A 52,460-nucleotide genomic window follows, 5' to 3' on the forward strand; every position below is an offset into this window, starting at 1 on the left:
GAGTTGTTCAGCTTTAATTATTTGGCACAGGCAATGAGTCAATGAGGGCAAATGCTATTGGCAGTTGTGTTGTGCTCAACCATGGAGGAGGTTGCGCGGTAGACAAGATGCTCATGGAGTTTGCTTCACTGTCAATAATCCCTATGATACTTCTATTTGTTGTTATCCTCGTTAATTCATTTTTAATTTTATTATTATTTATCTTTTTAAAAATTGATTTTACTAGAATTCTGATCAATTTTGCTTTTCTAATTTAAGTACTGTCTTTTATGGTTTCTTTATGCCTTGTATATTGGTGCACAGTATGATGCATTTAACTTGATATACATAAGATGCACAATATGATACATTTAATTTGATATTGCATTACAGGTACAAGACTTTAGGCAGCAGGGAACTAAGATGAGAAGAAAGATGTGGCTTCAGAATATGAAGATAAAATTGATTGTTTTGGGTATCCTTATTGCCCTGATTCTTATCATTGTGCTGTCAGTCTGCCATGGCTTCAAATGTTAATCTGTCTTGGATTTCCCTTGTACCGCTCTTGCTGCCTGGGTTGTCTTGATAGATTGGTTTGTCTTACTTGTTTTTTTAGGGCATATATTTCTCCCTTTGCTAGCCGTTTAGGATAGGGGGAGGCTTTGTATCTTGGTTGGCTGTATAGGTTATAGTTTGAACTTGTTACGGTAGATAAAAAATTTCTATGGAGGATTTCTTCTTTATATTGTAATGGGGGAATACTCGGATGCCTGCATATCATATTTGTCCTTTTGAAATGTTATTAATCTGTTTTTTTGTTTTTCTCGCTTATCATGTAAATCCTTTTATATGCATTTCTCTTTTAGAGGTAAGAGGACAAGGTTGGTTCTGTAAAAATTTTTAATGCTTAGGAGACTACGGTTGCATGAGTAGCTCAGTGTCTTCGCCTTCCGCAGGGAAGGTCTTTAGCTCTAATGATTAAAGCGATGTGTATGATTGATTTTCTCCCACTACCTTTGAAGTCTTGTTTTGAGGATCTATTCTTTCTACGGAGAGAAATTTGGGGAATAAGTAAGGGATGTTGACGAATGGTTGTTTTGTCAAAAAAAAAAAAAAATGGTTTGTTAAAACACTAGTTTGACAACGAAACAAATTGAATTTTATTTGGTAGTCGGTTCGATTTTTCTTTATTAAAATCAAAGGCGTTAGTATATTTTTGCTTGAAAACGATTTAATTTGAGTTTTTAATCGTAAATCGAGTTTGAGTAATGGAAACTAATGTCCACAAGAATATATTATAATATATGAAAAATTGTAGCTATGATGTGAAGCAAAAGTACTATTGTGCTCATGATTTTGTATATAATATGTTGAGATTAGGTCCTACTATTAGAAAAATTAAAATTTAATTCAAATTTTAACATCTTGAAATTCGTTCAATATTAAATACTTAAAAACTTAATGCCCGCTGTTAACTGAATCATCTTTGTATCATTATCCTCTCTAATCTTTTTTTTTTTGCTTAAAATATATATATATATTATATAACAAAAGATTTTTAATAGTTGGTATTTTATGAATGAAAACAAAAGACTACAAAGTAGTCTGTTATAACAATTAAATACCTTTAATTATAATTATTCTCTATCATAGTTTCTTATTGCAATTAATACCAAATTGAATTTTGATTCAAGTAAGAAAGATAAGATGCGTTTTGAGTAGAAATTTTAAATTCAAATTATAGAGTTCATCACGAGAAAGAGAAACAATAAAATTTCGTATAATTTACAAAAAAAATGACGTCGTTTATTATTAATCACTTGAAATGAATGGCATGACGACGTTTCCTTCTTAATGCTTATTTCTCTCCCCTCACACGGTGTCGTTTTACCAAGCAATAAAAGCATCCCGTGAAACCCTGGCCTGTTTCTTTTTCTTCCTCGTCTGGCTAGGACTCTAACCGAGCCGCACCACCTCTCTCCCACGATGGTTCCTGGGTTTCTCTCTCGACCGTCCTTTTCACTTGCCTTAGCTTGTTTTAGACGCCAACCAAACGAAATAGCGTCTTTTCAACGCCAAATTGCCCAACACTATAAAAACCGTTCCCTTTACTCACAAAATCTTAGATCTCAGATTTCAGATATCAAATCTCGGATCGTTTCTTACTCTCTTTGAAGAAATTGTGTTGCGATGGCTGATTTTCGTCTTCAAGGTATTTGTCAATCTCAATTCACAGAGATTGCTGCTGAAAGAGCTAAAGTAGCTGCAGAGGAATATTTCAAGTCGGGAAACATCGACAGGGCTATTCAGCAAGGGTTCGCAGCACTCGATTTGAACCCCAATTTACGGATCGTGCAGAAGTACATTGCCGCCTATTTGATTCACAAGTTTGCTTCTATGTTAAGTCTTTGCCAGAAAATGAAGGTAGACGATACCAAAGTTCTGTACTCCATTCTTTTTATCGAAGATTGTTCTGCCGTAGTTGATGCTGCGACTATTAGAAAACACTACAAGGAAGTGGTACTATTGGTCCATCCGGACAAGAATGATTCAGTTGCAGCAGATGGTGCTTTCAAGATCGTTCGTCAGGCTTGGGAAACTCTCTTATCTGATCACAACAAAAGAAGAAAGACTCGATGAAGATGAAGTTTTTTGGTTTGGATTAGATTCATTTTGAATGTATTCAAATTTTTTTATGAATAATATGTAGTTAGTTTTTATTTTGTTCTGATTTTGTTACTTTTTTTAGATTCAATTTGATTTTGATTTTTAGTGTCAGTCCAATTTCATAATTGATCACAATTATGATTAAGCATTCCAAGTTAAAATGCTACCATCATCAATCCATAATATAATATACAGAGTAAATTGAAGCAAATTATTTGAAGAATATTCTGATGTGGGTTTTTTAGGCAATGAACGTTTTCTTTAAGCTTTCAGATTTTATTTTGTTAAAATAAATTGCTTTGTGTTATATATTTTGTAAGTCTTTTTCGTTTGTTTTAAATTGAATTCTGAGTTCAAGAGGTTATTGTATTAAGAAACTATGTGTTTTGCTTGCTTCAGTGTTTGTATCGGTGCTGCAGTTATTCACTTTCTTTCTGATTTGATACAATCAAACTAAAAAAAAGAAGGAAAAAAATTTTTTTTCACAAAAGTTACTATAATATATTTCTTTTTATGGGTGATAGTTTGTTGATTATTCGTTATTTCAATATCAATTCTTTAGTTTTGGCTCAAGTTAAACAGGCATTGAAAAACCAATACTTGCTTGCAAAAGAAGATCCATATCGGTTCTACGTGTCTTTTGATTCTTCAATTGTTATCAAATGCTTGCTCATGTTGTCCAGATGTTCCCAAATGATGTTTACTTGGGCGATATCATTGATGCTGCAAAGTCTTTCAGGTTTGTTATTCGGTTTTTCTCACTTAGAGGTTGAATCACAATTTATCATATGTTTATTTTTGCACAAATGTGCATGTGTAGTGTGATTTCTTGGAAAAGCAGAAGTCCAATAATGGACTATACACGTTCCTCTTTTATCATTACTCATATCTTAGCCTAAATTACTCTTGTTGTTTCTGTGCTAAAAGTAATGCCGCTAATATCTAGTTCTGGCCAACTTTTGCTGAGCTGTTTGCAATAATTGTTGTATACACATTTATGTAAAGGTACATTTTTTCTTGGGCCTTAATTCACTTACCATGTAGTTCTCTCCTGAATCATGTTTTTGTCCCATTTATAAATGTTAGGCTATGATTTGAATTGCCTTGTTAAGGAGGCATTATCTATTGAAATGTTGCTGGCAGCTATCCTCTAACTTAAGGGTGCAGGAGACACGGTCTTCATTGGAGTGGTTTGTGGGAAAAGTACAAGACATGATTACCTAAATACTTTGAGACGATCTATAGTGAAGAGTACAAATAAATCAAGGTGATAGGTTTAAAGAAGCTGATCAGTTTTGCACTTCATTGCCTTTGTCATATAAAAGTTTTAATCTCTATTCACCCACCAAAAAGGAGGAATAGGAAAGAAAATTGCAAAAGTGGAAGCTTTTTTACATTTGCATAATGCCTGATGCACGCATATGTTTAAGCACTTAGAGAGAGATGAGACAATGGAAGCTCACTTGGTGGGGGAATTGATGCATTCATAAAGCTGTCTCAAAGTTAGCTGCTATTAAAATCTCTATTCAATGTTCTATATACTTACTAAAATTTGAAGTCTATGTTCCAAATTCTGAGGAAATCATTGGTAGAGATATCACCTGGATCGGATCCTGGTACAAATACATCTCAACACCTGTGGAGAAATGTTAGTTATGTTTCTGTTAGTAGCTTTTGTACTAGTGTAATTTTCATTACATAAATCAGTCATGTAGGGTGCCTAGTGATTTGATTATGATAATTGATTTCCACGGTAAGATGTACAAGTTTGGGTACTCCAGGACCAGATCTCCATTGCAGTGATGTGCAAAGTACAAGGAAAACTTTGTCAAGGGTCATAAATATTGTGAAAGGGTTAACTCTAGCATTTGTTTTTAATTTACACTAGATCTTCTGTCTGCTCGTGAGTAACGGGTTTTGCTTGTTTTCATGACTTTTTCTTTAAATTTATCATCACTATTCACCATGATATATATGAATGATAATTAAAGATATATTAAAAGATAATGACAAGAAAATATTGAGTTGTTCAGCTTTAATTATTTGGCACAGGCAATGAGGGCAAATGCTATTGGCAGTTGTGTTGTGCTCAACCATGGAGGAGGCTGCGCGGTAGACAAGATGCTCATGGATTTTGCTACACCATCAATGCACCCAATGATACTTGCATTTGTCGTCACCCTTGTTAATTCATTTTTAATTTTATTATTATTTATCTTTTTAAAAATTGATTTTACTAGAATTCTGATCAATTTTGCTTTTCTAATTTAAATACTGTCTTTTATGGTTTCTTTATGCCTTGTATATTGGTGCACAGTATGATGCATTTAACTTGATATACATAAGATGCAGAATATGATACATTTAATTTGATATTGCATTACAGGTAGAAGACTTTAGGCAGCAGGGAACTAAGATGAGAAGAAAGATGTGGCTTCAGAATATGAAGATAAAATTGATTGTTTTGGGTATCCTTATTGCCCTGATTCTTATCATTGTGCTGTCAGTCTGCCACGGCTTCAAATGTTAATCTGTCTTGGATTTCCCTTGTACCGCTCTTGCTGCCTGGGTTGTCTTGATAGATTGGTTTGTCTTACTTGTTTTTTTAGGGCATATATTTCTCCCTTTGCTAGCCTTTTAGGATAGGGGGAGGCTTTGTATCTTGGTTGGCTGTATAGGTTATAGTTTGAACTTGTTACGGTAGATAAAAATTTCTATGGAGGATTTCTTCTTTATATTGTGATGGGGGTATACTCGGATGCCTGCGTATCATATTTGTCCTTTTGAAATGTTATTAATCTGTTTTTTTTGTTTTTCTCGCTTATCATGTAAATCCTTTTGTATGCCTTTCTCTTTTAGACGTAAGAGGACACAGTTGGTTTTGTAAAATTTTTTAATGCTTAGGAGCCTATGGTTGCATGAGTAGCTCGGTGTCTTTGCCTTCCGCAGGGAAGGTCTTTAGCTCCAATGATTAGAGCGATGTGTATGATTGATTTTCCCCCACTCCCCTTGAAGTCTTGTTGATGAAGAATTGTTTTGTCAAAAAATAAAAAAATGATTTGTTAAAAAACTAGTTTGACTACGAAACAAATCGAATTGTATTTGGCAGTTGGTTCCTTTTCGATTTTACATTATTCAAATCAAAGGAGTTAGCATATTTTCACTTGAAAACGACCTAATTTGAGTTTTTAATTGTAAATCGAATTTGAGAAATGAAAACTAATATCCCAAAGAACAGATTATAATCTATGAAAAATTGTAACAATGATGTGAAGCAGAAGCACTACTGTTCTCATGGTTTTGTACATAATATGCTGAGATTAGATCTCACTATTGAAAAAATTAATGCCTAACTCAAATTTTAACATTTTGAAATTCTTTCAATATAAAATACCTAAAAGTTTAATGCCCGTTGTTGGCTGGATCGTCCTTGTCCCATTATCCTCTCTAACCCACCCTTTTAAGTACTTAATATATATATATATTAATGAAAATAAAAGACTACAAAAGTAGTCTGTTATAACAATTAAATACCTTTAATTATAATTATTCTCAATCATAATTTCTTATTGCAGTCAATACCAAATTGAATTTTGGTTCAAGTAAGAAAGATAAGATGCATTTTGAGTAGAAATTTTAAATTCAAATCATAGAGTTCATCACGTGAAAAAGAAAAAAAAAATTTTTTGAATAATTTTGAGAGAAAATGACGTCGTTTGTTGTTAGTCACTTGAAATGAGTGAAATGACGTCGTTTCCTTCTTAATGCTTATTTCTCTCCTGCCACACGGTGTCGTTTTACCAAGCAATAAATGCATCCCGTGAAACCCTGGCCTGTTTCTTTTTCTTCCTTGTCTGGCTAGGACTCTAACCGAGCCGCACCACCTCTCTCCCACGATGGTTCCTGGGTTTCTCTCCCGACCGTCCTTTTCACTTGCCTTAGCTTGTTTTAGACGCCAACCAAACCAAATAGCGTCTTTTCAACGCCAAATTGCCCAACACTATAAAAACCGTTCCCTTTACTCACAAAATCTTAGATCTCAGATTTCAGATATCAAATCTCGGATCGTTTCTTACTCTCTTTGAAGAAATTGTGTTGCGATGGCTGATTTTCGTCTTCAAGGTATTTGTCAATCTCAATTCACAGAGATTGCTGCTGAAAGAGCTAAAGTAGCTGCAGAGGAATATTTCAAGTCGGGAAACATCGACAGGGCTATTCAGCAAGGGTTCGCAGCACTCGATTTGAACCCCAATTTACGGATCGTGCAGGAGTACATTGCCGCCTATTTGATTCACAAGTTTGCTTCTATGTTAAGTCTTTGCCAGAAAATGAAGGTAGACGATACCAAAGTTCTGTACTCCATTCTTTTTATCGAAGATTGTTCCGCCGTAGTTGATGCTGCCACTATTAGAAAACACTACAAAGAAGTGGTACTATTGGTCCATCCGGACAAGAATGATTCAGTTGCAGCAGATGGTGCTTTCAAGATCGTTCGTCAGGCTTGGGAAACTCTCTTCTCTGATCACAACAAAAGAAGAAAGACCCGTTGAAGATGAAGTTTTTTGGTTTGGATTAGATTCATTTTGATATGTATTCAAATTTTTTATGAATAATATGTAGTTAGTTTTTATTTTGTTCTGATTTTGTTACTTTTTTTAGATTCAATTTGATTTTGATTTTTAGTGTCAGTCCAATTTCATAATTGATCACAATTATGATTAAGCATTCCAAGTTGAAATGCTACCATCATCAATCCATAATATAATATACAGAGTAAATTGAAGCAAATTATTTGAAGAATATTCTGTTGTGGGTTTTTTTAGGGGTGATAGTTTGTTGATTATTCATTATTTCAATGTCAATTCCTTTTTTTTTGGCTCAAGTTAAACAGGCATTGAAAAACCAATACTTTGCTTGCCAAAGAAGAACCACTTGGTTCTACGTGTCTTTTGATTCTTTAATTGTTATCAACTGAGGGCAAATGCTATTGGCAGTTGTGTTGTGCTCAACCATGGAGGAGGTTGCGCGGTAGACAAGATGCTCATGGATTTTGCTCCACCGTTAATAATCCCTATGATACTTGTATTTGTTGTTATCCTTGTTAATTCATTTTTAATTTTATTATCATTATTTATCTTTTTATTATATATAAATAAAAATTGATGTTTATAAATTAAAATGGTTTTTTTGTGAACGACGTCATTTGTTATAATATTATACACATTGATTTGTATTTGATTGTAATTATTAATTTTAATCATAAATATAATATAATATAAAAAATTACAACTTCGACTGAAAATTTTGATTATAATAAATTGATTCTCAATGGTAAAAACAATGTGACTACAGTATAATCCAAAAGCAATGCAAAAATGTTTAGAATATTGTTTCCCTGCTTTCCATAACTACCCAGTAAGCGTTCCATGTTCAACTCCCCATCCAAAGCCCAGTACCCATCCATCAGTCAATGTTGAGTTTGACAGGCGGCCGCCCTTCTGTGCTGTCTTCGTGAGCAGCTAACAATGGAAATTACCAACGACCCAGCTGTGAGTTCCCACGTGCACAACGCTCTCCCAAGTCGCTGACACTTTAGAGCTCCTTCGATGACTGGCAAACTGATCTAGATCCACAAATTTCCGTCTTACCAACTTCAGGCCTAAGACCATCACCTTGTCGTGTAACAGTTGTCAAGCTAATCCAGCAAGTAAAGTAACGGTTCCCAGAAAAAACCTTGGTAAATAGGCTTTTGCTTTAGCAGTTCCTCGTCCAAATTCAACTAGGCAAAACGTCGCGTCCCTTTATAGGGAATATATATATATATATATATATATGAAGAAATACGTATATACAGTTCCTTTAATTGCTCATTGTTACAAAGGCACTCCTGAAGCAGTTTACTGTCTCTAACATACTCGCTTTCCACAAGCACTAACATTCAAAACTGACACAATCCATGTGGAGTATAAACCAACACAAAAAACTCAACAAGCCAACTGATCCCTGAACGAAGAGATTTCTTCGAAGATAGGAAGCCTCCTTGATCTGTATGGAGCCCATTGGCTCATCAACTGGTCAAGTCCTTCCAGGAAAGCATCTTCTAAATTTAATTCTATTGCAGTTGAAGCTAATGCTACGGGCTGTCGTGACTCGAGTTCCTGTCGCAGCTCCTTCACACGGTTTCTTGATTTGGGATCACTGGATCCTGGGAGTTTATCGTGTACTACATACTCAAGAACGGATTCTGCTTCCAAGTAACGTGCTTGTTTGATCAGACACTGGCAAAGGTTGCAAGCCTTGTTGGCATCAGGGTCTATTATCTGAGCTTTACGATAGACTGCTTCTGCTGCTAAATAGTTTTCTTGCTGCATGTAGGCCCAACCCAAGTTTCCCTGTATTACACATTTGTCCGGAAAACTTTCAAAATCAACACGGTCTACCCAAAATGATAGAAAAAAAAAATGAAAATCTCTTAGCAACTATATGCAAGCGAGGTGATCTTAATTGCTGACTGAAAAAGATCAAAGAAAGGGGGGAAAAAGAATCAAAGAAATTAGTGGACTTAGTACTTATTCAGTAGGAAAATCTTCCTATTTCAAGCCCAAACATAAAGTTGCATTGCATGGTACTGAAAAACACTAACAGTAAACATATAGTGATGAATTGAGATCAATTAGATAGCAGGAGAAATTAAAAACAATTTTGCAAAAAGTTATGAATTGAATTTTGTTACTGGCAATCCCAAGTATGCTGAAGAGGTAACAAATGCAGTATTTGACAAATAACTGACTACAAAAATTTGATTACCAGTATTCTAGAGGTCTCCTGCTTGATGGTGACTTGGAACTTCTTGCCATGGGACCGTGCTGTCTTGGTAGGCTTCCCATTGAAGGCCTCACCTTCGTAAATCATTCTAAGCTTTTGCTTAAGTAGTTGTATCTGCTCGTCAATTCTCCCACATTTCTGCTAAATCTATTGCAGGTTAGTATGAAGACTTTATAAGGGTATATAAAAAGATGATGAAAGCAGGAAGAAGTTCCCTAAATCTGAAAAGTTGAGAATTTAACAAAACCTTTTCTTGATTTTTGATGAGATAAAGACTTAATCAAACCATACAATGAAGTGGTTACTACATTTCATCTTCACAGAAACAGTGCTTGCAAAAAATTTGTTTCAGGATTTCTGACCTGGAATTCCCTTATTCCAGAGTGTTTAGCTCATTGAAATATCAGATTGAGAGATTAAACATGACTAGTTTGGCCTTTAGGCCCCACCTCTCACTTTTAAGCTCTTAACTTGATTGATTTTAATGCAATTTTGCTCTAGTGTCTTCTGACTCATTGTGCATATATAAGGAAAGATGTCACGATCAAAAACCTATAACTAGTGCCTCTCCTATCACCTTAAAAGTATTTAGCTAGGTTGGCTGCTCCTTAATAATTAGATAGAAAAATGGTTAAATATCAACAATTACTTCAACTCAAAGCAAGGGGATCATTGGTTGAAATTCTATAATGAGCTTCTCTAAATACCGCTATTCTTATACATAAATACTGCCTAGACTACAATTAACTGACTAGAAAGCATACAACAAACACAGCCTCCTGGTTCAATTTGCATTACCTTATACAAGTCAATGAGGACATTGTCTAGTGATTCCTGAGCTTGCTTGGAGCAGCGTTCCCTAAAAGACTTTATTGCTTCAATCGCTTCTTCAGTTCTATCCTGCTGCTTCATAACCACTGCCATGTCTTTAAGTGCACTGTCTATTCTATCTCCTGCATTTATCGCCTTCAAAAACAAAACTATCGCCGCGTCTGGATCCTTATCTACTAACTGCAATGCATAGGGAAGATGGCCGGATTGAAAAAAAAAAAAAAATCACTGCCTAACGTAAGCATAAGAAAGCTTTAGAGACTTGCACAGCACGCACGCTCACACATATATAACATTAATCTTCCTAATATGTATAAAATGATTTGAGAATTTAGCACCTTACCCAACGTCACAGCAATCATCAGTACAATCTATGCCTAATTGAATTAAATTAACAGGAAGAAATAGATAAATGAAACTTCACTAATAACTAGCAATTAGTGTTAATTAAAAATCATTTTTTTACCAAATGAACAAGTCATTCAAATATAGAGTTGCACTAAGGACCAAAAAAGGGTAGTCTTTTACTGTTTTGTCCTTTACTCTATTCTCATTAATTTGCATCTTTTCTAGCAGGAAATTCCTAAAATACCTTGAACTGGAAAAATAGGACATACTGCAATAACAGCAATTCATGAACAACAAAAACTGGAAATGTTTCGAACATATATACACACACACACACGCAACCACATTAACAGATTAAAATGAGAGATAATTATGATAGAATCTAACAAAACCCCTGCTTGGTAAATTAATCTCTCATTCAAGGGCTTTTCAGTAATTATAAAAAACCTAAAGAAAAGAAAAATAGTAACAGAAGAGGTCCAGGATGAACACCCAAAAAACCAAAAAAATAAAAAAAACCTAGCATTTAACTGTATTAGAGGAACCTCAGATGATAAGCAGATTAAATGCACCCATCAAACTCAATGGTGTACGGCATGCAGACGTATAGATATACGTAGATATATACCTGAACATGTTTCGCTCGAACGTAAGGGCTGTCCCCGGGAGGAAGCTTGTGAAGAACATGATAAGGAGGAGGAGGAGACTGTGGCAGCTGTTTCTCTATCTCTTTTCTCTCTTTCATTTTTTTCTTCTAATTTCAACTTTTTAGGAGAACCAGAAAGAAAAAGGAGAGACAGGGAAGACTGTTGGAGCTTTGAAGGAGTTTTTTTTTATGGCAGAACAGAAGAGGAAAATAGAGACAGAGCTGACCAGTGTATGCTGGACATTGGGGAGATTGAGATGAACTTGGACATTGTTGAGTCCAGGTTCATCGTGGTTTCAGGATTTGCTGTGACATTGTTGACGAGATTTGGTTTGCCACCTTTGGGTTCCGGACACTTGGCAGCTTTCTATTTCTCGGACGTGCCACATCTTTTGCTTGTCCTTTCCATTTTGGTTTTGTAAAGACGGTTTTGCTCCCCAACTGTAGGTTTTTCTTTTTTAATTATTACTAGTATTAAATAACTACTTTTTTTTCATTGGATAAGACAAACTTTCGGTTGACATTTATATTGCGATTAATTGTTTTTATTAAAGATTTCAGTTGTCTCTTAGTACTTTAATAGTTTAATTAATCTCTAAGATTACCATGAATTTATATACAATGAACTTCTTAAATGGCAAACTATAGATGTAGATTAAAAATTTGGGCTGTGGGTCATTAATTCATTAATTGGGGCTTCATTTACCTAAACAATTTGATTGAGGAGAAAATCTTAGTAAAATCTTTTCCATATATTATAACGAAGTGTTGGAAAAGTAAGCCAAGTTTTAAAATTTCTAACCATGGTTGGTGTTATCAAACATAAATGCATATAATATTATTTGAAGTCAATAATAGCTCCGCACTTTCCTTGTGTTTGGTTCAGGTTGATAGGTTTTCATCGATATTCACGCCTGCACAGCTTCTTGAAGAATGTCCTTGGTTCTTAAGGAACTCACCTAACTCAGATTAATTCCACTTGATTTCTTATAAACTTTGGTCTGTTTTGCTTTTTCAGGCCACAATGTTATAAAAAAAAAGGTAACGCTTTCACATTTTATTTGTTTTGACTTCAAAGGAAGAAATTATGGATGAGAAGACGGTTCTAATTTTTCGAAGTATAGAAGAGGAGGCCTCCGCCATTGGTATGTTTGATGAGATAAATAACTGAAAACGAAGCATCACAAGCTCGAAGCAAGTAAATGCATTTCCTCCTTTTTAGCTCCTGCTGAAGCGCCAATTTCTACAGGAACAAGGGGTAAAGTTTGTCTTTTATTCCTGGCCCCTTGTTAATCTGAAGGGGTATCATATCATAAGCGTGAGGACACGTGTCTTGTGCTAGATTGCAACTTGCAGAGGTTGTTAGGCAAACCCTGCTTTATCAACAAGCACATGGCTTCAATCTTGCATTTATTGGCTTTGGACACAATCACTGCACAGAAGAGAGAGAGAAAGAAATTTCAAAAGGCATATATACATTTAAAAATAGACTATATCTACAAAGAGTGGCAGAGGCAACGGATTACAGCATATTAAAACCCCACTAACAGCCCTTAACAGGATAGAAGCAACCGAGAAAATGCTAATGACTTCCTACATCCATATCATTTAGAAAAATAAACTGATAAGAGGAAGATATAAATGTTTTGATGCTTCTAACAGCCAACAAGAATTTCCTCCCAACAACTGTAGGCCGTCCTGCTAAAGAGCTAACCATTAGTACAATCCCACTATTAAGCCTGTTGTCTACGACCATGTCCACTGCCACTGCCCCATCCTCGTCCATGACCATAGCTTTGCCCTCCACCCCTGCCCCTTCCATACCCACCTGTAGAAAACAAAAATTGTTGTAAGCAACAAAAACGAAAACATTCATCATTGGATGGAAAAGCATGCATTCTCAGATCCAATATAAATCATGAAACATGACATGCCTCAAGCCTTTGGTAAAGTGTTATCAGCTTAAAATTTTAATGTAGTCAGGCATCATGCCACTAACTGCAAACATTTGGGATAAGGTGCTAGTTGGTCGACATGTGGACCACAACCAGATTGCAATATATGTTCGCTATGATGAGATATAAGACAAACCAAAAAAAAAGATCTAATGATAAAGCAAATTGCCACCTAGCTCCGTTTATGTTGAGGAATAGATCAAACTTAGTGCTCTTTTCTAGTTCTATTGAAAAAAAAAATGATTTATCAAATGGAAAGAATGATACTTAAGCAAGATAATAGCACAAGCATGTACGCTGTACAAAAATAGAAAGCTAGACATGTGGTTCTCATATATGCAGAGCCATCTCACCACAATAGCCCCAACCTCTGCCTCGTCCACCTCCTCGCCCCTGATTCCAATAACCACCATTCTCTGCCAGCAGACTAGTTTAGTGATCAAGCAGCACAATCAAGTGATGTTGCAATAGTAAACACCAAGGCTGGCATCTAGGGAACTTATACCTGGATAGTTCCTGTTACAGGTCCTGCCCCATCCCTGTCCTCTCCCTCTACCATTAATTCGTCCTCGTCCATATGAATCTGGATGATGAATGCCTTGAGAATTTAAATAAACAAAGCCAATTGCAAATGGGTTGGTCTAAAGAACATAAGAATTCGATTTATTAGACCTTTATGTTAACATACATAAACAAAATATGGATTGCAATCAAAGCCATCATCACAAAAAATTATAAAACACTGTTTATGATCTTCACATTTAATTGTTGTTATTATTATTCAAAAAGAAAGAAAGAGGAAGAAAATGCTAAATTCATCACCTTCAATAACCCAGTTACGGGCATGTGCATTTGGTTTTGCTGTTGCTGAGACTGATATTGGTTCTGCTGGTCATGAGATGGAGCTTGATCCCTGGTAATAAAACATTTTCCAACAATGATAGATCTTAACATAGAGGTATGGTGCTGGCAATATATTTGGCCATAAAGAAAATGAAGTGGAAAACCTAAATATCCAGGAGATGATTTGTTTAGCTCTTTGGTTGACAGAGAGATTAAAATAAGGGACACTTGGCAAGTCATCTCCAACCTGCACAAACCATTTTAAACAAGAATTATAAATGCACTTCAAGAAAGATGAATTACAAGGACAAAATATAAGAATGTCTGAAGGCATACGGAACAAGCCCTTCTTCCATCGGCTCCCACATATCAGTTATGCTCATTGAACTTATGGAAGTTTCCTGATGCAGCCCAGGGATTCTCTTCTGTTCGGAAAATCATAAGATGATGGTCAGCGCATGATTGTCCATTTCAATTTTCTAAACGTGAACTGGAAAAGGAATGCAATCTTCTGACCTTTATGATCTCTGCAATGGCCACCGTTTTGCTTATTGCCTGTCCCATTGCCTTTAGAACAACCTCCCCTACCTGTTTCTCCTGAAAAAGGAAAAAGCTTCAAAAGTTGAAATAAATGAAAGATCTACATCCCCCCAAAAGTGAACATTGTAAGACATAAACTTCTCTATCAACAATCCAAAGAAAAAAAAAATCAGCAGTCAGGTGAAGGACCAGTATATGACCAGTTATGAAAAAGAAAATAACAACAGGGCAATAAAATCAATATAATGAAAATGAAACTTGTTACTCGTCCATATGAATCAGGATGATGAATGTATTGAGAATTTAAATAAACAAAGGCAATTGCAAATAGGTTGGTCTCAAAAAATAAGAATGCGATTTATTAGAGCTTCATGTTAACATACATAAACAAAATATGGATTGCAATCAAAGCCATCATCAAAAAAAATTATAAAACACTGTTTATGATCTTCACATTTAATTGTTGTAATTATTATTCAAAAAGAAAGAAAGAGGAAGAAAATGCTAAATTCATCGCCTTCAATAACCCAGTAACGGGCACGTGCATTTGGTTTTGCTGTTGCTGAGACTGATATTGGTTCTACTGCTCATGAGATGGAGCTTGATACCTGGTAATAAAACATTTTCCAACAATGTTAGATCTTAACATAGAGGTATGATGCTGGCAATATATTTGACCATAAAGAAAAAGAAGTGGAAAACCTAAATATCCAGGAGATGATTTGTTTAGCTCTTTGGTTGACAGAGAAATTGAAATAAGGGACACTTGGCGAGTCATCTCCAACCTGCACAAACCATTTTAAACAAGAATTATAAATGCACTTCAAGAAAGATGAATTACGAGGACAAAACATAAGAATGCCTCAAGTAATATGGAACAAGCCCTTCTTCCATCAGCTCCCACATATCAGTTATGCTCATTGAACTTATGGAAGTTTCCTGATGCAGCCCAGGGATTCTCTTCTGTTCAGAAATTCATAAGATGATGGTCAGCATGATTGTCCATTTCTATTTTCTAAATGCGAACTGCAAAAGGAATGGAATCTTCTGACCTTTATGATCTCTGAAATGGCCACCGTTTTGCTTATTGCCTGTCCCATTGCCTTTAGAACAATCTCCCCTACCTGTTTCTCCTGAAAAAGGAAAAATCTTCGAAAGTTGAAGTAATGAAAGATATACATCACCCCGAAAGTGAACATTGTAAGACATAAACTTCTCTACCAACAATCCAAAGAAAAAAAAATCAGCAGCAAGGTGAATGACCAGTCATGAAAAAGAAAATTACAACAGGGCAATAGAATCAATATACCATATACAAACTTGTTACTAGGCTCCTGAAAGTCTTCTATGTAACTAAATATGAAAATATCACAAGGATGTAATGGTTGAAGCACTTTGGAAGGTTTGCTCTTCCCATCCCTACTCTTCCTTTACACTCAGTTTTGCTTTCTTATTGGCTTCAGTTTGTGTTTCTTTCTTTCATTATCTTCATTACCAGTTCCATGAAGCACATGGTTCCTATTAATGGAATTTGATTTTAATATCCTCCAATGGGGAAGCAAAAACTGCAGATGCAATCCAACAAGGAAGCCTGCCAAGATTAGGAGCATCTAAATACTAAAAGAATCATGGGAAATGCAGTAATACTTCAATCTGCATCTAACTACGCCTATCCAACAGCTGAATTGTCGCACCTAATGAAGCACTCTTTTTTGCAACTAATAAAACGAATGAACAAATAAACTTATTCAGGAAGCTGTGAACCATGGATTGGACATCACCCTCCAACACGAATTTTAACAAAGACTCTACCAACAATCAAACTTCCCAAATTGACAAAAAAAAAAAAAAAAGCTACACAGCTAACTTAAATGTACCTTAAGTTAAAAACTTGGGTCTTCCTTACATTATACAATATTATTGATTCTTTTCTGCCATTAAGAGGGACTTACAATCAAAAGGGATAGACCTGAAATGAAAAAATTAGTCTTTTATGCCATAAATAATGCCCATAATATCAAAACCTCATATAAAATATCAAGAAAAAATAGCTAAGAAAATAAAAAAAAAGGAAAGAGAGACTTTTTCGGGGTAATACCTGCAGGAGAGATATGACATAAGTAATGTAGTTCCTAATAACACCTTGAGCAGTGATTCTGATTTCATTCTCATTGATAGGTTGTTCAGGCCTTGGCTTCTCTATTCTTTGGTACCTGTCCACCCTTTTAGGTAAATTATTGTGAAAGGCAGGGGCTTTATGGGTATTTAAGTGTTGTGTTAGGGGTTTGGGTAGCAGGCAGGTTGAAGGAGGAAAAACAAAAAAAAAGAGTTAAAACCCTAAGAAAAAGGGGAAAAAAAGAGAGTAGTTTGGTCTGGAAATTCCAAAACAGAAGTGGGAACAAAATTCTACCCTTTACATGTGGTCCTGGAGAAAACTAAACTAGTTTCTTTTTGACCCCATATTTATGACACGTGGCACGCCATAACTTTAAGTAAATAACAAATAAAAAATCATTGACAACAAAAATGTCCACAAGAATTGTTAAAGCCCCCCCACAAAATAATTATTTCTTTCTACTACACTAAAATGTAAAATGCGGTGATTAATAAATAAACTATTACTAGTATTTATTTTTACTTGAGTAAGAGTTTTGTTTTTCAAATACTGATAAATTTCCAATTTTTTATAAAAAAATTAATAACAAAGTATATGGGTTCTAAAATTTAGCTAAGATATCTTTCTTGGATTTTTTTTTCCCACAAAACGTATTTATTCAATAAAAAAAATGAATAGCACCTTAAATAACTAAAATAATAATATGAATTGCACCTTAAAGAGACATGATGGGGTACTTTTTTTTGGGTCTGGTTTAGTCATTAAAATGGGATGAAAGATTCAGGTTTGAATAAATGAGCATTAAAAACAGCTTAGACTTTTAATCATGCCCCAACCCTACCAGTAATGACTCAAATCTAGACTAGCGTAAATGTCAACCACTTGCTTTGCCTCTCAGGTGAACCTTTTCAGGGATAGGACGGAGTTGCTTTGGATCTTGGCATTTTTGGACCAACCTTGATTAGTGTTTTTATTGTATTATGAGTTATCATAACTTTATATTCACCACAATTTGATGCAAAGACAACACGTGTAGAAGTTAGGTAAGATGAGTAAGAGAGGAAACAGTTGTCTTATGCAGGTTCTTTTTATTATTATTTTCCATTAATGAAACATATGATGCATACATGTTTATATGGTAATTTTTAATTATATGTTATATTTAATTTTTTGATTTTATAATTGAGATGATAAAAAAATGATGCTTGAGTAATTATCTAATTGAAATTTATCTTATCTACTGTATTTATATATGTAAAATCCTTTAGCTATTTATGAAAATATTATGTTTTTTGAGGTCAAACGACATAATTTTTAAATTAAAAGAAAAATCATACAGACTTGATTCAAGTGATCTGAGTTGGGAATAATAAAATAAAGTTTCAATAAATTACTACTCTAGATATTTACTAACATATATTGATATTTTGTATTTTTTTAGTTGTAACAATATTTTCTAAATAAAAAAATGTTAGCTGGTTTCCTCAAAAAATATTTAAGCAGTAAAGAAAAAATTAAAAAAAAAGAATTGCATTTTCATAATTGTGAGGTGATAAGCCGAACACTAAAAAGAACGAAAAACGATTTCCACAACAGACAGGCGGACAACCACCCGCGAGAAACCAACGGTTAATAAAAAATGTGTATAATAATATTTAAAAAAAAGCTTTCCTTGCACCATCTTTTGCCACGTGTTCCTCCAAGGGCCAGATTCTCCTCTGAGTCATTGTTTTGGAAGAGAACACGCGTTCAATGCACTTTTTCTTCTTTTCAACTCCAGTCTTCTGCTGCAGAGCTCTCTCTGAAAGTCTTCATTTTTTGAATTTTTTTTTCTCTAGAAAGAAGTTGTTTCTTCGTCGATTCCGCCATGGACGTAGCAGCGCCGCGGCAGCTCGTCTACTGCGGAATCGACCCCGTCCGCTTCTCTGTCCCGCGCTCCAACAGAGTTTCTATTCGTACTCGAACAAGACGGGTTCTTGCCGTCGCAACTGAACCGAAGCCCGCTCGTAATGGGCCGTCCCAGCCCTCTCCTTCAAAAAACAACATCAACGGCTCCTCGCAGTCCCCATCATCTAAAAAATCCGTAAACGGAGCTTCCACGGTAAAAAAAAGTTTAGGTTCATATTACTTAAAAGTATTTGTATTCGTTGAAATGAGATTGGTTCGATTAGGTGAACTTTTGTGTGGTTGCTGAGAAAGTGAAGGAAATTGAAAAGGAAAATTTAAGTTTAAGTATTCTTTTTATTATATTGTATTATTAAAAGTTTTATTTGATTCAATCACAAGTTGCCACGTCATTCGAAATTAGTAATAAATAAAAATTTAATTTTTGTTGATGAGAAGCCATATCGAATATGAATTCCTATATGAATTGGTGTATCTTTGTTGGTTAATGGTATAGTATTTGTTTACCTATTGCTTTGATGATAATTGAACTAGCAGAGAATGGGAGAAGTTTCACAGGAAATAAAAAGAGTGAGAGCGCAAATGGAAGAAAATGAACAATTGGCTATACTAATGAAAGGACTTCGTGGCCAAAATTTGCGGGATTCACAGTTTGCTGATGACAACATTCAGCTTCGGCTCGTTGAGGTAAAATGCAGTTTTTGTAGCATATATATGTTAAGTTTGACTTCTCTATTTTGATTCTCTTAATGTAATGGTTTTAGCACATAGGACCACCCGTTTCATTTCTGAAAATTGGAATAGTTCCCGGGCTTTTGAAAATTTTAATGAACTTAAGGGCAGGTAAATTGATGCTTTAGCGGACAAATTTTTGGCACTTGTGGTTTCTAGCTAGTGTGCTATTTCTTTACTATACTATATTGTTGGCTGGTCATGAATCAATGATTTTCTGGTTACATAGGTTGATGAAAGCAGTGAGTTCTTACCTTTGGTATATGATCCGGCTAGCATCTCTGTATACTGGGGAAAACGGCCTCGTGCTGTTGCAACTCGAATTATACAATTACTATCTGTTGCTGGGGGTTTCCTCTCACGTCTGGCTTTGGATGTGATAAACAAGAAGGTCAAAGAGGTGAATACTTGATGCTCTGTCCCCTGCTTTTGAGATTTTGATATTTTGTTTTGATATATTGATATCCATCGTGGCATAAATTTTCTCAATGGTACTGTATCTCTTTGATGTTCATTCTTTGAAGAATTTGGGCTTCCTTTAATGCGTGTGTGTAAAACATGAAACATGATTGTGCTAGTTTGACATCTTTTTGTTGTTCAAATTTGATTATCTGCCTTTTAATTTGATTGTATTTATTATCAGAATGAAGTTGCTAGAGCTATTGAATTAAGGGAAATCGTTACCTCTTTGGGCCCAGCATATATAAAACTTGGGCAAGCATTGAGCATTCGACCAGATATACTTTCTCCTGTTGCAATGACTGAGCTGCAAAAGCTTTGTGATAAGGTAAAGTTATCACATAATAATTTCTTCATTCTTTCCTTTTTAAAGTTATTATATTCAATCAGATCTTTTCCTATGCCACAAAAGTTGTTCAAAATATATGACTTATCAGGAGTAAAGAAATTTAATTCTAACATGTCACTGTTTTAATAGAGATGGATGATGTGAGAAAAAGTCTGCAATTTTGATCTGATGCCTGTTTTTAGTTCTAATGTCAATGTGTTTTGGCCTGCCATATGAGCCTTAATTGTTGTCTTGTGATTGGGATAGTTGAGCTCCTCTCAAATAGCCCGTACCTCAGAAATACCTTAGGTAGATCACATGACTTGTTGTACCAGAATTGTCTATATTATTTGATAGACTTCAAATGTGACAAGAAATTTATTTTAGTTTCTTTGAATGTTATATCAGTAGCAAAATGATAGGTTTTTGAAATTGGTTTTGATGGAGCAGGGCCTTCTTGATATGACTCTGCCAACTTTTCATCCTTTATTTTACAATTCACAAACTTAAGTTTGTTGGGGGAAATTTAAAAAAAAAAAAAAAAAGTTTGTTGGGGGAAAATTACTCCTAAATAATCATATGACAGGGAGTTTAACTTGAAAGGCTTTTTTTTTAACTTGAAAGGCTTTTTTCTCCAAACATGCTGCATATTCCATAAGGTGGATATTACTAATCTTGTTAGCATTAATACATTTATTTATATTTTTTTCTTGGGAGGGGGAGGAGAGGGTTGTTAGTCTCTTTCTATAACCGACTTTTCTTTGATGATATGTGAAGGTTCCTTCATTTCCAGATGACATAGCAATGGCTCTTATTAGAGAGGAACTTGGTCAGCCATGGCAAGAAGTCTACTCAGAACTTTCTTCTTCACCAATAGCTGCTGGTAATCTCAGCTTGAATATACGTTGCATATGACATACACACACATGCACATTTTTATTTACATTATGTAATAATTTTAATAGCTTTTATCTGCCATTCCAACTATAAATATTTTAAAATGCGTATAATTGTTGTGGGACATCTGTGGCAGCATCTCTTGGACAGGTATATAAGGGACGCTTGAAAGAAAATGGAGATCTGGTGGCTGTCAAAGTGCAAAGGCCTTTTGTTCTTGAGACGGTGACTGTTGATTTGTTCATTATAAGGAACTTGGGTCTGGTTCTCCGGAAGTTTCCTCAGGTATATAATATAGCTGTTGCCAGTTCTCTTTTTGTCAAAACCTTTTCCTTCTTATAAAGGGGCACCTCTAGTATTGATAGCCATATTAGTGATAATTTATCATGCTTTGCCTACTTGATTTCCCTTATCCATTCCAGATCTCTGTAGACGTGGTTGGATTGGTTGATGAATGGGCTGCTCGATTTTTTGAGGAGCTAGATTATGTTAAAGAGGGTGAAAATGGATCACTCTTTTCTGAAATGATGCGAAAGGACCTTCCACAGGTCAGTGGTATTTTCTAAACTTGTATCTTTATTATGTCTGGAGCAGTAACTCCTGATTTTGGAGAACCCAGTCTGGTTATATCATTCTGGTTAAAAGAAGTTTTTTTTCATGTTATTCTTTTTAATTAGTTTCTTAAGAATATCAAGAGAAATCAGTTTATGGTCAATTTTGTTTTTCAGGTTGTTATACCAAGGACCTACCACAAATATACATCAAGAAAGGTTCTTACTACAGAATGGATTGAAGGAGAGAAGCTATCACAAAGTACAGAAAGTGATGTTGGTGAACTGGTCAATGTTGGAGTGATATGCTACCTAAAGCAGGTAATGTACTACATATATGCTCATCCTAGTTTATGTCTAATGGAGATGCACTACATATATTCTCATCCTAGTTTATGTCTAATGGAGACAGGTCAAGATTTTGTTCTCTTTTACATTTTTGAGGAATCTTCAATGTGAAACTTGACTTTCATGTAATCTTTTCTTGGGTGCATTTTGCTTTGGTACTTGTCATGACTTTTTTGGTTAATTAGTACTGAAATGGGGTTAGTTGCCTTCAGCAGTTAAATATGTGATATTTCAACTTGTTGATGATAAGAAAGATGATAGTGAAGGAGTTGGTGGCAGAAATTTCATAGTATCATGGTGGCAGTACTGTCAAAATATTTTGCAATTTAGGACTGTTATTTGCTTCTGCTTTATTTGAAAACCTTAAACATTTCCTTAGATATTTAATCCTATTTGTTCATTTGGTAACTTTTGGCAGTTAAATGATAGTTGTAAAATTTATTGCTTTCGATAGAGCTAGTCATATTGAGGATAGGGAAGGAATCCGCCATATATTTAAAAATGTTTTTATGGAAAGAGGAGGCTAAGTTTAAGTTTCTTTCTTTTTTCGTTTGAATATTCAGGTGCCAATATCAAATGTTAAGGCCTTTTGTCTATATTTAATGAATGTTAATATGTGCATTGTTTGTGCACAAGTATCAGTCACTAGCACTAATAATATGTCTTCCTCTTCCTTATCGTGCTTACCAATTGTTTCTGGACATGCAATTGCAACCAACAGATGGTGTGAATATCCACCACCTAGGTCATGAGCAATTCCTTGTTTTAGATATTTTATTGTTCTACATCAGAAAAGCTCTGAATTTTATTATCTAATTTATGTGACTTATCCCATTTTGATTTCAGTTGCTTGATACTGGGTTTTTCCATGCTGACCCGCATCCTGGGAATTTGATCCGCACTCCTGATGGGAAGCTAGCCATACTTGACTTTGGTAATAATATATTCCTAAGCTTACAGTGCAAAAGATCTTCTTTCAACATGGTTAACGGCATTGTGTAGTTTGAGTTACTTCTTTGTGAATTTAGACCTGTGTCCTTAATTATGGTTAATGCAGCTGTTTTGAGCTGTTGTTCCACCCCCCCCCCCCCACGTTATAAAAGATTACCTAGATTAATGATGAAGTCTTTTTCTTTCCCTTCTGTATCTTCTTGTACCAGTTGACTCAGAAATGGTGTCCTTAACCTAATAGAGAACAGCAGCTAGCTGTTCTTCAATACAAGCTTGAGTCCTCAACAGTGCTTGCTTTCAGAATTACCGCTTAAAGTTTAAAGCCAAAAAAAAAAAGAGTATCATGGTGGCTTTTGAGCACAAACTTATCTTTTTTAGGCCATTCATCAGATCTATTGCCTAATTCTACATTTCATTAGTTCAAATGGAAACTGATTTTCATAGATGAGAATGTTTGAATTTGTGCTCAGTGTTGGGTTCCTTCTGTTTTAGATGCAATATATATGAGTTGCCAAGAAAAACTCATCTGAGGACAGAAAGAAAACTTATGTGCTTCCTGACTGATTGTGGCAATCCAAACCACAACAATAGTATTGAAATCTCTTAATTAAGCTTTAACCCAAGTGCCTTTATGTGGACTTTTGGATTTTAGAAGTCATACAGGTCTGTTTGTGGAGCACAACAGAAGCATGTTTCTTTTAAGTATAGGAGACATTGCCTGATTCAGCTATAAAATAATTGCTGCTTGTACATAACAGTAAGTTAAACCAGCATTTCTTTCCAATGAGCAACTGTAAGTATAGCCATTATTTCCGATGATCTATTTAAGCAATAAAATATGATTGATTTTCTGTGCAACTTATCAGGGTTAGGACTTCGGATTCAGCAAGCTGTAGAAAATTCATTTAGCGAACCTCCAACGTAATTGGGTTGGGTTGAGCTGATTTGAGTGATTTTGATATATGGTTGTCTTTCAACAATGGTTTAGTAGTTCTCTTCCTATACAATTGACATCATGCTGGTCATGCATATAAATGCTAAATTTTACTATGAGAATACTGTCTTTTATTCATCAGCTTTATTTTATAGATTGTAAAGTTTGCTTATGCTGTAACAGGTCTTGTCACAAAATTAACTGATGATCAGAAGTATGGAATGATTGAGGCGATTGCTCATCTTATTCACAGGGACTATGCAGAAATAGTTAAAGATTTTGTTAAACTCGATTTTATTCCCCAAGGGGTTAATTTGGAACCCATCCTGCCTGTTCTGGCAAAGGTTTTTGATCAGGCACTTGAGGGTGGGGGTGCAAAAAACATTAATTTTCAGGAGCTGGCAGCGGATTTGGCACAGATAACATTTGATTATCCATTTAGGATACCTCCTTATTTTGCTCTTATAATTAGGGCAATAGGGGTGTTGGAAGGAATAGCTTTAGTGGGGAATCCCGATTTTGCTATTGTGGATGAGGCCTATCCATATATTGCTCAGGTATGAATATGCTGTTGTTGCAGATGTATCTTGAAATGAATTTGATTTGTCATTGTAATGATGACATGAAATATTGCACTGGCCATTTTGTTTTGAATTTTCTGATGACTAATTAGCCAATTGCCTGATTAATTAGTTTTATATTTGGTATATGAATGAGGGTCTAAAAATGCTTCTAGGATGACAATGTTTATATATATATTTATATATTAGGTCAATGTCAATTGTCTTAAGGACTATTATTGAGTTTCATGCCTCCTGGTGACAGTTTCAAGCCAAAAGGGTATTTGGTCCTCTGGTTGAAATTTTGAAGCATTGAACATTTACCTTTTTGTTTGACAAATAAGAAAAAGAAGAATGAAGAAGACATTTGAAGTCACTCTGTGTTTCTGCAAAAATTTAAATTTATTACTTGAAATCATTTCGTTGGTTTCTGATAGACCAGTTGTTGTATGCTTACTGTCAATGCCAATACGTAACTTATATAGAAAATGTAGTCAGATTACACTTTGAAACTCGTCTTGAATTGTCGTAAATTATTTCAAAAAGAACAAAAGAATTGTCTAAATTATTAGTATTTTTTGAAAACCTTGGTTTGACAACATACAGAAACAACATAATTTTCTATGCCATTAAGCTGATGGTAAGAAAAGGAAAAAGTGGAGGCCAAAAATGACAGGTGAGGAGGTGTTGAAAAGATTTGGTATCCAGGGACTTTTGGGGACTTTGTTTTAGATAGGCTGGAATGATGTAAAAGAATTCACATGACTAATCCAAAAACCAAAGTATTTAGATAGGATTGAAGCTTTCTTGAGTTGAGCAAGATGGAAGAGTGTTTTGCTCATGGTGTTGTGAAAACCAATTAACATCTTATGACTACATTTCTGAATTGTGAGCCATCTGTTTTTGAGAATAGTTTGTGATCATAACATTATTTTAAAATTCATTGTGTGACTGCAAAGATTCTTGCTATTGCTGTTGTGCTTTCTCTTAATAAATGGTCAACATTTTCCAGAATATAAGTTTATCATGTCATTATGTTCCTTCCATTGTTCAGAGGCTCCTCACAGATGAATCCCCACGGTTGAGGAATGCTTTGCGTTACACAATATATGGGAAATCTGGTGTTTTTGATGCTGACAGGTTCATTGATGTCATGCAAGCCTTTGAGAATTTCATTACTGCAGCAAAAAGTGGAGGTGGAGAGAATTTGAAAGGGGATATGGCTGAACTAGGCCTTCTACAAAATCAAGCAGCTATTGCATTCCCTAGATTTCTACCAAGCGAATCTCAGTCAAATCAGCCTATTCAAACAAGAGCAGCCTTAGCATTTCTGCTGTCTGAGAAGGGAAACTTTTTCCGAGAATTTCTTCTGGATGAGGTATTTTTAAATCTTATATTCAAAAGAAAAAAAATGTTATCTGCTGGCTAAAAATAGTGCCTCTATTCCCTATTGAAGGCACTACATTTGATATTAGTTCAATCATATCAAAATAAGGACCTCTTAGAGCCAGTCTTTGGCCAGAAGGTGACAAAATATGCTGCAATGCAACCCATTCTTCTTTGGCTTTCCTTTCTATCTAAAAACCTCAAAATTTTCCATCATAATTCTTTTTCCCAAATGATTTTATACCTCCAAAAGGTTTCCATTGGGATTTTTGCTGAGTCATATATATGCTTAGAGATAGTGCAGGAAAAAATTTCCCCTCCTCCAGTAAACCTTAAGAAGTGCCGGAATTAATTTTCCTCAGTTCAAATAGAAAATGGTACTATTTCTGGCTACAGCTGTTTACTCTATAATAAGAAATTGTACTTTCGAATATTTGAGCCCTTGACCCTTTGAAATCTTTTGCGCACCGCAATACGGAGGCACATGTATAAATGGTGTTTTCAATGTATTTAGTAAAAGAATGGAATAGACTTTTTCATACAGTTGAAGTTGCCTCAAAGGTATTATTTATTCTAATTTGAACAAGGCTTGTTTTGCCCCTCAATCATCTATGCAAAATGTCAACCCTGCCTCCTTTTGTGGTACAATCTTTTTCCTCAATGCATTGGATCACATCAACTCCTAGATCATTCAACTCATTTCAAAACAAATTCTTCTTGCTTGCAAACTTATAGGTCTCCAAGATTTATTGTTCTTCAAGGATCTAAAAACAGCATATGATCATAAGAAGGATAATCTTGGGGTAGAATATTTGACCTATTGAAAAAAGATTATAGTTTCCGCAGTTTTTTATCCTTCTTTCATGTATAGTTAGTAATTGATCAAGTTTACAATGATTTTAATGGCCATTATACTGTGTCTTCACAGTCTATTCTTTTCATCATTGCATTAGTTTGATCTATTACAACTTACATTCTTAAAATCGTGTGGAAATAATAGAACAAGTATTATTGCGTGCTACTTATTTTCTTTTAACTAGTTGCAAGTTTGCTTGTGTTCTTACGTAGCCTCTCCTTCTTCTTTCTCTTTTGGTGTGTGGTTATATAATTGCTTCACCTTTTCACTGCCCATGCCGGTTCTGTATTTGTTTTTGTACGATTTAGTTATTATGTTTGCTCTTTTGACAATACTGCTCAATTTGAACAAAACTTGCACCCTCCTTTTTGGTGTGAGGTTGGTTAGAAGGATGCTCAAATATCAAACTAATGTTTCTGGCGTGCTAAGCAGATTGTGAAGGGCATTGATGCGCTTACCAGGGAACAGTTAGTTCAACTAATGTCTGTGTTGGGAGTCAGAAATGCTGCCCCTGTGTTTAGCATGGTTCCTACAGTTGGACCATTCAAGCCAGCAGGACTATTGCCTTCAATGACTGAGGAGGACAAAATTATATTGAATAATGTTCAAAAAATTGTTGAGTTCTTAACAGCAGGAAGTTCAATATCAGCGACATCAAATCAGGTACTCCAAAGTTCGCTCTTTTAATTAAAATTTAACTATTTTTGGAACTTCTCTCCTTCTGAATTAGAGATAGTAGTCTTCATGTCTCATTAACTGCTTTTATTCTGTTGGCATTAACAGGGTGTAAATGTTGCTCAGGCTGTCCAAGAGTTGCTTCCATTGTTACCAGGCATATCAGCCAGGGTGCTTCCTGAGGTGATTAGCAGGTTATCATCTCGGGTATTAGCACGCCTAATTCGCGATACATTTTTGTAATCACCTTTGAGATAGTCCAACTTCTTTCCTCAATTGTGTATATGTTTGTATAGGATTATATTATATAAAATGTAATATAATTACATGCCTCTGCATTTCTTACTGCTCGATGTCGATTCACAACAGATTTACCCCAACTTCGTGCATCGGTTCTATGGAACGCTGGTCTTCATAAAGGTAATAAATATCAAATGAGATCCTATTTCCAGTTTTCAGGCCGTTGCCATGTAGGAGAGTCCTTTCTTTGTTGCAATATTTGGTTTGACTCTTAGTCAAGCTCAAGAACAACAAACCAACGGAAGAGAAGGTTTCGGGTTTCACTTTCAATGGCAGTTCATCTTGAGGCAGGAACCTGTTTCACCCTCAATTTGGGTCAATTCGGAAATGGTTTTGATGACAATGATGCATATTATTTATGGACAATGCTACCTGCCAAAATTATTATTATTATAATGTAAAAAAGTAAAAACCTTATTAAATAAGGAAAGGAATATTGAGACGGAGGAAGCATTTGTTATTATTATTATTATTATTATAATTATAGGTGTTTAATGTCCAGAATTGAAGCCAAAAGCCATTCACTTATCTTAAGGAATACAGGAAAAGTGAAATACCAACATTAAATGCCTGACATCAGATATCATATTCATGAGATGCCCCTCCACCATGTGAAACACCAAGGCGGAATAATATCCTAGTGATTTGGTTCATTTTCAAAGGGAACTTGGTGTGGACGGATGAGACAATATTTTTCTCAAACCATATTTACACTTAAAAGCTTACAAAATAGAATCTCTTAAGTTCTTTCAATTATAAAAAAAATTAATTAATTAATATACTTTTAGAACAAAATGAAAATTCTTTATTTTATAAATTACTATTAATATTCTTTAAATAATACTAATTATTTTAATCGATAAAATATATATAACCTTTTTTTAAAAAAATCATAAGATAGAGGAATTCTCTTGACAAGAACATCTTCAACATGTGTATAACTTATCTATTATCATCTTGTATATATAACTGTAAAATAAAAAAAAAAACAATCATCACTAATTACTAATAAGAATTGAAATTATTAATTTTTGCAATGAATCTAGCTTCAATATCTAATACAGGGAAATGTGCAAACTTAGACAGGATCTACACCTATATTCGACGGTGATGTCACTGCAGGTACCACAAGCTATATAGCTATAGGCCTATAGCTTTACCAGTGATGGGAACCAAGTCCACATCGAAGTTTCTTAATAGATGCGTTTGGCATCAATTTCCTTCCCCCCTACCAAAATTCCAAAGTCTATCATTACCATTTTCAACTGGAACAAAATTTTGGCTTTAATTTATAAGCCATTTAGCCGCAGGGGATCTTGCATGAGGCAGGGGTATGTCTTATCACACTAACCTTTGATCTGGTTCGTTTGGCATCACCACTTTCCGCCTCAGCACAGCTTCCTGGAATTCTTACACAAGATACCCCATAGCGCTTTTAAATATTATGGGAATATTGTTGAGGAAAAACGAAAAGAAATTCTTGTTGGTGAAGCTCTTTGTTTTTGTTCCAGATCCTCGCAGCCATGCATCTCAAATGCAGCCTGATTTCAATACATCACCCTTGTTTGTGGCCAACCTTGCTTGTCATCTCATTTTCTCGAATGACAGCAGCCAACCAAGATAATAGCAGTGCTGAGTAAAATCACCATGCATGGTTGAAACCGTAACAAATTGATTGATGTCGGTTTCAGGTTCAACATAAGCATTAACCAAGTACTTGAACTGGACTGTTCTAGACAAATTTGGGAGGATGAAACCAAATTACCAACACAAAGACCCACATCAATTTTATGAATAATCAGTGGTAAAACGGTTGACTTGAATAAATTGGTAGATCATATATACATATACATCCTTTATTTCGATTCTTTTGTGCACATGAAAATACAAAAACAAAAACACTACTTGTGATCAGCTTACAAAGTTGGGTTTTCTTTTTGATTCTCTTTTTGGCTAATTAAGTCTTAGGAAGCTTGGTTAATTCTATGGAACTTATACCAATACCATGCACTGTTTCAAGTCCTAGTTAGGGAGATGTATGTATTTTTGTAAAAAGCCGGTTTTTTCCATGAATGTGTGTTTTAGTTCCTTTCCCATTAGAAAATGAATGAAAGCGAGTTGTTCTATTTGCCCAGGTCCATTGGTGTCGCAAATAGTATCTAGTTGTGGAGTCTACTTGATCTCTTTCCTTCTCTCATGCACATTTCATGGCTAATTGCGTCAGAATCTTGCAAATGGTGGTTATAGTATTACGTGTGTTCTTTTCCTTCTGTCATATACATATTACACTCACTTCTTTTAACTTTTTTTATTTTTGGTTATGGCTAAGGCAGTATCTTCACTTACAGTGAGATTCTCTCAAACTTTAGTTAGTGGAATGCATGTCAAATTTCCTTCAGCTATAAATGGAGCTACTCTTTGGCTTCTTTGGTAAAAGGTCATTAATCAAGTATCTCCTCAAGTTTAGGGTGATCGACACTTTCCATTTGATTCTATTAGCCCCAGCGGGCTTTGTGTGGAAGTTTAGAACCAAGTATGTTGGGAAAGCTATGGAAATCAATGGCAAAATTGCCATGCCCTGAAACGAGTCGTCTCTCTCACCAAGTAGCAAGTGAGACAGTCCATGGTGCAAACTTGGCTCTGAGACAGGTGAAGAGTGATGTTTGCATTGAGGAAAATGAAGTGTGTAAATGCGGTCATGGTGATATCGAGGACGTGCAGAGCATGGTTAAGGGCAAAGATGTTGATCAACAAGCTGGGGCCAACAGCTCCTTTCTTCATGCTGTCTTGAATATGAGTGGAATGCTCATAGGTAAGCTTATCCGATTCTCTGCATGTTTCCTTCTTTCTTATATCCTCGACTCCTTTCTCCCTCTAACCGTTTCATCATAAATGTCTTTTCCTCTCTCAATCTTTTCTCACGGTTTTTTTTTTTATTGTATTTTGGTTTAGTAAAAACCCCACTTGAGGATTTCTTTTATGTAGAGGTAAATAACTCGTCACACATGTTTTATTTAGTAAGAATGTCCTCATAGTTGGGAGGGGAGGACCGACCGGAGGGAGCATCTAGTACTAAAGTTGCAATTGTCCACTTGATTTTCGACCATTGGCAACATGCCACGTGTTCTTTTATGAGTTTAATATAATCTTGTGGTTTTTTTTCCCTATTGCCTTGGATTACAGCAGGCGATAACATTTTCTACTTCACATGTAAAGCAGGTCTTGGCCAGTTATCAACTCCATATGCTCTAGAAAGTGGAGGATGGGCATCTGTTTTCCTGCTTGTAGGACTTGGGGTGATATGCACCTATACTTCTCACATCCTTGGAAAATGTCTTGAGAGGAATCCCAAATCCCAAAGCTATGCTGATATTGGAGAGAATGCATTTGGAAGAAAAGGAAGAGTTTTAGCAGCAACCATCATCTACTTGGAAATTTTCATGGCCCTTGTGTCTTACACCATTTCACTCCATGACAATCTGAGCACGGTGTTCTCAGGGGCCCAACTCAAGCTACCGGGGGCTAAGCTATCTCCATCTCAGCTGATAACTGTGATTGCTGTCCTCATAGCACTTCCAAGTCTGTGGTTGAGAGATCTTTCTTCCATATCTTTCCTCTCATCGGGCGGTATCCTTATGTCAATTATTATCTTCACATCAGTGGTGTGCACTGCTATTTTTGGAGGTGTTAAGGCTAACCACACCATACCGATGCTACATATGCAAAAGATTCCTGCCATATCTGGACTTTACATCTTCAGTTATGCTGGCCATATTGTTTTCCCCAACTTATACAAGGCCATGAAAGATCCATCCAAGTTCACCAAGGTAGATATAGCTATTAAAGATTCTCTATTTTATTTTTTATTTTTTGCATCATATAAACTTGTTTTGCCTAATTTTTTTAATCATCAAAGTCAAAGAATATGAAGTGCTTTCCTACCTTAGCTCCATAAATAATTTTATAGTAGGAGAATCAGATATCAGATCCTATACATTTCAAGTTTTGTGGAATCTACAGTAGCAAGCAAATATTCTGTGCTATTTAATAGTAAAATATCTCTTCTTCTTAACTAACTCTCATTTGTTTCCCTATTCCCCATCATTCTCCTGCGTTCTCCTTTTCTTATTCGTGGATGCTGTTGTAGCACTACGTACTACTTGATCAAATTCTATCTGCTTAAATGTCTCTTTCCAAACTGTCGATTTTGTTTCATCAGCATGGTATCTGCTTACGTTTTAGGTATTCTTTGATTCCATCCTTTAAAAGTTGAAGTGGAATCTAAGAATTAAATTATTATTCCTATACCATAAGAGAAGCAATTGCCTATCTGCAGCATCAATATTGTAAGTGACCTACTTTTTCTCTACTTGATTCCAGGTATCTATTGTGAGCTTTGCATCAGTCATAGCACTCTACACTGCTCTAGCATTCCTGGGTGCCAAGTTGTTTGGGCCACAAGTTAAAGCTCAGATCACCCTCAGCTTGCCCCAACACCATTTTATCACAAAAATTGCATTATGGGCGACTGTGCTAACTCCCATGACTAAATATGCACTTGAGTTTGCACCTTTTGCCATTCAGCTTGAGCATAACTTACCGGAATCTGTGAGTTCTCGCATGAAGTTGATCATAAGAGGCTGTGTAGGCTCCATCCTCCTTCTATCGATACTAGCCCTTGCTCTCTCTGTTCCATACTTTGAGCATGTCCTTAGCCTCACTGGCTCCCTTGTAAGCGTCTGCATTTGCGTGATTTTACCCTCTGCCTTCTACATCAAGCTTTCTTGGCCTCAGATATCCAGACGTCTTCTTATTCTTAACCTCTCCGTCGTTGCTTTTGGTTTGCTTCTTGGGGTACTAGGAACCATTTCATCAGCAAAGTTATTAATAAAAAGCCTCCTGAAAGCTCACTCAACTTGACAGAGCCAAGTCCTGCTTGTAGGATTTCCATTTTTCTTTATCTGCTTAATATGGAAAATAATTGAGTCCTTAAGAGTAAGATAGATGAGTTACATAGCGGAAATTAGTAAATTGGACGCTGATGAAGAACACTGAAGCTTCATATTGCTCCATGAATTTACTACTATTTAGCAAAGATGTTAAGATTTAACATCATGCAGTTGAAGTTATGACTGGTTAAACTCTTCATGTGTATTGAAATTCATAATACACCAACACTTTCATGTACTTGTTCTGGTAGCCTCGTCTTCATTTTTCAGAAACTCCGGTTTTAGCAAATCTTTTTGTTATTGTTGCACTGAGGTTTCACAATGAAACAAATTATATAAAAAAAAAATACATCTACTACCATACAGAACACTATCGAGTTGAATTTTTTCTGGCAAAACTGATATCTCTACTGTAAGCATTTACCAAGAAAAAACAAAGTATAATAACAGTTGAGGCGGATCTAAATGATGAACTAAAGCTAGTTCCATGACCCTGAATCCACAATGTTTTGGCTTTTCAGATTCTGGTATGTATAAGCTGAGAAGAAACAATATGAATGGGAAAAAGTTAGAATTCCTAGCAAACTGAGAATCTGATGAAAATGATGCTGAATATGAACATGAAATGGATTCTCTTCCTAGTGAGTCAATGATCAACTGGTAACCACATCTTACATCTATCAAAGAGCTCATAAGAAGTAAATGCTTAACCTCAAATTTTCTATCTTTTCCTCCTAATCTCTTTTCTGATTAAGCTAAAGTTAAGAAGTTTGTCACCAGAGAATAGAATCCAATTAAAAGGAGAAAAAAGAAAACATGATTGGAAATTCTTAGCTGCATGAGGATGAATCATTCCACACCTAGCCTCCTTTGAAATCCACAAGGAATGTGATACCTCTTTGTTGGTTTCAACTCCTTTCGGATGAATCAGAATAACTGTATTAGGGGCTACTATGGTTTTTTTTTTCCCATTTTTTTTAAAGGAAAAAGATGAATGAATCATTTTGTCTAAGAAATACACCCTTGACCAAAGTAAAATGCATGAAATAATGCTTCTACAGTTCTTGTGATCACAGTTACATTTTACAATTATTCTTTTAATGTTTCCTGATAACAAATTACTCCTGTACAAGATGATAGAAGGAAAACTCTACTTAATTTATGTGTGATTACCTAGTTTTTGCAATCACATTTATCAAGGTCTTCAAGAAAATAGTGGCAATCTGTGCTCCCCCGAGGCATAAGAGATGATGCTCTTTTTAAGTGGTGAAATATAGTGAGCCCCATGAAATGCTGCAGCTCGTAGGATATTTAAAGGACCAAAGTCAACAGAGTATGCCTTCTGGAAACCATCCAGGACTGCCATCATCATAACATTCGCCGGTTTTCTGTCTGCTTCATATTTCTTCAATAGTGATACCTGAAAAAGTTGAAACACCACCATTTAGTGATATGTAATTGAGCATCACAACAGCGTTATTCTGATTCTTTTCTAGAAAGAAAGAGGAAGAACTGGTTGCCAAAGTCTAAATCTAGAAATGATAACCAGATTCATCATGTCTTATAAGAATGGTTTGTCCTATACATACCTCCCCAATGTCTGTGCCAACTGCAATACCCTCGGAAATTATACTTGAAAGAATAGATGCATCTCCAAAACCCAAATTTACTCCTTGGCCAGCCAAAGGATGCACAGTATGTGCCGCATCACCAATTAGAACAACACGCTTGGATGCATAGTCACTAGCATGCCGTAAGGATAATGGGAAAACCATTCTTTCAGAGGCCAACTTGGCTACATTTGGTGGAACTTCAAAGCAATCACGAGCTGACATGGTGATATCTCCTTTGAACCAAGAAAAAATGTCTGTGTTACCCAATAAGCTTGATGTAGGATGAGGGCCATAACCATAATCCAGAGCATGATTTACGGCTTTCAGAAAGTCATCCTCACTCATTGATTTGAACTCTGATGACTCTTTTGGGTTCATAGTCCAAACAATATTGCTAAACTTATCACCTATTGGCAAAAGTGCAATGGGACCAGCAGGTAGAAACCTCTGCCATGCACAATGATTTTCTACAGCATGTTCTACTGTACATATGATGGCATTCTGTGAGTAGTTCCATCCAGTTGTTCTGAATCCTGCTAACTCTCTAACTCGTGATTTTCCCCCATCTGCTCCTACCTGAGATGAATTGCATGTAACTTGACACCAATAAAATTTTACTAATGAAAAGTAATGTCATCCAGAAAATTTGTAAATAGATATCACACAAAGCTTTTATCCTATTATATTCGTAATGGACAATCTAACTCATCCAGGTGCAAGTTCAATTACCACCAACTTCGCATATACACTATGTCCATCCTCCAGTTCCAGCTTAGCTAAACGCCCATAAGTAAACAATGCTGTCTCTGATGCTGTGCTGTCTTCTTCCAAGGATGAAGAATTTGGTAGTATAGACATTGAAGTCAATCTTGATGGGTAGATTTTCTTCTGCAAATCTGTATCCTGAAAATATTTAATTTACCTTGGTTCAATTGTGTCTGTAAAAACCATGACCATAGAATAAGACACAGTAATTATGCTAAAAGTTGCATAACTTATCAATACCTGCACACATGACAACAGAGAACTAAGTAGCACCTTATTCTCCACCACACACCTAAAGACAGAATCCAAAACCAGCATGTAGGCATTAGCATCTAAAAGATAACAAGAGTTGCCTCTTTAGATTTAAGTAGGTGCTTACCCGAGTACTTCTTTGTTTGCATCCCTCGCATTGTATTTTGTGTAACCTAAGCCAGTATAATCCCAAACCTATAGCAGATCACAATAAAACTGTTAGAAATTTTTTTATTCAAGACATTCTTGGTGTCATTTAAAAACAAACGATGTCCATGGAAATAAGACATGTTAAGTGGCATGCTAGTTCATGTTTCAGACAAGAGAATGAATGATAGCATTGAAAGTTGACGAAAAAAAAGACATTATCTTAAAAAGAGAAAATAAAAAAGCCAGCACCTGCATCTTATCAAAATAGGCATGTCGATGCTGTTCAACGTATTGCCAAGCACCAATATCTGCAAGGTATACAACCACTGTTATAGAAAGCAAAATAAACATGGCAAACAAGCATGGGGCGTTATAACTAATTAAGGGAAAATATCAACTTGTCAAAGCAATATCTAATAATCAATTAGGCAAATGGTTTCTCTTGCCTGTACGCTCCTTTACAGATGGAGGGTCTAAAAGAATAATAGTCGTAAGATAATTATCTTTAATTTATCAAATCATTGCTGGCATCATAAACCTATACCGGTGTCTAAAACAAAAACAATTTTAACTTTCGATTTCAAATTTCATTTTTCAATGTTTCACAGGATGCTAGTACAAAACCATTTATTGAGCTCTGCAAAATGTTCAGAAAAACAAAACATAAGGATTAAAATTGGCTCAGAATTAGGTGAAAAATGAAAAACACAGTATATTATTACCTTTGAAGAAAGATATAGTCGCTGGTGTTACTGTACTGACCCTGGGATCAGGGAGGTCTTCTTTCTTAATGAAGTGTTTTCTCCCCAAAGCCGGATTGCTATCAATGATGGCAACATTCAAATGTTTCGTTAATGGTCTGCTAGCTGCATATTAACATAGTAAACAGATCATCATCTCCGAATTTTATTCTCATTAAAAAGAACATACTCTATATAGATTACGAAACATCTAATTATACATATTTATAAGTGTCACCAGCATCCATGTTTGTAATATCATGCATGTAGTGCCTATTGTGAATCATATCTGTCTTGAACAAATAAATTGCATAACAGAAAAAATGAAAATGTATGGTTAATGTAAACAATTTAGCTACCTAAGGAACAAGCAAGAGCCAGGCCAACCATGCCACCTCCAACAATCGCAATGTCATATTGTTGACCTTCACCCTCCTACAATGTTAAAAAACTGGCCAGCTTAATCCACCACTTTAATAATAATAAAGCTACTGAATCAATGATCAAAGGTAAAATTAACCACATTTAAAGTCGAAAAACCATTAAAATGTAAAATAAATCCAGAAAATTAAAGTAAGCAAAATTATTTTTGTAAAAAAAAAGATTACATTTGCAGGGTTACCGGCATTTGAGCTAGATAGATTTGAGGCTGCATCATTAGAGAAAGGTCTCCAAGGAATTCTCAATCTATAAACATTGGAACCAAAGTTTCTGGCGACAATCCTGTTTTTATAGCCGATAATCCATCATTAATAAACATAAAAATACCATATAACTCAGCGAAATAAGCACTGAAAAAGGATCTTAATTTGCACAAGTGTAAAAACAAGAAAGGAGATCAGTTAACTTTTTGGATGAATTTGCACCTGTTCATCATCGAAATGCCCTGCGTATCGCCGAGAGAGAGTTGCCGAACTTTGAAGCGACACGAGTGACTGGATTGATTTTGTCCAAAAGCCTATTGGATCTGCACAAATTTTGAGCCCAAATATAATTGGATCTGTATGGGCTTTTTATGGGCCGTCTTATGTGTGTGCATTGGACCCTGGACAAGCGCTGTAGGCCCGTTTGATTCATGAAAAATGCACGAGAAAAGAAAATAAAATCCTCTTGCAAAGAAAACTTTCTTGCGTTTGTGGAGGTGACAAGTATGGAGGAAAACTTTTGCAAAGAAAAAATTGAGAAAAAATTTACATAATTATTTTTTATTTTCTCTCTCTCTAAAAAATTAAAAAATATATAAAAAAATTTAAACAATATCTATTAAATGTCATCCTAAATCTTATCATCATATACATAAAACCCATTATAAGTCATACATAATACAAACTAAGAATAAGTTGTAAATTTGTTTACTCCGAAAGTGTTTGGATTCTATGAACTCCATTCATTGTATCCATTTTAAGGAAGTGGTGAAAACATTAATCTCGTCTAACTACATTGTCCCAGAGTTATAATTTTGGAGAGAAAAAATAATTTGGTCTGACCAAGTAACATGGCATCTCCAAGCCTTTTAGGGTGATATTATTGCACATGGTCGAGCTAGAACCTAGCAGCTAATGTGTAGAAATCAAAAAGATGCAGAAAGGGTAAAAGCATGTTTTCCTGTAAACATTATTGGGAGAGCTGGCCAAGATTTATATATTCGAACTTCTTTTCTTTTTCCTTTTCTTTTTTTTTTCTGAATTTTGAAGAAATTTAAAATTTTATACAATTACGATAATTCATTCATTTCAAAATTGATCAATTACTAAATGTTGTAAACACTATTGATCCATCATGAAAAATATTCATTTCTGTTTTTTCTTTCCTTTTTGTTGAAGTTATATTTAAAAGATAAAAATTTCAATTATAATTAAATAAATTTGAAATATATTATATAACTATTAAAATTTGTATGTAAAATTAACTAAATAATAATTCAACATATATATAACATGGGGCATAAAATTGAATTAGATGCACGTACGATGGACTAATATATATATATATATATATATATATATAAAGTTGATGAGTTATTTTGTTAATAACAAAGCAGTTTAATTTGTGCAAACTAATGTACGAAAATAAGTGATAATTAAATGAGTAAAACTGTTTTGTAAGTAGCTACTATTGAATTAAGAATCTTTGGAACAGCCTCTCATGACATCAATGAAGACTAAAATGGAAGTGAAAGAAGTGATGTTTGATGTTAATATATAAACATTACTTTGAACACATAGAAAAAAAAGTTAGGCCCCCTCCCAACCCCCTAAACAACACAAAGCATATACATATATAAACAAGGACACCTTGCAAAGAAAAAGAAGGCTAAGAAATAATTCTCTCCTTTCCTTTATTTTCAATGTGTCCTGTGAAACTATAATTATTTCCTCACTTTACCACATACTAATTGCAGGCTGGTGCCATGAAAAGCAAAACAAAATGAAGAAAGGGAAAAGATGAGATGCCTATCCCAAACTAATAACAAACAATGAAAACATCCCCCACACAAAAACAGTCAAAAGTTGAGGGGAGGGGGGGCTGTGAGCACCCCAATCCTTTTTGTTTCACCCATTTTCACCTCACTAATGAGTGCTAAGGGCAAAAGCAAAAGAAAACAACTTTGAGTGGGGGGAGCTATATCATACATAATTGCGCTTCCTTGTATATCCATTCTTGCATCTTTTCTCAAGCTGAAAATTCCATTGCATAGATCTCCGACCTCCCAAAGAATTAAGCTGTTTTCCAATCTCTTCCATGTAAAGCAAAGTTACAATCATTTGGAGACAACCTTCTTACTAATATATAGGATATATTTCTTCGCCATTTTTTTTTTGGTTGATCAAATAGCTATAATAAATAAAGCTGGGTTCTGGTCATGGTATCAGGATATATAGAAAGGATTTAAGCTTGTTCGTCTGCACTCCTGGCGGCGTCGGCGCAGAACAGGTGCACCGCTTTAGTGTGCTCTTGCTATGTACCATCGAGGAATTTTGATAGCAAAGGTGATCAAGAGAACAGCAGAAGCAGTGGTAGCAGCAACATCAAGAAACGGTCTGCTGTGGAAAAGAAAGATGGGGTCATGGAAGAAGTTGGTAATGATGAATCACAAGGCCAAGACAGGATCAGCAATGGAAGTGGTGGCAGCAACAGTGGATGCAGTGGGACTTATAATGGGCCTCACATTGAACTGATTCCCACTCGCAAGAGTAATCTCAAGAAACCTACTACAGTAGATCAGGAGAATCAGTTAAAGACAGAAAGGAGGAAAGTGAGTTGGCCAGATGCTCATGGAAAAGATATTGCTCATGTTCAGGAGTTTGAGCCAAGGTAAAAATTTCTCTCCCCCTACCAGTCTACCTAAATTTTTTGTGTAAATTTATACTGCATAGCTAGAATCTCACTTGCATGGGTAAATTATGGATGTCTGAGCTACTTTAAACCTAAACACCTATGAGTTTAAGAATTTGGAATTTAGAAAAACCTACCTTTCAGGTAAAAGTGCAGCTCTTTACTCTTTTATGATTAACCCTGTAAGTAGCTACTAGCTAGCTAGCCACTAATTTACATTAGGTAAGACCTTCTGCAATAAACAATTTGTGCTAGTTTGAATTTTCAGGACATTTATGAAATGAAACATGGCAGGGACAACAAAAGGTCGCATGTGTTTCACATTTACAGCAACTAGCAGCCTTACAATGATGAATCCAGTGAGGATAGAAAGAGAAATGGCGCAGCTAGTTGACCACTAAATTTCACATAGGGTCTTGTTAACCAGGACACTTGTTAAGCTTATTGTTTAACTGAATTTTTTAGTTTAGACATCGAAAATAATCACTGCCTTTTAATATGAAAATACTTTCAGATATATAGCAATGCAACGAGTGTTGTCAGGATACTTGTTAGCATTACCTTTCATATAGTTTAAGCTTAAACCAAGTTTCTACATTTCCTTATTCTTTGTTTGTTATCATAAAAGTGTGTCAGATGATGGAGAGCTCGAGGGAGTTAGGAACTCTTGCGTTTGTGCGATTCAATGAAGTAACATGCCTGGTAGGTAATGTCCTTCTTCAAGATGACCTTAGCGACTTTGTGATCCTGGATGAAAATTGTATAGAACATTTATATGAACCTTCTACTGCTTAGTGCAAAAATGTTGCCTATTCATTATTAGCCAGATTTGTAGATTTCAGAAATGCAAGATGAATAAAAATCAAATTCCCCACATCTTGATGTAGAAAGTGATAGAAATACACAGCACTGAGACGGTACACCAGATCTGTCAATGCCCCAAACTGATTAACTCTAACAAATGATCGGCTATCTGATCAAAGTAGGGGATGCATCTGCGGACAGATTTGTGTTAAGTGCAGCCAGATTCGTTTAGGGTTAAGGAATGCATGAAAATTGATTTTTGCTGTTTGAGTGCCCACAAGAGTCTTCATTGTTCAATCAATGTCTTTAAATCTGGGGCATGGGGAGAAGAGGCAGGGCCACTTCTCCAGTGGGGGGGTGTTAATTTTGAGTGTTCCCCTACCCCACCCTCAAAGCAAAACAAAAGCAAATTGGTCATAATTATTTCAGAACAGGTGCATATGTTTCTTCTTCTTTTTAGGTGCATGTGTTAATTAAGTGGCCCCTTGGTAAGTGAATCTAGTGATCAAATGAGTTCAAAATCATATGGGAATTACTGCAGCATCCCAGAAGCTGATAAAAAATTTTCTTTACTTTGCATCAAAATCTTCAATTAACCTTGAAATTTTTGAAAGCTAGAATGTTCTTCTTGTTTATTCATGATCTTGACAAGTGCCAATGGAGCAGGCTTGCAACTGAAAATTTCCCTGCAAATCCCAAGTTTCTCTTTACCTATTTGAACAAGCTTGGCCTTGGCTAACTTGACATTACTATGGGGGTTGCAGATCCTTGTAGGTCCCCTAAAAGACAAGTTATCGAAATCTTTGCTCATTACCACAATCATAGCATAAATGCACACGCCTCAGCAAGCACTAACAGAAAACATGATTGCTAAGATGCTTTATATTTGATTGAATGTTGTCACTTTACTTTTTAAAAAGAAACATTAAACTAATGGACTTGTCTTCATATACTTGGGTGGCCACATTACCACATGGCAGCAGCATAATCAAATTCCTTGGTTTTCAAAAACTTAAAGGATTCATCATACAAATAGAAGTTGGAAGAGTTACAAAACAGTATTGAAAAGTTTAATAGTCTGCTAAACAGGAATGATAAATGAATCTGAAATGATGGAACACCCTTGCTTTGGCTAGAACCCGGGATAAAGAATAAAATTGCAATGCTACTTGTGTAAGAAGGTTAGCAAAAAGTGACAGATCTAGCAAATATGTGGTTACCACAATGCTTGCAATCACAGTTATGGTAGTAATCAAACTTCGGAAACAATTTTCTCTATGTAAACCAACTCTGCAACAAAAATTCATGATCCAAAACAAAAGTGCATAGCACATAAAAACCACTCCATCATTCCAAAAAAATAAAGAAAAAAGGAGAATGATGAAGCCTTAGCTTTGCTTGATGTGTTGTTTTAGCAGCCAATGCCACACTGGGAGGCATAGGAAAGAAACAATTTTTTTTTTTTTATCAATTCTTCCTTCGAATGAAATAGCAACACCCATCAAAGAGCAGGGTGTGTCCTAAGCACTAAGAGAATGCAAGGTCAAGAACCTTATAATTACTTGGTAATTCAATGAAAGAGAAGATGGCCAGACCAAAGACTCTGTGCGTCAAAACCCAATTCACTGTTATACTAATAAGTTTTTGCTCTACATTTAAACGAATCCTTCCAATTGTATTTCCAACATTCTCAGCATTAAGAATAAGCAATGATTCAGGTAGAAACAGAAATTGACTCTATGATAGTGCTAAGGAACATGTTAATTGAGAACAAGACTTGTCATTAGGTCCCATTTTGTCTCCCAACTTTAATCATATTCATGAATTAGATTGCGTTTGGTATATTACTGGGAATGTGATGATTGAAAATATAATTGCTAAGAATATAATTTTACCGCGTTTGATATAATAAAAAAAAGTGATGATTATTGGAAATATGATTGCTCAGAAGATTACATTGTAATGTTTGATTTGAAAACACTTTATTGGAAATGTAATATGAATTTACAAAATTATCTTTATATATAAAAAAACATATAAATTGAATAAATTTATAATTTTTAATATAAAATTTGACTTTTCAACTTTAAGTAATTAAAATAATAAATAATAACATTGAAAAATAATATAATATTTTTATATTAATTCTTTAAATATTAAAATATGTAAAATTGCTAAATATTTATTTTCACTTTTAACTTATAAAAATTAAAAACAAAAAATTATTCAAAGAAAAATCTGATAGATAGATACCCACTATTAAGTTCGAACGTAATTTATCAATAAATGTTCTCATCTATCGATAGATATATTATTTTAAGTGTTCTTGATGCATTCTTTCTCTCTATCCAAACACCTTTTCCTCTCAAATTTTCTCAATTTTTAAGTAAATTTCATTGATTCTAAACCGTTTAAATGTTTTTTTTTTCAATTTTTAATATCAAAAACATAAATTTTTCTCAACATACTTTCAAATTTTAAGAAAATTTGAATTAAAGTTTCATAAAACCTAAGTTTCAATCTCTCCAATTTTTAAATTTGATGATGAAATTCGATCTAAATGTGCCGGCGATGAACAACCTTTCCTACGAACGGTGAGAAGAAGGAAAAAAAGGCAAGAAGGAAGGAAGAAAGTGAAGAAGGCAAGGAGTAAAGAAAGGTGTAGAAGTTAAATTGGAGAATAAAGATATTTTTACTTTCCATTTACGGAGGGAAAGTTACTTGCAATCATATTGCCGAGGGATTATTTTCTCATCCTCAAAACATCAACCAAACGCTACAATATGCTTCCCTGCAATCTAATTGCAAGAAATGTCTCCCACTTGCAGTCTACCAAACGTCACCTTAGATTCAAGAATGCTCCACCAATCATAAATCAGCCCTTCATCAGAGAAATTTAGGACAAAGTTTCGTTACAACAGCACAGATGCAGGGTTCGTTTGGACGATTTTGTGCTCCATGGTACACAAAAAACAAAAGAAATAAAGATAAAAGTGAAATAAAACAGGTAGGAGATTTTTAATTGGAATCAGGAAGAGCAGGAGAACAAACACAAAAAGACACATTACACAAGGAGAAGCCATAGCCTATTAAAACAAATGATCTAAAAATGGTTACAAAAATACTGAAACAGGTAGTAGTAAAAAATTGACTCGGCTGCCAGAAATAAAACTTTGCCAATTCTGTCAGTAACTGTTGTCAAAAGTTAGTCACACGTCATGATGTAAATCAGTAATCCAACGAGTGTAACATCCCACCAAATGCCAAGCAAATGCTGTAAGAATCACATTCTATTTCCACCTTTTTTTCCACCCCCACAATGATATACCAAATTTTCCCAAGACAGAAGGGATCATCCACTTCATAGAACACAGCCCCAATTATCTATTTTTCTATTTCCTTTTCCACTAACAGAAACACAATTTTTAAAGATTAATGAAACACTATTTCCTGTTTGGTATCTGCTGGAGTTCCTTTAGAAAGCTAAGAACTTGTTTACATCTGGTTCTTAGCCTGCCTTCAATGATTCTGACTCTTACCTTTCTTTGATTTGCTCTTCTCCTGCATCTTCTTTTTCTTTGCTTCAGCTGTAATCCAAGTATAATCTGGAGGAATAGCAAATGGATCTTGAAGATTTTCTATCTTATTGTAATTATAAGTGGATGAGCTAGGGCGGTGATATGGTGCCTTTATCCACTGAAACCAAGATGAACTTGAGTAATTTGTCACTGCAGGGCTTTCTTGGACAGCAGTGGGGCTTGAAGGGGGTGTCGAGAACTCATCCACAGGCTGTAGTTCTTCAAACTTCGTAAAAGTAACCAATACTCTGATTGTTGGAACCACAGGGATAGCAACCTAAGAGCAACCATGAAGACTTCTTGGTAAAAAGTTAAAACAATATATTGACAAGGGATAAGTATTATTTGTTACTGAGCTTAACCATGTGCGTATATTTCATACATAGCTGAGTTAAAATCTTCAAAGATTTTTGCCTCTATTAACAAGTCTGGAGATGCATTCTCACCAACTGGGAAATAACATTGACACCCAAAATTTGACCACATTGAGAGTTGAAACAAACATGAAGGATAATATAGTGCTACCAAAACAAGAGATAATAACTTGAAGAAATCCAGCAACAGGTTGACCAATGGACCAGAATAAACTTTAAAATGACCACTCATCATAACAGTAATTCAATGTTAATGATTCAATATGTGTGTTAAGGATACTCTATTCTTCTTTCTAATTCAAATTTTCAAGGTAGCATTTCTTGACAATTAAATTATTCTACAAACAGCACTTTAAATATTGTTCTCCAAATACCCATCAATGATTTTCAATTTCTAAAGTAAATCTTTTCTACCACAAGAGCCCATATATTAACATTTATATAAATCAACCCTCCTTACACAAATATAATTAATAAATCATTTAAACATTAAATACTTCTCCATAAAATTAGGTAACTTCTACTCTTACAGTAATTTTTGGAATCCTAATTAAAATATATATATAAAAAAGTAAATTAACTTTCAGAAATTTTTTTTTTTTGCCAGATATTAGAAATTTGTTTACAAACAAATAAATGCCACATTTTTTAATTGTAAAACAGGGATGCCATCTGAAAACCAAGACCAAGTCCAATGTCTTTTTGCCAATATGTGCTTCATGACCTGTACTCAATTCCATGTACATGATTGTTTACTGCATTGCTTGTGAGACATTGAGAAAGAGCACAAGCACAATGGTCAAATGAACTCCACAAAGCCACAATCATGTCAAAAACCAAGTTTAATCTGGTACAAAATTGAACTCCAAATGGACAAATTAACAACTAAAAGACAAACATGTATGTCCGAGAATAGGTGTAGTTTATTGGAAGTCTTCATATAGCTACTGAGCAGAATGGACTAAGTAAAAGAGAGAGAGAGGGCATATTTTTAGGCCCAAGAAACATATGCCAAGACACAATAAAGTTTTCTGGACCACATCATCAGTATATTGAGGATAAGAATTAGCACCATACAAACAACTGCAGCTTTTAAATGCATAGAAAAAGTGAATGAATAATAGGAGAAAATAAAAACTTAAATCAAGATCTTCTAAAGCAAGAAGGAACAAGAAACAGCGAAGTCAGAAAGAGTGCAAGTGTTTAGCCTACAGCAAAGAGCAATTCAACCAACCAAAGATCAAACAAAGTAGACACAGCATGAAAAGGGAAAACCAGAAGGCAATCCTGCTATGCATATGAACATATGATTTCCATTTCAATTGCCTGTAGTCAGAAACCTATATCGATAAGTCCCTCCATTACTAGATCACTAGAAACCAAACTTGAAGCAGCTAGCAAAAAGTCAAAGGTTTCACAGTTCATGCACTTCTTAGTTGGATAATGCTGGGCAATAAGGACTCCATCAAAATCTCAAGGGAGAAGTTTTTCGAACACACCACCAGCTAGGAGTCCTTGTTGTATCAATAAAAAATGAACCAAAGGAACAAACTAAACTATCATGATACCTACTACAAGGAACAAAGGCTCAAATATCCAAGCTGAAACTAAAATCTCCAGAGTATTCTCATAGATGTTATTTTGTTGAATTTCCCAATCATTACTTGATAACTACAGCAAAGACTAGCATTCAGTGCACATAACCACTACCACTGCTCTATTTCTTTTTTTTCGCACAGAGAACCCAATAACAGATGAGTGAGTACAGTGCACTGGCACCATCAAAATTAAAAATGTAAGTATAACCTCCCTACTATCTGACAAGTCTATACAGCAAAAGATAGAAGGAAACCACTACATCTTATTCCAGGCACGCAGATACCAAAATCCTGGTCTTATATCTTACAGGAGTCATGTATAAGCCCAATGTGGCTTCTATAAGATTAAATGGATTCTAACATCTTAATGTGGAAAAGCATCTATCTTCCTGATACTTCAATAAAAGCTCTATCTACGATTTAAAAAAACAAAACCTTAGATATCTGTCACACCAAACATCCCTTTAGAAGGAAACATCTTCCCTGCAATTGAGAAGCGGCAAGATCAAACAAATATAAAAAAGGCAGAGGACAAAACTACGGTCATTAAAACATGTGCATTGATGGGAACCAACATAAATCTGAACAACAACAAGAAATAACAGTAAAAGCAAAAGGCACATAAAGTTTAACTAAAAGAATTGCAAAAAGGAATAACAATGATAAACAATCCAATCTGACAGCGAAAGAGAACAACATACCTTGACTGGGAAAGTTCCTGCAGGAAGCTTGGTAGTGAGCAGTTCTCTTAACCGACGAATTGCCTTAACCTTGTTTGCAAGAATGTCTAGCAATGGCAGGAGTTCTTCAGTCTGTAGTGGGAAGTTTGGTGAAAGCCAAAGAATAGGCCTTAATCCTTTCTTATACTCATTCTCACGGCCACTGTCCTTACGCCGATTTCCACCCTCCAAACTCATCGAAGTAGATGTTCTCGAATCTCTTATCCTCCGATGATCATCCCTCGCCACAATCTCCACAGAATGTCTACCAGGTTTGATCTGACTCCCCGATGGAGAATCTCCGAGTAGGTCACTCACCTTTTCATCTACACAGAGAGAACTTCTTGGTGGCACAATCTTCTTCTGTACTTCATGCTTCGTCTCCCGTTTCCTCCATCCACCAAACCATCCTTTCTTTTCCTGTTTAGTCTCTCCATTTTTATAACCATTGGACTCTTCAATAGGAATTTCCCTAGACTCATAACAACTATGACGATGCCCAACAATGCCATCACCATTCTCATTGGATAATTCTGAAGAATCCAACTTAAGAGCAACTTCAAGTTGTCTCCTTTCATCTTCTGTCAATAACTCATCAAGCTCTTCACTCTCTGTTTCGTTTTCATTGGAAGTTGCAAAGAACTCATCATCTGTCATGGCCCCAGGCACCCTCCTAGATTTGATGCTAACAACGACATTATGCATATCATACACCTTAGCCTTCCAGGCACCCACCATTTCTGTTTTCTCTTGTCGCCTCCACGTCATTTGTGGCAAAAGAACTGCCCGTGTCACATCTATCCCAGGCCTGAATATATTAGTCTGAGACATTGCAACCACTTCCTGTCGAACCTCTTCCTCAGTTGCTTGAGAACCAGCACCATCCAAAGCATTTATCACCTCTTTATCCTTATGTGAGATCATGCAAAGCGATCCAGGAGGAACCTTCCCATCCTCAGAACCATCACCTAGGAAAAGAATACTCTGATCTGAACGCTGAATTCTGAATCCATCAAATCCAGCCAAAGTCATATCAGCTCTCAAATTTGCCCCCCTCTTCCAAATTTTATATGTATCTGAAGGTGCAATCCTGGAAATGAAAGGTATCACAGAACTCTCAAAATGGAATGTGATTTCCATATAAAAGTCTCTCATCCTTCGCATAATTCCCACCAAGCGAGGCAACCTTCTACACCATTTTGCCCATGCCAAAGGCTGGTAATGTCGAACAATAATCATAGCAATAGCCTCCTCCCTACTACAAATTGCTTCTTGGAGTGCACTCCATCCTTGTTCATTTTGCAAGCTCCAATCAGCACCGGCAACCATAAGCATTTCCGTTGCAGTTTCATCACCAAGTTTAACAGCCAAGTGGAGAGGGGTATCCCGGTTAGGAACATCACGCCTATCAATCAAAGCAGAGATCGCATCAGCCTTCTCTTCCTCAGCCAATGACGCTGCTTCTGTTCGAATCTCAGCTGGGTTACCAAGGCGTGGGAGAGCCGCGAGCATCCTCCTGAGACTGGCATAATCCCTCATGGCAACAGCCTTGTGCACGGGGCTATGTGCATACCTCGAAACATCCATACCCGCCATGCCTCAGGAGTCAAAATATGCTACAACCCCAAGAAAAGCTCTTCCGGTTAAAACCCAATTTCAATAATTCAACACTAGAAAACTCAATTTTCAATTCAAAACCCCCAACAATGCAAGCACAGCAGAAGTAGACTATTCCTCTGTACAAACCAACAAAGCTAAACAAATGAAAAAGAATAAACAAAATTCATAATTTTTCACTAGAATGAGCAGCACATTGCAATTTTGGCCAAAAACCAATCAAACTCAATTCAAATTTCACTCAGATGGAAATGCAATAAGACAGCTATTGTTACTTTCATAACAGAAACAAGAAGGAGAAAAAAAAAAAAAGAATCTTCTTTGTGGACCCAAAATAGAGATCCAACAAAAAGGAAGAAGGAAAAGAAAATCTCTCACCTTGTTCCTTTTTTCTCCTCTTCTTCTAAGCAACCAAAGATTGCTCCCAGAAAAGAAAGAAGAGATTTTCCAAGCACTTAACCCCACCAAAGACCTCTCCGTTTCTCTTTCTCTCTTACTCCTCTTCAAATTAGAAAAAAGAAAGAAAAAAAATAGAGCCTTGTGATCCAATCCAGATCAGAGAAACTGAAGAACATGCATGTGGGTGTGTGAAACCAAATAAAAATAATACTAGTAACTAAAAAAAAAACTCAGGTGGGGAATCTGGTAAAGAAGTTAAGAAAAAAAATTGATGGGCAAAGAATCAAAGAAAAGAATAGCTATACTATACAAGAAAGTAAACAAAACCCCACCTTTCAAGAAAACCCATCCAAAAAAAAGCAACAGAAGTGTTAATAAAAAAAATAGGAATCAACAACTGAAAGGATAAAGTACCCAAGTTACTTCTTTCTGTATAGAGTTGATAATGGATTTTAAAAAGGCGAAATTTGAAATTAAGATTTTTGTGAATGTGCTTGGGAGTTTGGGGTTGGAGGGAGAAGAAGAGGGAAGAGAAAAGAAAAAAAATTATTTTTTTTTTTTTTCAAAAATTAAAAAGTAATTTTGGTTTTTTTTATGAATTTTTGGGTTTTGTTTTAATTTTTTTAATTTTGTTTTTCCTTTTTTGAAGAGATAAGAATAAGAAGAGTCAGAGAAAGACAGAGGGTCCAATATGGGAAGGCTGCATGTGAGCCAGGAAAGGAGGGAACTTGCTCTCTTATTTCCTTTTTTATTATTTTCTTTTCTTTTTTAATAAAAATGTAAAATTTTTACTATTAAATGATTGGTTAGAGGAAAATATTTAATTTGCTTAATTTTCTCTTTTAAAATAGGACTAATTAATTCAGGAACTGCCAAATTAGGAGAACTTAATTAATCTTATTTAATTGAGTAGCCCACTGGCTGCTAGTGGTTTCAAAATCAAAATAGTTGGTAGCCCCCTGTACTCTTGTAGAGCATGTTGGCTCATTGTCAGGGCTTTTGAGTTTTGACCCGACCCATCAACTTCACCCAGTTTCCTGGGAATTTTTTGTTCTTTTTTAAGATTTATATATTTATGCCTAAAAAATGTTTTTTTCTCATATAAATATGGTAAATTGGTAATTACCACCTTAAATCTATAATGATTCTATTTCATATTTCTTTCTTTCTTTTTTTGACAAACAAGTCCTTATACAGTTACGCCCTATAAGGGAAAGGAAAAAGGAAGAGAAATGAGGTTTAAGAAATAAAAGGTAAAATATTATTTCAATTAATCTTATAATAAACTTAAAAGGAAGAAAAATAAATTAAACAAAATAATAAGTAGAATAATTTGTTTTACTGATTTCTATTCTAGTTTCTCTTATTTAGTAAAACAAATCCTTAATATACTTGTCATTTAATCTCAATTTCTTAATTAAATTATGGTATAATATTTTTTAAAAAAAAATTCTTAAAATTATTTAAAAATATTCAAATAAATTTATATTTTTTATTACGTTCAATTAAATTTTTTATTTTTATTTGAGCTAAATAAATTTTTATAATTGATAATTGACTACTTGTCATTAGTCAAAATATCATTTATATTTTTATATTTATATAATACTGAGGTAGAGAATAAAAAAATCACATGATCATATCTTTATATCACATCAACATATTATATCATTATTCAATTATGATATGTTAATATATCACATCAATATCATGAAACATAAAATGATAAATGACATTTCAACTAATAACCATTNTAATATATCACATCAATATCATGAAACATAAAATGATAAATGACATTTTCAACTAACGATAATTAATCAATGATTAGTTATTAAGATTTATTTTTTTCAAAATATAAAATATAAAAATTTAATTAAATACAATAAAAAAAATTATTCAAAATTTTCTGAATAATTCAACAAGTTTTATAACTATTATGTATTAAATTATAGGTAGTTTAACACATAAGAGAAAACTACTATCTTATTGTTCATTTAACATTTTGTCATTTGGGTGGTCCAAGGGAAGGGAATTATAATATGGTCCAGCTCTTGAATTAAATTCAAACCACCTAGTACCAAATTTAATAGTATTCAGCTCAAAAAAAAAATGATCAGTAGAATTAACAATAAAAAGTACTACTTTGGTAATGCCCTGTCATCCAAATCTAACTCCATTAAATTACCCAACCTTTGTGCTTAATTTGACTTGACCATTGAAATGAAAAATTTTACCTTCCTTTCTCCTTTGGATGGAGCAAAAGCATTTGAAAAAGTTTAGCAAGCAATGGCATAATTCATCTTGCAACCAGTTTGAATTTGTACTCAATTGCCAAATATTGTGGTCATGATGGCCAAATGCTAATAATGTAGACACTTTTATAGCATGAAAAAATCATGTGCAGGGCAGATTCACACAACCATAGTCAAATAACAAAGTATGGTGGCCACTGTTGAAGGCAATCAATTCCATCATCTTTTATCCAATTCTTGCTTGAGACAATCAGTTCACAGTATCTGATTTTGTTCCCCCTAAATAGCTTGCCCTTTTATTTTTTTTATCCTTTTTACTCTTTTTGTTAAATCCCTTCAGATTAGTAACCAAACTATTCTTTGGTTGGTTCCCTTCCAACAATATGCTGTACATAACTTTGTCCTTTTCAACTCTGGGATCCTAACTATCATAACTGTAACTTGAGAAGTGTGGGTTTGGTTGGCATGAACATGATGGACAGTGTCAAACAGACATATCAGCCTTAGTTTTGGCCTGAAATAATGACAAAAAAAATGAAACCATGTGCAAGAATCAATGCTTCTTGGCATTGCAATTTTCTTTAATGAAACCATCTTAGAATTTATCACCACATTATAACAATACATTTATACAAAAGAGATGAGTAAGGAAATTTTTTGTACCATGCAATGTTGACTCTGACTCTTTTAATTGTAACAGTAAAATATTAATATATTCCTAAGGAATAGAATATAAACATCTATACCTACAATTAAAGCTAACTCAAGCATGTTTTAACTTGCCAATTGGTCATTTTGGAGCTGATAGATAGCTTGTGTTAGAATTGGATTTTTAATCTTTTCTTGACATTTTAGTTATAGTGGGTTTTATGTGTTATGCCTTGGTGGAGTTTGTTTGGTTAAATTGGTTTTGGATTTGTTTCTATGAATTAAAAAAAAATGGTTTTAGATTTTTTATGTGTTGTTTTTTTTCCTTCAATTTTCAGTAATTTCTAATCAAAATTTTATTAAGTATTGCATATCTATTCTATCAATTTATAACTTTTAAAAAATAGTAAAAAAGATTTTAAGTCTTTTGGTGAAAGGAAAAGGAGAGAAAAGAAAAAGGAAACAAAAATGTTTTTTTTTTGTATTTTTTTATTTTTAATTGCTTCATTTATTTTTACAAATTTTTTAATTTTGAAGAATTACTTTTTAAATCTAATATAAATATTTATTGTTTTATAATTAAAAAAAAAAACACCTTCCACAATGCAGTGTAAGACATCCTTGTAATATTCTTTTAACAGCATGTTCGGTTTGATAACATAACTATTTAATTTCATGTCAATATAGTTTAAGTGAACTGATTATTTCATTATTTAGTTCATTTCTAGTAAAGTTTAATCATTTCATGAAACAATTCCTAAAAAATAAGGAGTAATCGTTCCGGGGACAGACCACCAAATTGCTATTATGTAGTATCAAAATTAGAGATAGTTTCATTATTTGCTATTATGTAGTATTTCATAAAAAATAGTTTAATTACTATTTCTAATATCACCTTTTTTTTCTTAATTAGTAATTGGTAAATTATTTATATTTATGCCTCTCGTACTGATTTTATTGCTTATATAGTTATATTAGTATGTATAAAATATGTATTAATCAAAGGTGGGGATCCCACTATTGGGTGAGTG

General features: G+C 34.7%; 7 protein-coding genes across 19 annotated transcripts; 3 read left to right on the forward strand and 4 right to left on the reverse strand.

Moving 5' to 3' along the window:
• On the reverse strand, positions 7,937-11,672 carry LOC18602773 (protein SULFUR DEFICIENCY-INDUCED 2). 2 transcript variants are annotated; one of them, XM_018120438.1, is made up of 4 exons: positions 11,279-11,672; positions 10,270-10,515; positions 9,454-9,609; positions 7,937-9,038 (listed from the first exon to the last, which is right to left on the reverse strand). In XM_018120438.1, the coding sequence occupies exons 1-4, from the start codon at positions 11,393-11,395 to the stop codon at positions 8,631-8,633; spliced, it is 927 nt and encodes a 308-aa protein (XP_017975927.1). In that variant the 5' UTR covers positions 11,396-11,672; the 3' UTR covers positions 7,937-8,630. The 2 variants fall into 2 exon arrangements, with proteins under 2 accessions (XP_017975927.1, XP_007034430.2); XM_007034368.2 differs by having other exon boundaries at positions 10,270-10,482; positions 11,279-11,670.
• Positions 12,382-16,990, reverse strand: LOC18602774. Of its 6 annotated transcripts, none has more exons than XM_018120451.1 (11): positions 16,733-16,981; positions 15,687-15,767; positions 15,337-15,597; positions 14,611-15,242; positions 14,431-14,519; positions 14,258-14,341; positions 14,074-14,164; positions 13,757-13,849; positions 13,605-13,667; positions 13,011-13,124; positions 12,382-12,728 (listed from the first exon to the last, which is right to left on the reverse strand). In XM_018120451.1, the coding sequence occupies exons 4-11, from the start codon at positions 14,656-14,658 to the stop codon at positions 12,726-12,728; spliced, it is 585 nt and encodes a 194-aa protein (XP_017975940.1). In that variant the 5' UTR covers positions 14,659-15,242; positions 15,337-15,597; positions 15,687-15,767; positions 16,733-16,981; the 3' UTR covers positions 12,382-12,725. The 6 variants fall into 6 exon arrangements, with proteins under 6 accessions (XP_017975940.1, XP_017975937.1, XP_017975936.1 ...); XM_018120448.1 differs by lacking the exon at positions 12,382-12,728 and adding an exon at positions 16,541-16,603 and having other exon boundaries at positions 12,747-13,124; positions 16,733-16,978; XM_018120447.1 differs by lacking the exon at positions 12,382-12,728 and adding an exon at positions 16,512-16,603 and having other exon boundaries at positions 12,747-13,124; positions 16,733-16,978.
• On the forward strand, positions 18,503-27,683 carry LOC18602775 (uncharacterized protein sll0005). Its single transcript, XM_018119847.1, has 13 exons — positions 18,503-18,851; positions 19,193-19,342; positions 19,617-19,787; positions 20,031-20,174; positions 20,952-21,057; positions 21,208-21,356; positions 21,494-21,619; positions 21,800-21,943; positions 22,817-22,904; positions 24,039-24,412; positions 25,470-25,793; positions 27,090-27,320; positions 27,441-27,683. Exons 1-13 carry the CDS (start codon positions 18,618-18,620, stop codon positions 27,573-27,575), a joined length of 2,376 nt encoding a protein of 791 aa, XP_017975336.1. The 5' UTR covers positions 18,503-18,617; the 3' UTR covers positions 27,576-27,683.
• Positions 30,083-32,725, forward strand: LOC18602776 (vacuolar amino acid transporter 1). The gene is made up of 3 exons (XM_018120272.1): positions 30,083-30,444; positions 30,852-31,459; positions 32,013-32,725. Exons 1-3 carry the CDS (start codon positions 30,168-30,170, stop codon positions 32,550-32,552), a joined length of 1,425 nt encoding a protein of 474 aa, XP_017975761.1. The 5' UTR covers positions 30,083-30,167; the 3' UTR covers positions 32,553-32,725.
• Positions 32,811-37,057, reverse strand: LOC18602777 (ubiquinone biosynthesis monooxygenase COQ6, mitochondrial). 2 transcript variants are annotated; one of them, XM_007034372.2, is made up of 11 exons: positions 36,968-37,057; positions 36,710-36,824; positions 36,461-36,536; positions 36,084-36,227; positions 35,611-35,669; positions 35,339-35,406; positions 35,200-35,251; positions 34,924-35,097; positions 34,171-34,770; positions 33,755-34,001; positions 32,811-33,119 (listed from the first exon to the last, which is right to left on the reverse strand). In XM_007034372.2, exons 1-10 carry the CDS (start codon positions 36,976-36,978, stop codon positions 33,786-33,788), a joined length of 1,515 nt encoding a protein of 504 aa, XP_007034434.1. In that variant the 5' UTR covers positions 36,979-37,057; the 3' UTR covers positions 32,811-33,119; positions 33,755-33,785. The 2 variants fall into 2 exon arrangements, with proteins under 2 accessions (XP_007034434.1, XP_007034435.1); XM_007034373.2 differs by having other exon boundaries at positions 32,920-33,496.
• On the forward strand, positions 38,531-40,311 carry LOC18602778. Of its 3 annotated transcripts, none has more exons than XM_018118921.1 (2): positions 38,531-39,416; positions 39,732-40,008. In XM_018118921.1, the coding sequence occupies exons 1-2, from the start codon at positions 39,169-39,171 to the stop codon at positions 39,772-39,774; spliced, it is 291 nt and encodes a 96-aa protein (XP_017974410.1). In that variant the 5' UTR covers positions 38,531-39,168; the 3' UTR covers positions 39,775-40,008. The 3 variants fall into 3 exon arrangements, with proteins under 3 accessions (XP_017974410.1, XP_017974411.1, XP_017974409.1); XM_018118922.1 differs by having other exon boundaries at positions 38,533-39,416; positions 39,706-40,008; XM_018118920.1 differs by lacking the exon at positions 39,732-40,008 and adding an exon at positions 40,066-40,311 and having other exon boundaries at positions 38,545-39,416.
• LOC18602779 (ankyrin repeat domain-containing protein 13C) lies at positions 43,236-49,095 on the reverse strand. Of its 4 annotated transcripts, none has more exons than XM_007034379.2 (3): positions 48,506-49,095; positions 46,493-48,246; positions 43,236-44,115 (listed from the first exon to the last, which is right to left on the reverse strand). In XM_007034379.2, the coding sequence occupies exons 2-3, from the start codon at positions 48,104-48,106 to the stop codon at positions 44,041-44,043; spliced, it is 1,689 nt and encodes a 562-aa protein (XP_007034441.2). In that variant the 5' UTR covers positions 48,107-48,246; positions 48,506-49,095; the 3' UTR covers positions 43,236-44,040. The 4 variants fall into 4 exon arrangements, with proteins under 4 accessions (XP_007034441.2, XP_017975460.1, XP_017975459.1 ...); XM_018119971.1 differs by having other exon boundaries at positions 43,236-44,096; positions 46,493-48,126; positions 48,941-49,091; XM_018119970.1 differs by having other exon boundaries at positions 43,236-44,096; positions 46,493-48,126; positions 48,506-49,091.

The sequence above is a fragment of the Theobroma cacao genome, chromosome 4 (assembly GCF_000208745.1).
Source record: "Theobroma cacao cultivar B97-61/B2 chromosome 4, Criollo_cocoa_genome_V2, whole genome shotgun sequence".
In the NCBI taxonomy this organism is placed as follows: Eukaryota; Viridiplantae; Streptophyta; class Magnoliopsida; order Malvales; family Malvaceae; genus Theobroma; species Theobroma cacao.

Excerpts from the sequence above, each read along its gene's own strand:
- LOC18602778 (XM_018118920.1), top strand. The coding sequence starts at position 39,169 with ATGGAAGAAGTTGGTAATGATGAATCACAAGGCCAAGACAGGATCAGC. Across the intron at positions 39,417-40,065 it reads GTTCAGGAGTTTGAGCCAAG|TGTGTCAGATGATGGAGAGC; the intron begins GTAAAAATTTCT and ends TTATCATAAAAG.
- LOC18602776 (XM_018120272.1), top strand. The coding sequence starts at position 30,168 with ATGTTGGGAAAGCTATGGAAATCAATGGCAAAATTGCCATGCCCTGAA. Across the intron at positions 30,445-30,851 it reads TATGAGTGGAATGCTCATAG|GTCTTGGCCAGTTATCAACT; the intron begins GTAAGCTTATCC and ends CATGTAAAGCAG. Across the intron at positions 31,460-32,012 it reads ATCCATCCAAGTTCACCAAG|GTATCTATTGTGAGCTTTGC; the intron begins GTAGATATAGCT and ends ACTTGATTCCAG.
- LOC18602773 (XM_018120438.1), bottom strand. The coding sequence starts at position 11,395 with ATGAAAGAGAGAAAAGAGATAGAGAAACAGCTGCCACAGTCTCCTCCT. Across the intron at positions 10,516-11,278 it reads TTCGAGCGAAACATGTTCAG|TTTCAATCCGGCCATCTTCC; the intron begins GTATATATCTAC and ends TTTTTTTTTTTT. Across the intron at positions 9,039-9,453 it reads AGGAGACCTCTAGAATACTG|GGAAACTTGGGTTGGGCCTA; the intron begins GTAATCAAATTT and ends TGTGTAATACAG.
- LOC18602779 (XM_018119971.1), bottom strand. The coding sequence starts at position 48,106 with ATGGCGGGTATGGATGTTTCGAGGTATGCACATAGCCCCGTGCACAAG. Across the intron at positions 44,097-46,492 it reads CAGGAACTTTCCCAGTCAAG|GTTGCTATCCCTGTGGTTCC; the intron begins GTATGTTGTTCT and ends GGTTGCTCTTAG.
- LOC18602774 (XM_018120446.1), bottom strand. The coding sequence starts at position 14,658 with ATGGGACAGGCAATAAGCAAAACGGTGGCCATTGCAGAGATCATAAAG. Across the intron at positions 13,668-13,756 it reads CTGTAACAGGAACTATCCAG|AGAATGGTGGTTATTGGAAT; the intron begins GTATAAGTTCCC and ends GTCTGCTGGCAG. Across the intron at positions 13,125-13,604 it reads CAGAGGTTGGGGCTATTGTG|GTGGGTATGGAAGGGGCAGG; the intron begins GTGAGATGGCTC and ends TGTTTTCTACAG.
- LOC18602777 (XM_007034372.2), bottom strand. Across the intron at positions 36,537-36,709 it reads ATGCCGGTAACCCTGCAAAT|GAGGGTGAAGGTCAACAATA; the intron begins GTAATCTTTTTT and ends TTAACATTGTAG. Across the intron at positions 34,002-34,170 it reads TTGGCACAGACATTGGGGAG|GTATCACTATTGAAGAAATA; the intron begins GTATGTATAGGA and ends CAACTTTTTCAG.
- LOC18602775 (XM_018119847.1), top strand. The coding sequence starts at position 18,618 with ATGGACGTAGCAGCGCCGCGGCAGCTCGTCTACTGCGGAATCGACCCC. Across the intron at positions 21,357-21,493 it reads TTCTCCGGAAGTTTCCTCAG|ATCTCTGTAGACGTGGTTGG; the intron begins GTATATAATATA and ends TATCCATTCCAG. Across the intron at positions 21,620-21,799 it reads TGCGAAAGGACCTTCCACAG|GTTGTTATACCAAGGACCTA; the intron begins GTCAGTGGTATT and ends TTTGTTTTTCAG.